The sequence below is a fragment of the Mytilus edulis genome, chromosome 1, assembly GCF_963676685.1.
Source record: "Mytilus edulis chromosome 1, xbMytEdul2.2, whole genome shotgun sequence".
NCBI classification, from domain to species: Eukaryota; Metazoa; Mollusca; class Bivalvia; order Mytilida; family Mytilidae; genus Mytilus; species Mytilus edulis.
Window position 1 is genome coordinate 57,271,956 of NC_092344.1, and position 60,948 is coordinate 57,332,903.

The following is a 60,948-nucleotide window of genomic DNA, read 5'->3' on the forward strand; positions in this document are numbered from 1 at the left end:
CATGATAAACTTTTTTCAAATTCTTTAAAAACTTATCTTAAACACAGGGGTTATATTATTATATTTACCATTTAACCAAATTGGATACTTTGTTCCACAACCAAACAAATCTGGTGGGGTAGTTGGCATGTTGATTCCATTTGTCTTGTACCAATTTCCTTCTGGTGGAATAGCTGTGGTGTCGCACACATAAGGTTCGATGTTTTCGGCGTCTGATTTGTAACTACCATATCTTCTGGGTAAGTCATGCAACTCGGGGGCGTCATTGCATGGATTAATTGCTTCCACTATGCATATACCTTTTACAATGTACAACTGACATTTATTGATTGTAGGGAAATACTGTACAGACTTTCTTTCAAATTAAAAAAAGTTATCAAAATAGTATAGCTGATTTCCGAAAGTCTACGAAACTGTTTAGATAATAAACAATAATTTTTAGAATAACAGCGTTCTCTTTTCGGCCCAACAAAATAATTGTTCCTCAAAATTTAGAATCAGTATATAATAGTATAGCCTTCTCCCAAGCCATTAAACAACGTGGTTTGACACAGGGGTTATTAGGTATAGGAAGATGTGGTATGAGTGCCAATCAGACAACTCTCCATCCAAATAACAATTTTTAAAAGTAAACCATGTAAAAACGTAAAAATTGATGAACACGAAGAATGCACAAAATAGAAAAGAATATGTAGCGACACAAAACGGACTTCAATGATTAAAATATGGCACAAACCAAAAGATTTTATATTTTTTTCTTTAAATAATCAAACACATGAATGTGATAAAATTGACTTGTCTAAAAGTTTTGTGAACAGTGTTTCATTTATAATTTGATCCCAAGTAATAACCATTCATTGCAGGGATAAATTATCAGAACTTTTAATTATTTGTCTCCGAAGTAAAAACTGTGCTTTGATGACGTTTCCTGATATTAGTTTGCCAATCCATGAGATCTGTGGCAAGGATTGTTTCTTCCCTAAACCTTTCAGATGGAAAACATTGATCAGAAAAATGCATGATTGCTATTAAATGAGTTTGATGTGTTTGGGCTTGTGATTTTGCCATTTGAGAAGGGATTCTTTTGCTCTTGTAAAGAGTTGTCTCATTGGCAATCATACCATATCGTCTTTTTTTTATCCGTTTCACAGATGATATCGGATATGTTCCTTGTGTCGTACCTACAATCCCGTTCCCTTTTCATGAATGTGACCTACCGAATTAGACTATTTACCCCTATTTGTGACATTTTTGCCTATTGTTTTTGTTTGTTTTGTTCACACAACGTTGTCAATATAATGGAATTTGGTGCGACTGTCATACAAGTGAGAGGTTTAGCTAGCTTGAAAACCAGGTTCAATCCACCATTTTCTACATAAGAAAATGTTTGTACCAAGTCAGGAATATGACAGTTGTTATCCATTCGTTTGATGTATTTGAACTTTTGATTTTGTCATTTGATTGGGGACTTTCCTTTTTGAATTTTCCTTGGAGTTCAGTATTTTTGTGATTTCACTTTTTATATCTTCAATTTGAACTATCCTTGGAGTTTCTTTGTTATTTTACTTTTTAATGTTTTAACAAAATGTGACGGAAATTTAATTTGAATTAATCAAGACAATTAAAAATTTAGACATAAGAGAGTTCTTTATTTAACGCCTTTAAGCACATTTCATTGAAACTTGGTATCGTCCGGGTTGTTTCTGAAAACCCCCCAAAAAAGACATTTTGTCTTCAAAGGAAATAACTTCATTTAGGTATAATATATGTGAATTTAGTTTTTTTACAGATCAAAATATAAGTCATCTATAGACCTTTTATATCCTGTGTGTTTAATGTTGCTCTTTAGTCATATTTTTTTAATTTTGTTTAATGGGGAGGAGTGTTAATATATTATTCATCGTTCTTCACTATATCCCTTAGAGACACAACTGTATCCTTATAGAACATATTTTAATATTAACGATATCGTAAAGTCAACACTCTTTGAATTGATTTTATAAATATAAAAAAGAAGATGTGGTATGATTGCCAATGAGACAACTCTCCCCGAGAGACCAAACGACACAAATATTAACAACTATAGGTCACCATACGACGTTCATCAATGAACAAAGCCCGTACATTACATTCAGCTATAAAAGGCCCCGTAATAACAAATGTAAAACAATTCAAACGAGAAAACTAACGGCCTAATTTATGTACAAAAAACTAACGAAAATCCAAAATGTAACACATCAACAAACGACACCAACTAAATTACAGGCTCCTGAGTTGGGACAAGCACATACATACAGAATGTTAGGGGACCCAACTCTCCCCTAACATGGGACAGAGTTGTTACCGTAAGAACGAACTATTAAAATCAGATGAAAAAGTTTTTTTCTCATCAGATGGACAATAGAAATCTACATCTAACAAAAATACAGAGAAGACGTGGATAAGCTTGTTTTATTTGTCATATTGAATTCGTCTTATTATTATCTTTATTTGTATTTTCCGAGGGGAGAATTAAGCAAAATATATAGACGTAGTTTTTTATCACTTTTGTATAATATTGCTTTTCTAGTATAGTAAATGAAATGATGTTATCAATATAACGTTAACTTTCATAGAATTATATTTCACAAAATCGTTTTACAATATTAACGTGAGACACATGCTTTATAAGGATGCAGTTGTGTCTCTTATGGATACAATGAAGAACGATGATTAATATATTAACACTCCTCCACATTAAAAGAACCGAATACAATACAATTTATATTGAAATCATACTGTGCATTTAATTTGACACTCTGGCATCTGTAGCCAGTGCTATTCTAAAACTACACAAAAGAGTGTTATATTAATACTGTTTCAACACGACAAATAAAAACTAAATATTTTATATAAAAGAGGGACGAAAGATACCAAAGGGACAGTCAAACTCATAAATCTAAAAAAAACTGACAACGCCATGGCTAAAAATAAAAACGACAAACAGACAAACAATAGTACACATGACACACCATAGAAATCTAAAGAATAAGCAACAAGAACACCATATACGAACTTATATAAACATAGATTCTAGTTGCTAATCTACCGTTTTTTTTAATATTTTAAAATACTACTTAACATATAGAACATACCTAGTGACGCTATAAGTATACTGTTAATCATTGTTCGTTGATTATAACTATATATGAGGATTGAGTTATACTTTTATATAATATATATTTATCAGTGTTTGATGTGAATACTTCTCATTGGTAGTTTGAAATTTTGTTCGGATCTTTTTCATTTGGCACATTCGGTATACATACTGTAATTGGAAATGTGGACTACTTGATATTAATCTTTATTATTTCAATAAATCAAATGTAACTCTATACTTTGACCCATAGAAATCCATATACACATATATACAATCAGCTATAAATTGTAATGCATAACCATTTATAATACCTATATATTAAGTTTTACAGGTTTAAAACGTCTTGTGGAAATATACCGACTTTGTGTTTCCCAGTAATGATAACAATTTGAACAATCAAACTTATTTCTTTGTTAAACATACACAGTTTCGAAGATAAGTGAAACATTTTTAATTTCTAATTTATTTATTGTTTTTTACTGATTTTTTATTTTGGTTAAAATGAACAATTATTTGATTTGATTTTGCTTAAAGTATTTTGCCTAAAAAAAATAATTTATGTTTCACTCAAACATGTCAAATTAATCCGAATTTATAAATTTATTCCTGACATTATTATAATTTCATGACTGAAGACAAAAACAACCTATAAATGTACACATTCATAGTATAACATAACTGTTTGCAAAAGTATAAATTATTTATAGGATTTTATCCCAGTCATAGATTACCTCAGCCGTATTTAGCACATTTTTTTGGAATTTAGGGTCCTCAATGCTCTTCAATTTTATTTTTGTTTGACTTTCTAACTATTGATAGGAGCGTCACTGACAAGTCGTATGCAGACGAAACGTGCGTCTGGCGTATCAGTCTGGTACCTTTGGTAACAATTAGCACTTCGCGTGAGGGTTTTAACTTTTAAGGCAGAAAGACCTTTCCACCTCTTGAGAGAAAATAAGCGGGGACTACAATACGTCCTGGGTTGTTTTAATAAGTTTTTGAAGTTTTTTCATATCAAATCCTGTGTGAAATGATTTTTTTGGCATAATGATAATTTATTCTGCATTAAAATATAGATGCGAATACCAGTAAAATTAATTTAAAAAATGGGATACAGTTTCTATGTATCAATTATCAAGGTGTTTGAATATTGAAATTGTAAAATATGAGATGCATTCATAATATATTGTTATCAACAAGCTTTTGTCGAGCGAGCAGAGCACATGAGTTCAAAAAAGGCTTCTAGTGTCAATCGTGGTTCATGAGATTGTATTTGTGTATTTTGCATATAAAAGAAACACGTATTTTTCCTTGTTTTAACTGCAAACTGGAAGATGATTAAATAATTTCGAGTCAAACTTATGAACGTCGGTTTATTTATTGTTCCATCGGTGATACGTCCGGGTCAAAGATACAACGGCCGCATTAACGTTTTTGACGTCACAACGCGGTCATATGCAGTTTTACAGATGAGCAGAATGATATAGATAGTGGGAACACCGATAATGATATGTTGCCCATTTCTTCTGTACTTTTCACAAATCATTTCCAAAACCAGCAAATATATAACAGTGATCATTTGCTGCATTGTTTCGGAATATCTTCAAAAATATAGTAGACATGATCAAATAAGCCCATTACAAAGTTGAAAAAGATATGCATGTATGCACTTAAATTTGAATGATTATTCTCTTAGTACAATACAAATGCTACCTGAACTAACTTACAACCTCTTTAGAAAGGGTCTTATTTGTTTCATATTTTTAATGTCGGGGCATTTTATAGTCTACCATACGGTATGGAGTTTTCTCTGGCTGTACGATTGTTCATAATTGGTTATATAGTTGTATCTATCCAGTTCATTTGAATTTTGATGGATAAATGTCTCATCGGCAATCATACCAAATCTTCTTTTTTAAATAAAAATTTAATATAGACAATTATATTTCAAAATACATTCAAGTTGCTTATTTTAACGTATATATTAATATTCAATTTGTACATTTTTATCGTAAGAGTGTACATTTGACATAATAAAATAAGATATACAATGTATTGATGAATAGTCATTTTAAAATATTTATTACTGTAATAAAGGACTAAATACTGTACTGTCGCTAAGATTTAAGAACGTCTGTTATATCAGCTTCGTCATAACAGAAGACCTGAGTTATTTTGTAACACAGCAATGCGAGGTGCAAATAAATGAATTTTGCATTCTTCACAAATAATACATAATGGTCTTGATGTATAGGTTCTGCATGCTGATGTTGTTTATCATCTGAACAACGTGTTATATTGTTCTTCCATTTGTCTTTGTTCTATCATTAATATTACTTTTACTGTTGGATAGTTTTATGTAATATCCGTTTAACGTGGCTCGGTACTTAAACATCCCGTCAATGTGTTCGTATTATCTTTCATTTTTTGCTGGTGTGTTTTGTATATGCGACTTTTTGTGTTTCTGTGGTTCTTATAACGTGACTCTTAACTTTAAAAGATCCCGTCAATACGATATTGTTCTATTATATGTCATTATGATATATTTCTTTTATGAACTAGAAAATTCGTTGAACCACAAACGTCAAAATTATTCTATCGCGTAGTGGAATGATATATTTGGAAGAACCCAACCGATAAATTCACAACTTACACCCAGTGAGATCATAATGCTGGATGTTTTGAGTTTAATATTCTGGATTTTAATACTATAAAGACTTTAAGTTACATTGTACAAGGTTATGTCTTTGCTAGTAACCATATGTTTTCATAACAATAACGGTACTATTTTTAACACTAGAATTGCATTTCAGCAATGAATTACCGCTGTGATAATAAACATACCTAAATATCTATACATGTAGTACAATCATCGAAAATCTTATCTCTTCGAAGAATATATGTGGGAATGATTTTTTTTTCTTCCATATAAGCCACATTGAACATACGTTTAACTTCATCTTTACGTTCACTAATACATGTTTTTTTTTATCTTTTTGTTTTACTTGTGCTAATGCTATTTTATACAGCTATTAACAAAGGAAATTGCTTGTATTTGGCCGCCAAGCTTCGAAAACATAACTGTGCTGTCGCGTACAGGCCATTTTCATTTGGTTGAGTATTTGCACTACTGTTTGTCACTAACCAGCTTGATTTCAAACTACTAATATGCAGTAACGTCTTGTAAATGCAATGATTGTCCATTTTTATGAATTTTGAACAATAGTCACGTTTTTAGTGATTATGTCGAAGAGACGATATGATAACTTTGTGAACTTTGATAAAAAAAAAAGAACCTAAATATACAAACGAAATATTCAAACACAAAAGACATAGGCGAACTAACAATGCCAAACTAAAGTTTTTTTTTTAAAACAGGTTGAAGATACCAGAGTGACATTCAAACTCATAAGTTAGTATTGTTAGTGTTTGACATCTGTTTGTTGTGTATAACGTCTGTTTGTTTTGCTCACACATTGTTGTCAATATAATGGAATCAAATGCGACTGTATTACAAGTGAGATGTTTCGTAAGCTATGGAGCCAGGTTTATTTCATCATTTCATACATAACAAAATGTTTGTTGCATCTCTTGAATGTAACAAGTTTTCCATTTGTTTGATGTGTTTGAAATTTTTATTTTGCCATTTATTTAGGGAACTTCCGTTATAAATTTTCCTTGGAGTTTATTTTCTTTGTTTTATTTACTTTTTCAACACTATAAGCTATTTTATGGTAGCTATTATGTATTGTAGTTGAAGTCGAAGTGCCAGAAAAGAATCACGAACCGTCAGTACGTTAACTGACAATCAATTTAGATTGGAGTCGATCTCATCTGCTACATGCGAGGTTCAAACTCACAACAGTGTTGACAGGCTGATGATACACTAGTTAAACTTCTTAAACAACCCGACCATCAAGGTCTTTTCTATGAAAAAGTAAAACATGTTGCACGGAGGAACAATTGATCGTTATGCTGCAGTTCCTTATTGACAACATATTTGTTGAATTTTGAGGTAGATTTTTCAAACAAATTCCTGTTGGAACGAAATGTGCTCCTCGCTTTGCCTACCTCTTCTTATTTTCATATAGATCGGAGTTCTTTCAGACAATTGTCAAAACAAGAAGATCAAAGAAGCCTTGTCATTAAATGTAAATGTCCTTTCATACACACTTTTCCGATTGGGTTCCATTAGTCTATCCCACAGAACCAGAAATTAAAGACACAACAGACACGGCTTCCTCCGCTTCATGTTTAGACTTATACATCGAGTTTGACATACACGGTCATCTCAGTATCAGTATCTATGACAAACGAGACGGTTAATCTTTCGTTTTTGCTCATGTGCTTTGTCTGCATGACTTTTCGTGTGTTTCCGTCTGTCATATGACGTGGCTCTGTACTTATACATCCCGTCATTGTGTTATTGTTTTATGGTAAAATTGTGTTTAAATATCATTTTGTTTTTATAGTGTTTAAGATAATTACACAACTTTGACTGCTGTACTACTTTTATGCAATGTTTACCTATTATGTCTGTTTTGTTCACAATATAGTGGAATTTTATACGACTGTCATACAAGTCAGAGGTTGAGCTAGCTATAGAACCAGGACAGTTTTCTACATATGAAAATGTCTGAACCAAGTCAGAAATATGATATTTGTTGTTCATTCGTTTGATGTGTTTAAGCTTTTAGTTTTGCCATTTGATTGGGGACTATCCGTTTTGAATTTTCCTCGGAGATCAGTATTTTTGTGATTTTAATTTATGCAATAAATAAATAATGATTGGCCACAATTATATAAACAATAAATATTTGTTGATTTGATACAGTTTTGCTTGTACTCGTTATTATTTCTCATTCCGAATTTTGTGTCAATAAAATCTCTCTTTTTTGTCGAAAATTTTAAGTGATGCTATCTTTCTACATTGAAATCCCCGTGACAATTCATTATTGTTAAGGGTCGAGCTTGGTACTGTTTAATATGTTTAAATAAATGGACACATATACATTATTTTTGTGTAGTATAAGTTTAGATTTGATCAGGGTTTTACAGTTATCTTATATTTGTTTCTTAATTTTCACTTTGTTTTCGTATATTCACATTACCTTTAATTTGAATCTGTGTTTGCGATGTTTGTTCCATTAAGAGCCAGTGATCATATATTCGACGGTTTAATGCGGCCTAAACAATTCAGTTTGCAGTGAACATCTGTTCTTATTCTTAGAAACAATTTTAAATCATGCAATGCTTAAAACTCTATGAAATATATACATCATTTATCAAATCATCTTGGTTAAAATGGGAATGGAACAAATATACGTATCAGGTGTAATTGCAAGTTTTTTAGCTTTTGAAAACTTTATTTTCAATAGAAATCATGAATAAAAAAGCAAATAGTAATCTTAAGTACCAGGTTAATAATTTGATACGCCAGACACAGGACTCATCAGTGACGCTCAGATTAAAAGAGTTAGAAAGCCAAACAAGTACAAAGTGGAAAAGCATTGATGACTCAAAATTTCCAAAAATGTGCCAAGTACAGCAAAGGTAATCTATGCCTGTGATAAAAAAAATCCATAGTATTTCGAATAATTCATATATTTGCACAGTAAATTTTAAAAAATGACCATAAAATTGATATTTATGTGAACCCCGTAATGCTGACTACCGGGCTGGTAATACCCTAGGTACAAGGCTTTTAATTAAATTAGCCAGACACGTGTTTCGTCTATATGCCACCTTAGGTTGATATTAATAACAGTTGATGTGAGTGTAACAAGTCATCACACTTCATGTATAAATAAATCTGTAAAATGGAATAAAAGAAAACTATTTTTTGCGCCTTTAATTTCATCGAGTAATCGTACAAAATACCATTATTCACTAATGATACTCCAGAATGTCTATCAACATATTTTACAGAAAATTTAACCAATTCCACGGTAAATCTCGTTCAATGATATAACCCGTTTTTCAAGTGTTTTGATGCGTAAAATGTAGTTCTTTCGAAAATTGATACGAACATTTTCATTAACGGACATTATCGTATATATGTATAAGAATGTTTAGGTATAATGTTAACATACTGCAAGTTGGTGAGTGGTTAATGTACAAACATTAATTGTTTCTTTTCCTCTCAAGGAATTTTTAAAATAGTTAATGACAAAAGAATGTCCCTCAAGAAGTCAAATTTAGTGATTTAGAAAAAATGTGAGACGAGTTTGTGACTTCTTAACGTACAACTTGACAAGCATCTGTGCTGAATAATAATTTCCCAACGATCATAAAATTACGTTTGTGTTCGGAGTAGGGACGACATTCTGCAAAATTGTAATTGGAAAATAATAAACGTGTTAATAAATGATAAACTAACGAATTTGTTTAGGACAATTTAAATAAATATAAAGCTTTTACTTTAACAAAGTTTAAATAAAATGAGACAACAATCAAGCTGAGTCAAATTTACGTTGATGGTAGCAACTACACATCAGCGTCAATAATTGCAGACGTAAGGGTAAAACAGGGTTGGCGCGCACACAAACATGCAGTATGAATTTGGCTCATTGTTTAAGGCCGTACGGAGAATTATATTTGCTGACGTTATACGTCATTTCCTGGTGGAGATTTTTTTCATTGGTTATCATTCCACATCTTTTTTTTTTATTGTATTCCGCAAAACTTTCATTACCACTTCTAAACATTTAGGGTCCCTCCGCGACTTGGTCAATCTTTTTCAGTTCTCAATTAATGACATATTCTCTAAAAAAAAAAAGCAACCTGCAAGATCTTCTAATTTATTTAACCTGTTGTTCATTTTAGTCATATCATGTCTATAACAGTCTAAAGTTCAAATGTCACAAATTTACTTTCATTCGGGTTCCCGACAAACGTGCACTGTGCTTCTTTTCATACATTTAATTTTGTTGGACATGATGTCTATGTCCGTACATTTGACATTTAATTGAGTCTTCTAAAATTGTCATGAAAGTAATGATAGTTCTATATCATCTATATTCAATTACTGAGTCAGACTAGTTATAGCTCCATTATGTAGTTTTAGTATATAACTTGTTTGTTTTGGAACATTAACTGGCCTTTTATACAATATACTGTAAGACCCGATCACATTAATCGAAATTTAACATTTTAGGTGTAATACGACCATTGATTTTCTCCTATCATTTTTTTTATTTGTATCCGTCTGATGTGAATCAGCCTTTTTCAACTGATTTTTATTGTTGGTGTTATGTTGTACTGTTACACCACTAACCCAGGTTTACAGGATGGTTGGGATCCCACTCACATGTTTAATCCCGCAACATTCTGTATATATGACTCTGTCTCAAGTCAGGAGCCTGTAATTCGCTGGTTTCCGTTTGTTGATGTGTTACATATTTATTTTTCGTTCATATTTTTGTACATAAAAAGTAAAATCACAAAAATAATTAGCTCCGAGGAAAATTTCTAACGGAAAGTCCTTAATCAAATGGCAAAATTAAAAGCTCAAACATATCAAACAAATGGATAACAACTGTAATTTTTCTGAATTTGGTACAGGTATAATTAGACCGTCAGTTTGAATAAATTTAAAGTTGCCATTTCTGGGCCTTTTAAAGATGACTATGTGGTATGGGATTTGCCCATTGTTGAAGGCCATACGGTGACCTATAGTTGTTAGTTTCTTTGTCATTTTGTTTTTGTGGAGAGTTGTCTCATTGGCAATCATACCACATATTCTTTTTTTATATATTTTTTAATCTCTTCTATTCAAAACTTAGTGCAGATTTTATCTTCATTTCAAACTTACATATTCACTTGGCATGAGTAAAGTTTTATCCTGTCCAGTACTATTGACAAATTTCACATAACATTTCATTGCATATATAAAAAAAGTAACCAACACTGCGAGTTAAGAAATCAAATGTGTCTTTATTCCCTGTGATCAAGCTTAAATAATCATGTAAAATTTTCAATAGAAACTTCAAATAAAAAAATTCACGGTACTTTGACACACCCAAAAATATATAGTTATGACAGAGAATTTGTTTACTGAATGAAATGTATGATCTGTTTCCTACACCCTTTTTCGTATGCAACCTGATGTGATTAACTATGATTTGGTGGTACTACACCTAAGGAAGACATTTATGTTGATTAAACTGAATGAATTTTTTTTTCTTTGTAATACTGGTTATTTATTTCAAGCTTTACTGTTAAGTATAGTCACAATCAGTTAAAAAAATGGTATTATGGTATAATGTAAGACGACATCTACAGCAATTCGGGAGGCACAATATAGTATGGACTTATAAATTATCAAATAGTTATCACATCTGCATACAAGCAGTTCAAGATGGTACAAAAGAGGGCTCTAGGATGATGAATACAACTAATGAACATCTTTTTTTGTTATTATAAGGTCCCTTGTGGTCTATTTATCATGTTTATTCCTCTCCTTTTCTCAAAATTTCTACCGTTTTATGCCAATTAGTATAAAGGTTAAGGTAACTTTTACTCTGAAGAAATGGGATAATAAATAAGTGCCCCTAAACACTGAGTCCGTTTCATCGATAAAGTGTATCGACAAGAAGTAGATATTCCTATGGGCAGTACATGCGACCCTCTAATAGCAGATTTATTCCTGTATTAGCTTTGAATCTCACTTTATGACCATACTCAATAAAGACACGTCATAGTTACATTTGATTGATACATTCAACAATATCTGCCGTTCTCTTAATGATATTTTTCGTTAAAATTTTTAAAATGACATGCTTCTTTCACTTTGTGAATAAATCCATGCTCTAAATCCAATAAAAGGTGTTTGCACATGCGGATATAGAATAATGAAATTTATCAATTTGGCATGCATTTAATATATTTGATTAACTTTAAACACTTCCAACCTCTTTATTGATGCACATGTTGTTACTAATTCATTTGTTATGACTGTAACGTGCTGCAAATCGAAATTGACATAGTCGACCTAGATACGACAATCTTTCATGCAGGCTGTTAAAAAATTCCTTTGTCGGAAGACAATAACAATCAAAACCAAGGAGTAAACAAAGACTCACAAAACCAAAGGACATTTACATCAACAGTTATAAATAATAATTAAGAAACAACACGAACTCAACTAAAAACCGGGAGGGAAATCAGTTGCTCCGGAAGGGTAAGCATTTCCTGCACCGTATACGGCACCCGTCGTATTATTTCTTTGTTCAGTCCGGTAATGATGGAAGGTTATTATGTAAAAATGCCAGTCGTTTGCTTGTTTACAAAACGGGAGGTTCCTGGAAGAGCCTACACAAACCTTCTACACTTATACACATCGGACATAGAAATTACCTTAATTGTACTAATCGGAATCGAAATAATTGATTATTTCGCTCGGGCAATAATCACGAATATAATGCCTACCCATGTTACAACTACAATAAAGTATAGCTTGCATCAATTATTTCTTAAATCAATAGTTCTCTTAATATGCCAAATTTTACTCAAAAGAACTTTTGTTAATTAAGTCGAACATAAACATCAGTAGCTGTCTTCTACTAGATTTATAAATTCAATTATTAAAGGGAAACTCCATAAATTAACGACGATTTTCTCTTGTTTATTTTTTTTAGTTTTCCTTTAGAGATAACGTTTTTCCTTTGGTTTCATCATACTAAGTTTATAATTCCCAACAATTTAAAAACTATTACAATTAGTTTCAAGGCATATAAACTAAATAAAAATGAACACAGACTCTTTAAGAAATTCAATAATAACTAGATATGAAATGAAGTTGTAATTTTTCATTCATCATGTACATTATGATAATTGATAGGATATGTAACACAATGAAAGGTCCAAAGACGTCAGGTATATAAAGATAACATAAAATTACAATATAATTTCTCTTAAAAACTTCTAACAATATAACCAAGTTTCAATATAATGCCAATATTTTGTAATGTTTGCTCCATAACTTGCAAAACTACACATCTGATTCATGCAACTATGCAAATGCTTATTTGTTTGCCTTTATTAATTATAAGGGAAATACTAATCGTTTGCATTTTAAGATTAGATTAATGATTAGCATTAGAGTAATATAATAACTAATTGAAGAATTCAAACAGAGGAAAATATTCAATGAGTAATGGAACAACACATTAATTCACGAATTTATCAGTGTTGTTCGGTCACGAGTTGAATAGTTTTCAATATTTGAATTTTTTGATTAGTTATTCTTTTTTTTACATTCATTTTGGCAAATGGCTTTTTTTATGAAGTTATTGAAAATGTAAGGAACTATATGTTTTCCCTACGCATTCAAAATTTTGTTTTGATCATGTGAAATTATCGGTTTTTTTATTTGACTGAGATATCAATGTAATTCATTGTATCAAATTTAATAACACCATGTAGCTTCAAAACAAACTAAAAATAATTCAAGGTTAAATATATTGAGTGTCTTCTGGTGTAAATATTTTGAAAAAAGTATTGTTCATTTAACCTTTGAACTGTCAAAATAAACTCCAATCTCAATTAAATTATGAATAGATAATTAACAACAACAAAAAACAGGAATATGTTTTAAAAAAAAATACAATATCACGATATAATGAAAAACTATTCTTAAGTATACGAAACAATGTATCGATCGAACTGTGTATGTTAAAGCCTGGAATTGTGGGTATATTTTCCCATATGACCACAGATCGGACTTTTGATGTCTTGTTTGTGTAGACTAATATCGAACTCCTGCAATTCTTTACATGTCATTCTAAAATCGAAATATGTGTTAAATGAGATGTTTTCAATTAAAGTGTACATTGACAATGTTCACATTTTTTCCTGATAATGTTTTTCATTAATAGTTGTTAACAATACCACTTAGTGTTATAACAATGGCACTTAGGTTTCTGCCTGTATTTGTATTTACCAATAAAACAATGGAATTTTATAAGCAAATTTTGTATACGTGTATAAATAATAACGTGTTGGATGTAATTTACAGAGAGTACCTCGGTGACCGAATTGTGTGGGTAGTCAAACTACTGTATCGCTATACAGTCAACATTGTGTTCGTGCGTTCCGATCCCACATAATACAGGTGAACTCGATTGCAATTTTAATTTACTACGATTGTCAGTTTTTTCTAACAAAGGTCGGTGGTTCTCTCCGGGCACTCCGGCTTCCTCCACTTTTAAGATCTGATAGCCACGAAATAGCAGAATATTGTTTAGAGTGGCGTTTAACATCAACCAATCAATCACTCAATCAGTTAACAGAGTAATTCTACAAACATATATACTTTTTGATGGCATACAGACTGCGATGCAATGAAACTGAAAACGTATCGTTGACAGCCTCTTGTTTAACTTTAAATTTTGGATTTAAAGAACTAAGTAAATGTGACGGTTTCTATCGAAAGGTCAGTATGACTATGATTGACATTGTTCATTGATAATTTCATTAAAGAGGGTCTAAGGGGAAAACAAACCATTAATATAAAACATCCCTCCCGCCACGTAAAAAACAAACAAATAAACTACAACTGTAACAACAACAAAAACACAACAAATAAAGATAATATGAAACTTAGCAAAGAAGTATAGAAAAGGAATAACACATTTGGCCATTACAAGAATGTGTCCATAGTACACGGATTCCCCATATGCAAATTGATATTCTTATGTTCATTGGACTATGACATTGGGATCAAAAATCTTATTTGGCATTAAAATTATAGACCTTTTTGTGTACATGATTTTTGTGCGTACTTAGTCTCAAAATCAACTTCGTAAAAAAAAATCCCTTGAACAAAAACTTTAACATGAAGCGGGACAAAAGGACGGACGGACGAACGGACGCACAGACCAGAAAACATAATGCCCCTCTAATATCGCGGAGGAAGATGTGCCAGCTGTTTTTATAATTTCTGGCTATAGGGGGATAGATTATTGTAACTAGAAAACACCCGAGAAATCGGGTATTTAGAGCTTGGTTGAAAGTATGTAAACTGTTGTAGGAAAAATGTTTGTAAAAGATTTCATGTCGGTAGAATTTCAGAAAAGGTATCAAACTGAGTCATACCGGTAGACACCTGGAGACAGGACAATTATATTATATAGAGTCTCTATATAGTATAGTATTATAATCATAGTAAATATGTAGAATAATGCGAAAATAATTGGCCTGTCCCCGAGTAATTATGAAAACTATGTTTAAAGAGGGGAGTAAAGGGGGTATCTGCACGGAAGCACGCGAAAAAAAATTGCCATTTCACGATGAACGAACAATTAAAATTTCTTGCACGTTGATCTATTTATCGATTTCACGAAACACGGTGAATAACGAACATTTTTCACGGCTGCACGTCAAATAAAAAGTGGCAAAACACGTTGCACGAAAATAACCTTTTACCAACTCTTTTAAAGTTTTAAATTGGAAGTCTTGGATATGACTTAAAAGTCGGTCAGATGACGGAAACAATGTCCAGACGCCTTTTTCTTCGGTTTTCTCCAAAAATAACTCAAACTGAATAATTGTTTGAAAGGATGACAAATGCGACTATGCATGGTAACTATAGGACACAGAGGCATGACGATTAATTAATGGGGGAAGGAAGAGAAGCGACACACAAAATGAGGATAGTATAGATACAAGCAGAAAAATATGGATTGTTAACGGAAGAACATCATCAATGTATCTGAAAGTGAAATTAAATGATCTGGATCTTCTTCGTTTTTGACAAGTGTCTGAAAAAACTCCGACTGATATGAACACAAGGAGAGAGAAGAAACCAGAGAATATAAGTAAATCATATACATTAGGATAAAACATTTAATATTATTGGCAAGGTAAAAACCGATTGAAAGACTAACAAATCTACTAAGCACTGAAAATACCCCTTCCCCCACAAAAAAGTTACCCTACAAATGTGCTCCTTAAGTTTGATCTAGTTCTTCTCCACTTGTTTCACATTAAAAAAATAAGTAAACACAGAAGAGCATATTAAAGGAACAAAATAACCTAAAAATATTGAAAGGTTATAGAACCGCTGTTTGAGTATTTGGTCTTCTAAAAATAACGAAAAAATGCTAAAGCAATAAACAAAAAGACTATGTCAATTAGATATGCTTTGATACTATATCTGCCCTTGAATTTTTACTAGATAACATTTTTGTTCGCTTTGGAGATTCCATATATCGTCAGGTTATCGGAATTCGAATGGGGACTACCTGTGGACCACTTATTGTGGACCTGTTTTTGTAATGCTATGAGTTACAATTTATGACAAAAATCAGCAAAGACCCATCGAAAAAACATCTGATACACAAATTTGATAATACTTTTAGATATTTGGATGATATTTTGGCCCTCAATAATGACGACTTCAGTATGTATACTAAAGAAATTTATCCTGTTGAACTTACTTTAAATAAAGCTAATACTAACAATGACCACTGCCCTTTCCTCGATCTTGATATCTATATCACGAACGGAAAGCTTAATAATAAAATTTATGATAAAAGAGATGATTTTTCATTTCCTATCACAAACTAGTCAAAACATTTACTAAATTTTATCATCGGTTTACGGACATCATTCGTAAATATAGCTCAGCATGCAGACTTCTTATACGTTCAGGTATTTCACATCCAATTTTTTATGGAAATCAATATTTTTTATAAAGCATAAAAATGTCAGTATTCACCTCAGAAACTAACAAAACCTTTAGGTAGACTTATTTAGATATAGTTACGATACTGTTGTCAGGTCATTAAAGATTGCATATTTTGGCGTTAATATATATTGATTCACTTATAGGGTCTTTGCATCGGAACTAAACTCATTTATTCAAAAACCAGTTGTTGGCATGACACGTGTTATGTTCTTCTCATATATGTTATGATGGTATGATACTAAACCCCTCACGGGAAGGATTTTGTCTGATATTCATATGATGAAATTATAATCTTTCAATCAGTTTAATTGAAGTCTGGAGCTGTCATGTCAGTTAACTGCTAGTAGTCTGTTGTTAATTATGTATTATTGTCATTTTGTTTATTTTCTTTGGTTACATCTTTTGACATCAGACTAGGACTTCTCTTGAACTGAATTTTAATGTGCGTATTGTTATGCGTTTACTTTTCATCATTGGCTAGATGTAAAGGGGGAGGGTTGAGATCTCATAAACATGTTTAACCCCGCCGCATTTTTGTTTGAGCCTCAGGAGTCAGGAGCCTCTGGCTGTTGTCAATCTCGTATTATCTTTAATTTTAGTTTCTTTTGTACTTTTGGGAGTTTAGTATGGTGTTCATTATCACTGAACTAGTATATATTGTTTAGGGGCCAGCTGAAGGACGCCTCCGGGTACGGGAATTTCTCGCTACATTGAAGACCTGTTGGTGACCTTCTGCTGTTGTCTTTTCTATGGTCGGGTTGTTGTCTCTTTGACACATTCCCCATTTCCATTCTCAATTTTATAACTCATATTTTTGCATTATATATAGCATTGGTATTAATATTATGAGGGTTTCAAGTTGTTAGACAAGAAATGTATAATCTGATTACGATTTGGCCATGACCAGCATGCCTGGACATCGGATAACAAATTTTTAATCATGAAATGAATATATCGATTAAAGATTAACAAAAATAGCTTTTTAGCAAATGCATTTTAGGGTGTATAAACCATCGATGAACCATTATTCAACATTTTTCTTTGAAATAATGACAGTTTCTATGAAGGTACATACATTACTTATTATAGAAAGTTTTGAAAAGATTAAAACAACGATAAGACATAAAAAGTAAAATCACAAAAATACTGAACTCAGAGGAAAATTCAATCGGAAAGTCCCAAACCACATAGCAAAATCAAATGACAAAACACATCAAAAATGAATGGACAACAACTGTCTTATTCCTGACTTGGAACAGGCATCTACAAATGTAGAAAATAGTGGATTGAACCTGGTTTTAAAGCGTTAAACCTCTCACTTGTACGACAGTCTCATCAAATTTCGTTATATTTACAACGATGCGTGAACAAAACAGACAACATAGTCAAAATAGCGGTACAGCAGTCATCATTGTGTTACAATTTGAGAAGAAACAATTTTACAAAAAAGTAAAAAAGCTTCTATCAAACATTGCTGCGCGGGTCTGACGTCATAATAATTATTACTCATATAGGAAGACATTTTGTCGTTTAAATGAAAAATAATACAAACACATTGACGGAATGTGTAAGTACCGAGCCAATTCAAATGGATATCACAAAAAACAGTCCAAACAGTTAAAGTCATAATAATAATAGAACGAAGATAAATGAAAGAACATTATAACACATTGTTAAGATGATAAAACAACGTCAGTACGCATAATCTATACATCAAGATCCTCATGTATTATTATAGAAGGTTGATAATATTTATAACAAGGTCTTGGTACCTTTCGATGAATTTTTTTAGAAAAAAAGATGAGACGTTCTTTGACATACCCATGGTTCATCAAATTTCTGCTCAGACGCTGGTGACGTTTTACAAAGTCTTGAGTAGGAGCTGCAAGCTCTTGAATATCGAAAAAGTTGGCAAATAAATATCCCAGATGCAGGTGAAGTTGGTATCTACGAAGGTGGGGGGAATTTATAATTTCAAAATTAAAATCGTCTCGTCTGTCATAGATTCTGGTACTGAGATGACTGTATATGGAAAATTCGAGATATTAGTCTAAAAATTAGACAGAGGAAGCCGTTGTTTCTTTAATTTTTAATTCTGGGGGATATATTAATGGAACCAAAACAGAAAAGTTCGGATTGTTTATCGATAGAACATCATCAATATATCTGAAAGTGAAATTAAATAATCTGGCTTCTTTGATCTTCTTGTGTTTGACAAGTATCTGAAGGAACACCGATTCATATGAAAATAGGAAGAGGTCGGCAAGGAGATGCGCACACCTCGTTCCCATAGGAATGCCGACTATTTGTTGAAAAAGTCTACGTCCAAATTCATCAAATATGTTGTCGATAAGACACTCGAGCATAAAACCATTACATCTGGCAAGTCCGATAAAATTAGAACACGTATTTAACCAAAAAAAGAAACAAGCCTTTACATACAAAATATATGCTGAATTGTCAGCACTAGCAAGTATAAGGTGTAGTTTTGAAAAAGATGAATGTCACTTGAATTTTAAACAAATTTAGTGGCTATAAATGCTTGAAATTGCAGAAGAAAAATGGCTATGAATTTGTGCTTTTTCTATGAGGATACATTATGCTTGTTTAAACTAAATTGCTTGTATCAACGTCGTGTAAATATTGAAACTTCCCATATCAGTAACGATATATCGAAATGAATTCAAAATAGATCGAAAACACAAAGACTTGATGAATACAGGTTTTCCTATTAACAAATAAATGAAAACCTTCAAATCCTGATAAACAAATCAGACCTTTGATTTTTTGGTTGATTCATTTAAGGAATATTTTGGAAGTAGATTGCATAGAGTAAATTTATGACCTAAATTATTGCATTATGTCACATTGCGCATGATAACGATGGTTACCATATAAAAAAACCGGAACGGGAATATATCAGAATGAAATTCAAAACAGTGTGGCTGTGGCCATTGATTGACACATTAAATTCATCCATTGACTGGGACAATTTACGTGAACGTTTGTCTGTAACGACCACTGTTTACGACGTACCTACGATAGACATTTAAACTGTTGGGTCACTTAAGGTTTCTTAACGCCTTTAATTATAAAATAATTCGAAAAATTAATCAGGAATAACCTTTATGTTTTGATTTATATAATTGATATAAATCAAAACATCGTGTTATTTCTGATTAATTTTTCGAATTACTTAATTCAAGTGTTGAGAACCTTTGGTGACCCCATAGTTTAAGTGTCTTTAAAAAGTACATAGTGAGCAGTGGTCGTTACATACAAACGTTCACCTAAATTGTCCCAGTCATTGGATGAATTTAATGTGTCAATCAATGGCCACAGCCACACTGTTTTGAATTTCATTCTAAACGTTTCATGTTCAAAGTGTTTGAGTTTTAGGAAATGTATTGATCGTTTCAAAAGATTTAAGTATCTTAACATTTTTTCATTCAAGGAATGTCATCCGTATTTTAAGTAATGCCGTTACAGAAAGATAGGGAAAACTGTCATGTGTAACAGGCATTTTAAATGATATGAATGGAAAATGCTTTATTGACATCGTGAGTTTAGTTTTTTTATTACAAAATTTGGATAAAGAACAAAGGAAAACCAAACCCTGTGTATCTATTTGCAACAAAAAAAACGAGATACCAGAAATATGAATGTGTTATCTAAATGTGTGGTTCGTCTACACCAGACGCGTCAATTTATTTCGAACAAAATCAGTTGAGAGTCTAAATCCAATACAAAGTTAAAGAACACGAGAAACCTATAATTCCAAACTTGATAGCAATTTTATCGAAAGATGAACATATCCATTGATGTGACACTCCTTCAAGTATTTCCAAACAGTGTAATCATAAGCTTTTAAGTAAATCTATTCCCGTTTAAAATTATTTTCTTAAAACTGGATATTATATTTTACCATATCAAACAGTTATAAAATAATAAAGTTATTACTGTATGTTTATTACATTCCTTCAAGGAGAATAACCCTTTTTCCCCACGGCAAATATCGCGAAAGAAAAATAACTGTTTGGGAATATGCAAGTAGGCAAATTAACTGTTCAAGAATATCCATGTATAAAATATAACTGTTTTTTGCACACATTTGCAAATAATAACAAGCTAAAGACGTCATATATTGAGACCGCATCACAGTTTGCTCATTCTCGCAATGTGGAATTGAACACAAAAACTCAAAAAGCACAAAAGCATATAGCTTAAAAAATTGAAAACAACACATTTATTAATTTTTTGCGTCCGAAGCGCTTTTCTGGATTTACCTTCATCAGGAAAGCTCAAAGCCAAACATTTGAAATCCGAAGACAGATAAGTACCGAAAATCGTTGAAGAGCTAATTGTAAGAAAAAAACCTAAAATAAATATCCAAATTCATCTGAAGCCAACTTTGCCTGAGGGAGTTAAAACCTTAGTTTCATAATAATTTCAAAAGTTATTAACGGACGAATCAAGTAAAGTTTGAAAAATCATGGCAGTACCGAAGCACTGACCACTGAGCTGATGATACCCTCGGGGAGCATGGGGAGTGATAGTCCACCAGCAGAAGTATCGACCCAGTGATGTGAAAAATTGAAAACAACTCGTTTATTAAATTCTTGCGTCCGAAGCGCTTTTCTGGATTTACCTTCATCAGGAACGTTCAAAGCCAAACATTTGAAATCCGAAGATAGATAAGTACAGAAAATCGTTGAAGAGCTATATGTTAAAAAAAACCACCTAAAATAAATAGCCAAATTCATATAAAGCCAACTTTGCCTGAGGGAGTTGAAACCTTAGTTTCATAATAATTTCAAAATTTATTAAAGGACGAATTAAGTAAAGTTTCTTACAACATGACAGTACCGAAGCACTGACTACTGAGCTGATGATACTTAAGTCAGTATTAAAAAAGAACAGATATATGAGAAACCTTGATTTTATAGTTACAGTTGAGAGGAAAATTGCAGACTTTTCTTAAATTTTTACTGTTCATTCAGGGCAAGTTACATCTTTATATTTAGTTCAGTATAATAATATTGTTATTACCTTTATGAGAAATTAATATCCAAATTTATAAAATCGTGGAACGGACATCAAGGATAAAAAAAACTTTCCTCGATTTTAAATTTTTTTAATTGACTTTTTATGGAGGACAGAATTCATTACAGTAACTAAGGATTTTCTTATCCCAGGAACAGATTACCTATTTGGCACAACTTTTTAGAGTTTTTGGGTCATCAATGCTCTTCAACTCTGTACTTGTTTGGCTTTATAACTATTTTGATCTGAGCGTCACTGATGAGTCTTATGTAGATGAAACGCGCGTCTGGCGTTTTAGATTATAATCCTGGTACATTTAATAACTATATATAACTATATATAACTATATTGAACACAACTATTTTAGTTTTCCTTTCCTTCAAAGAAACAATACAATACAATATACCCCTTTATTACACATAGAGGTCAGTCTTGATCAATTTAGGGTATAATATTCCTACGTTAAAACTATGATTGGAAGAAACTAGGAAGACGTGCACAAAAAACCTTATTGTAAAGTCATGGTGATTAACAATTGAATTGTAAGTATAGCTATAAAAGGTTGCGACGACCAATTTTATTAAAAAAAACTTATTTTGAGCTTTGAATGGTCTTAAACAGATAGTGTGGCATCCCTTGTTTCATACTATTACAAGTATTACAACGAACGTTTAGTGTATGTATCTAACCAAGGATGATCAAAATACATTGTATGTGGTAAAATGAGAATTATGTATAAAACTCACCTTAAGTTTATAATACAAAAGACGATTTGTCCCATTCCGTTTACCATTGCTTTATCTTCATTCAATTATTTTTAGCACGTGAAAACTATTTATAAATTCACTTGGTTTACGTTGAAGGCATCGCCATTCTTTTTGCTTCTATATATTATTTGATTTTTTTTTCATTATTATAATTGTTGTCTCAGTAAAATGCCAAGTTTTTCATACTGTTAGATCATGTGGGTCATTTCGAGATTTCACTCAAATCACAAATTTGAGTTATATTTCGAATTTGGTTACATATTCTTACTTGTAAACTGAATATTATGAATATGAAATTACTGACTATATCGAGAACAGTTTCTTTCACAGTCAAAGAACATCTTATATGTTATTCTTGCTGTTTTTGGTTCCAAAACCCTTTTAATCAGTAGTGCTACCAACTTCATTTCATAGTTATCATAAACTTATTTTTTATACTCCCTTAAATTTGGGGTCCATCTGTCTCATCGGCCTAATCAAAATATTTAACATCTGTTTTTGGGGTCACTTTGAGTTTCACTCAAATCACAAATTTACGGGGTATTCAGTGGTCACTTACATCCTAACTTTAGCATAAGTCTTGCCAATATTTTCTGCCTAGAAAGCTCAGACAAAGGCGTATGCTAATTGTTTCGTAGATAGGCTCTCTCCGGCTTTCTACTATATCTTTTGGCTACATATCTGAATCACAGTTCAGATGTTTATCAATCACATGCTTTGGAACCTGGAGAGCGGATAGTGCATAATATAGTGTTTCTGTAGTAGCTTTAAAATAAATTAGACACTGGGCACTAACCAGCCGATCTGATTACTTTAAAGTCATGCTTGCAAACAAACCTAAGTTTGCCTACAACTACACTATTTCTATTTGTTTTCCAAAAAATCGGATAAGTGACCATGCACGCTAAATTGCTGAGACAGCCGTATGCCAAAAATATTGTATATAATTGTATAGTTGTATTTATTTAGTTAATATGTTTTTGTAGTATAGCAATGAAATTATATTCCTAGCTAGTCTTGTACATTTGTATATACACAGGTGTTAAACATTTGTAAACCTTCAGAAAATGTGCCAATACCAGCTCGTAGTTTTCAATGACATGGTTTCGATTTTAAATATGACGTTCATGAATAACCCGTTCAAGAGTATATTATTAGTTATCTTGGTGTTGAAAATTCGTACACCCTATCGTTAATTATCCATTTTTTTTGGGGGCAAAATTTCATTTTTCAAAAAAATTTGGCAAAATTTTATTTATCCCCGGGTGAACAAGGGTGGGGTGTTATTTACACCGGGGTAGTCAACCAATCAGATTGCAGTATTTTTGCTGGATAAGAAATAAACAACTTTATCCTGCAATTGGGTGTTCTTCTATACAGACACAGCCCTACAGATATCGCTATGCTGTATCTGTATACTATACAGATATCACTTTAAAGGTCCGCCCACTGCCGGACTGAGTATTGTATGAACCTGCGTGACCTCAGAATGTGTATTGCAATCGCATTCCAATGACGTATTAATTGCGAATTAACGATTACTTTTATACTTTCTGTTTGTTTTCAAACATTTCTTTAGAGCAATAAGAATCACACCAATTTTTCTGATAACACACACACACGAACAGCAGTCTTTTCTATGATGACAACTATCAATTCCAAAACTTGAATCTGTATGATTATGTAACAAGAACAACCATGTCAATTTCAGCATGCATGTTTAGTGAATGTCGAGTCTGAAGCGTAGGACAACTCGTACACTCCTGTTTCAAATTGGACAATGTTTTGTTATTTGTTTTAACTGTTGAAATTAGTTGTTATGTTCAAATAGATAACTATTCACCTTGAGCGATGCATTATTGTTGACCATTCGAGATTCTTTTTTTGCGAACCCGTCTACAGCTGAATGTGGGATTACTGTATCGTATTACTACACGGGCCTCAAGGGATATCAAATCGAAAACAAATGCAAAACATGTGTTTTTGTGTCTTTCAAAACACCATTAATATACAGAATTAATTGCAGGATAAAGACAATAACTGTTTAGTGTCTTTAAATATCAGCTGTATTTGTACTCGGCTCGAAACAGGTGCAATAGCTCGCTAAAAGCTCGCATACACCTTGTTTCCTATCCTCGTACAAATACAGCTGATATTTAAAGACACTAAACAGTTATTATCTATGTCAATGTTTAATGTACATTATACAGAAACTTTATATTTTAAACATAATTGATTTGAAATGCACGTTTTCCGGTTTGAGTTTATGGGTTCGTTTTGCATGCTTTGTTACAAAAAATAATAACAACATAGCTAGGTTTCTAATTTTCCTGTTTATGTCGTGTCTTTTTTGTTTCCAGTTTTATAAATGAGTTAGTTCAATGCGATATGCAGAGGCTGGTTGAAAGATATATCTAGTTGTTTTTAATGAATATATCATTTACAGATACTTTAATGAAAAAGATAACATTACCAAATTTGATTAATATGCAGACTAAAGATTGATTGTTCATCCATATACAAACTGCATTAGCTTATCATTTAAATCAAGAGTTATTGGACAAAACAAAAGGTTATTGTAGAGGCCTGCATGGTTTTTAACATGTAAGTAAAAGTTTCTATTATATCGATAAAGTATTGCTATGAGAGATATAATTCAATTTTATTTTAAAGTCGTTAAAACGTGGCCACGTGCAGTAATGAACCTGGATTATCTCCCATTTACCAGAAAAATAACAACTTTACATGTGTATTACAGGTTAAAAGGAAGTAAATATAGATCGCTGGCGCCACCTAGATTTTACATCCAAGGTAATAGGTAGAAGTAAATTTATTTTCTGCTGCCTTGGTAATTAGAAATTAAAATTGAAATAGTGAGAAATGAGTGTTGGCCATTGGTGTAAAAATTGCGAGAAATTTAGAGAAAACTCTCTAAGACTAGCAAGATTTTCTGTGCCAAATTAAGCAAGGGGTGTTCTTCATTCATACTACATTGTTTTGTATTTCGAAAATTCCGGAACCGTTGAGTACCCTTAAAAAATGCCATTTTTCTATCAAAAAAGCTGCGGCACCATATGTGTTTGACCATTGCAATTACACCCAAAGGTGTTGATGATTCAGAATTCGATTTTTTTTAATGGATCTTTGATAGTGAAAAGGCAGGACCAAATAAGGCTACCATTGTCGCCTATGTAAATAATTACTTCCTTGTAACCTACATTGATTTTCTTGTTAAATACAATTCGTTTATAGAAACACACCTGCAACTATTTGCAATATTTTTTATGTCGAATTCAGGACGGTAAAACATACGTTTTGTGAACTTATGTGAAAATATACAAATTGAATGTACTAAGTTTACAAAAATATTAAACATGTCACAATATCTTAAATAGATTCTTTTTAATCTTGTGGATTAATGATAGCTAATTTGTTTTATTTTGGTATGTAAAATACGGATATCGAATCTATGTATAAAATGGAAAAAATGCGGCCGAAATGAAGACTTACTTTGTTAACAACTGCATTTTTTGGAACTTTTATAGTAAAAGAGATTCGGAAGTTACTGGTGTGATGGTGTGATAGTCAATCACACAAGTAATGCTTTCGAGAGCTGTCTACCATTAGTTTTTTATCATGACATTTTTGTGCATTTCTTTAAATTCAAAGTTATAAACTTTGGTACATAGTAGGCAATCATACTAATCTGAATTATACTGACAATTACATGCTTTAATACTTAAACAGATCAAAAGACATACAACATAGAACAGTAAACACTAATCATAAGCAATACAAAAAAAATGAGTACGATGTTGGGTATCCATTAGATAGAGTCATATACTTGAAATAAGTAGAATGTAAAACAAAAAACGTCCTTTAAGGCCAATAACCATGATAACATCGATCGAAACGATTTTTACAGTGATTTACATAGTTTTATAAATCGGGTTTGTTGATCATTACTTGCTGTTCACAGATTCTAATAATATCTATAAGTATCTATTATACCGGATTTGTAATCACATAAGCAACACGACGGGTGCCACATGTGGAGCAGGATCTGCTTACCCTTCCGGAGCACCTGAGATCACCCCTAGTTTTTGGTGGGGTTCGTGTTGTTTATTCTTTGGTTTTCTATGTTGTGTCGTGTGTACTATTGTTTTTTTGTTTTTCTGTTTGTCTTTTTCATTTTTAGCCATGGCGTTGTCAGTTTGTTTTAGATTTATGAGTTTGACTGTCCCTTTGGTATCTTTCGTCCCTCTTTTATAGTATTGAGATAGTAGACAAACGATTTAACATCAGCTAAATGTAATACAAATACAAGCTTTGTTTTCGACAACCCTCATTAATTTGCTAAATAAAAATATTAGTCGAAGGTTTCTTCTGAACAAGATTCTATGAATCGTGTTGCATCTCCTTGGCATATCCAATCTTATAAAAAGTAATTATGATACGAGAGGGTAATAATGCCCTTTACCGTCAGGCGTCAAACGGTAATTTTCAGCTACCGTTAGCGACAAATTGGTTAAAATTTTATCGTGATTCGTCAAAATATCCTTATTGTGATTCGTCAAAGGTGTCAAATAATTATCGTTACCGTCATTTCGGGAAAAATTTAACATGATTCGTCAAAATCAGTCGATTTTGTTATCGCCTAAAAGGAAGTGTACATTTTATCGTCATGCACCAACAATTACCGTTAACGTTATTTGGCTAGAATATTTACCGTTATTCGCCATGAAGGTACGTACCCCCATTACCACCCTTATATGAGGACTGCTATGATACGTAAACTAGTTTTGTCCTTGGTTTGCTATATTGTATTATTTTCAAGTTATGCGTTTACACGTCAAAGATTGTATAATATATGAAGATGACTGTTAGAACTGCGCGACATTCTAATGAAAGAAGAACTGTGTCACCTTAATAAAATTTATTCATATATATATGAAGAATAAATCCGGTTATCGAAGGAAAGTGAGCTTACATTTCGGGATTTGTCTTGCTTTATACACGTGGTGAAATTAATGTATTATGAGTGACGTTGATTATTTTAACCTTGACAACTGTGACGTCATTCTTTCTTTCCTACGATACAGCAGAGAGAAGAAGACGTAGAAAATTGTTTTCCTTATGAATTAACAAATGTTGTTTCAAAAGATAACCACCACTCATAACTTAAATTTAAGATGTAATCATAAAATGTAATTAATATGCACGTGTCGATTTACATCTATATATGTTATATCATGTTGTTCGATTTTTCTGCTGTTATTGTTTTATTATTTAGGTTGAAATGCTTGATAGTTTATTTCGAATGAATCCCAATCCTTCGTCACGGCTTCAGACAAAGACTTAGACCATTTTGGCCACAATAGCGAAGTAACGTCTACAAATATTTTATGCTTCTTATAATGGAATTATGTATCCGCTGAGCTTCTGTTTCCCAGGGCCAGTATCCGATATATTTTGAAAACAATACTGTTTTAAATAAGGATATTATGTTGATATATAAGGAAATGACATTATAAGGAATAACAATAAAAAGAAATAAGGAATAAGAATAATGTGAAAATAAGGAATAAGGTTTACTTGTATATACATTTGTTGTACTAGGGACTTGCCAATTATGCTTCTCGTCAGTCACATTCTTTTTCAAGCCGTGGCCGTACAATTTTGTACTTTTGCCAAATAAAATATTTCTTAATTTACATTCGGCTCCACGTTGTCTCAGATAACCGTTGCTATACACACGATTATTATTTGTATATATGTTTGCTATACAACATAGAGTACAGCTGACCCGGAAACCACTTACGTCATATTTGAACACTTGAAGGGAATGGTCAATCGGAACAACACTTAAAATCATACTGAAATTTTGTTGTTGTTTCGAAACCCATAAATCATCCGTATTACAAATCTTCCTTACATTTGTTTTATTATTGATTCATAATTTTCTCATGTTTTATTAGTTCGTAACATTTCGTTAAACGATTTATAAATATTTTTGTCATTAGATATATTTCTGTATGGTCACATATGTGTTATCAAAATAAAGGAGGGGATGGCTAAGAATTTGATTTAGTGCAACAGGACAACATTGTTTATTCAGTAAATCAGAAAACTACTAGAACTTAAAATACGATGCAATCTGCTTTATATGATATATGACCTATTCTGTATATGACAAGCAAAACATTTATATGATATGGCCATGCCATTATTCTTTGTTCCTGTACTATAATCAGATGATCAGATGATGAATGTGAAATTGTCATGTATAATTTTATTTTGAATTGTACATATTTTTGTGGTTTATTTTCAGGATATTATAAAGTGCCTAGAAATTCAACCTAACGATGTTAGAGTAGATTTGATTCGTAACTTCCTCCCCGGCGCCGGGGCTGGAACCTGTACTTTTTTCTAACTTCTACGACAACACCGCCGTGCAGAGACCTTATCCCCTCCTCTAACTCTAGCTTATAAAAATAAGCTTTCGTTTCGGGAGGTGTTACCTTCGTGTAGGAATTAAACAAGGATCTCTGATACAATACACGAAGTATTTATTTTTAGTGTACAGAAATGATCATCTACTCATCTCTTCAGTATAATTGCAGGATGCTAATCTATTTTTAGAAGCATACAATCACTGTAAATTGAATAGATCTTTTGTAAAGAATAACAAACGATTTTTATCACAGGGTGTGACGAGCGGGGTCCTACTTCTACATCCCGAAAGAGCAATTCATTCTTATTCATGACAATAGAAATTGTTGGGTTTTTTTCAATTGCCTGAACAGAATAGATTACTTACTATAATAATAGTGTTTACTTCAAATGATATCAAGACATATTGAAAATAAAAACTTAAGAAATTCAAATCCCAATAGTGAATTTATTTTATTAAGCATCTATTTTCAAGTTAAAAAAAATATTGTTCAATACTCCTTTGCTTGAAGCTATAAAAAAAAATCCTATAACAGGCAATATCTAAAAGAACATTTATATAAAAAATGCTGGATACATTATCAAAAATGTAATATTAATTTTGACTTCAACATCTGTTGCTAAAATATTTTAAAATGTTTAAATCGTGGAATACTGAGGCAGAATTTGCAGTATATTTTTCTGCTCACAATTGATACCAGTCGGTGTATTTTAAAACCCTTATGTTCTATGCAATTTATACAAGCATGCCCGAACCTAGGAATTAGAATACAAATAATAGCTTGAATGCAATTCGTGTTAAAAATGAGCTCTTTTCGGTATACACAATAACTAGATTAGGAAATAGGGGAAGAAAAAGTCTATGACTACGCTCTGTTCTTCCTTTCCTTTGTAATTATACGTGATTATAATTTAAAAAAAAAAACGAAATAATACTGTAACAGTTGTAATTATTGATCAATTAAATTATAACTGTTTTATCCATGTTCTGCTTAAAAGAATACTTTTGACTGATTTTCATTTTTTTTTAATTCAAGGTATATATACTTAAGTATAATTTTAGGTGGTTTTTTTATTGTAAGAGGGTTTATGCATACCACTTCAGTTGTATGTGCATGGCTTAAACCGAATAAGCTTCTACTGAGGAAAAAAAATAATTTAAGTGTTTCTCTATGCATACCACTCTGGAAAAAAGTAAGTAGCTACTAATATATGCAAACGAGACCTGTTTCCGGGCATACATATCGTAACAAATAGATGGAGTAAGACAAAATGATTCAAATGACGGGTGATTCATTCTCAAGGTTACATGAGCAGGGGAAAGATAGTTAAAATACAGGAAAAAAACGGAAAGAAGAAAACAAAACTCATTGTAGTAGGAGTTGAGGGTAAGAAGGGAACCAGGAAAGAAGTGAAGAACAACACTTGTGGTTTATCCATCCATAGATATAGTACTAAGTATATTCCATATAATATAAAACTTTTAAGGGTGCCAAGATCCTTGATCAGTTGTTGAAGAGAAAACATTATAAGCTATACATGTATCATAATAAAAATGTCAAACAAAACATAATCGTGTATTTAATGGTAAATAAACAATTAGAAGAGGCAGATATATCAACAGATTGATCAAAAGATTATTGGTGTTTAACGCCACTTCCAGACGACTATTGTCTATTTTGCACCAACCAGTTTTGATAAACAAGTAAGACGTTTTACCAGGATAGAGCTATCGAGCTTGTACACACTTGCCATGTGGTGATCGAGCCCAATATCGCAGTGTTGACATGATTGTGATACAGAAGTTGAAATACTTAGATCACTCGGCATTGGACTCCGCGAAAAGTGGATATTCAAATGTCGAAAATTTACTGACAAATCAATGTAAAAACAAAAATAAAAAAATACGGAAAATGATGCACTATGTAAATGGTATGTGAATAAGAGATGGAAATTTAAATATGCATCGATCCGGGGATTTATCTTCTTTTTGCTTAAGTATGTAAAGGCATAAAAAATCAAATATATCAGATATATAAGTACAAAAAGTATATTTCCTATTTTCGAAAATATCAAAAAATAGACCACGATCAATGAGATGATGATGTACTTCCTGAAGCGAAGTACAACGAGTGGTTTACTATAACAGGAACTATTCAGTGTTCAATATTTGTTTAGATGACATCCAAAGTGCAAAAATGTAAGTTAATATAAACTTTTAGAATTTACTACAATAATTGTATTTCAATCTTTTTTCATTCCATTTCTATATAGATGTTTTGTGTATGGTTGCATTTCATTTTAGTTTTATATCCAGTTTTTTCCATAGATATATGTAAATGCAAAGATACTGCGGACAAGAAAGTGGTGAGCAGAATTACATACATATTCATCAATAGTGTGTGCAAAAGTATCGAAAATAATGGAATTGCCATATTCTAAGATAACAAAAAAATATACGAGGACAAACAGCAAATTGAGACACGTGTAGTACATTTTGTGTAGCCCTTTCGTGAAAGTCGTTTTCGAGATCCTCATTACAGCTTATATTTTATGATAAAAGTGTATTTTTAAACTGTTTCACTGGTTTGCTGCAAAGTTACAGCAACTGTCAGAAGTAAATAGTATGAAATTCAAAACAGTGTAGCTGTGGCCATTGATTGACCCATCAAAATCATCCATTGACTGGGACAATTTACGTGAACGTTTGTCTGTAACAACCACTGTTCATGACGTACTTACGATAGACATTTAAACTATGGGGTCAACAAAGGTTTCTTAACGCCTTTAATTATAAAATAATTCGAAAAATTAATCAGGAATAACCTTTGTGTTTTGATTTATATAATTGATATAAATCAAAATATCGTGTTATTTCTGATTAATTTTTCGAATTACTTTATTTAGGTGTTGAGAACCTTTGGTGACCCCATAGTTTAAGTGTCTTTAAAAAGTACATAGTGAGCATTGGTCGTTACATACAAACGTTCACCTAAATTGTCCCAGTCAATGAATGATTTTAATGTGTCAATCAATGGCCACAGCTACACTGTTTTGAATTTCATACTAGAAACATTTAAATGCATTACGCTACATGGAATATATAAAATTCTACTTTCAATATTCACTTGGATTATTCAGGTTAGTTTCAAAGTTTCTGCTATCAGCTACGTATACACGAAATGTAATCTGGAACTGATTCGTCTCACCCTAAATAAACCGTCCACAACACGTGACTTTTTTTAAACTCCATGATCACTCTCCAAAATAGTTTATAATGTGGTCCACGGCTAATTTTATACAATATATATAAATTAACAAATAACTTATACTCATACATCATTATTTTAGATCATTTAAATTAGAAAGGTTTCAAATGTTAATTTTAAATGATTTCATATAATTGCATGCATTCTATTGGTAAAAGATCATGGATACTTCATTGCTTTTAAATAACTACAAGAAGATAGCATTTTTTATTGTGAAATGGAGGGTAGTCATTTAACATGAATTTTATCCAAAAAATAATAAATGCAAACTATGAACCCTTTAAAAACTAAAAATAAACCGGACTTCCTCCCATGACTAATACAATACCGTGTCGTTATAACTAACAAAATTGTAATGTATTGATGATAGTTCAACTAATTTTTGTCGACATCCGATATGTTTTCCTGTAAGTGCTGTTAACAATATAACAATATTCATTCATTCATATTATAACAAACCTTAAAAAGTTATTTATCCAGCTTACTTCCGGTAAAATTTTATAGTTCAATAATATTCTGTTTGCTCATGTGATAAGGGTAAACGTTATGAACAGCTTGATTGCTGGTAATAAAAGTAACAAATAAAAATTGTGACCCTACACCATATGTAGAGATAAAAATCCACGCGATACAAGTGTTGTCTGATATGGGTCGGGTGGTTGTCTCTTTGACACATTGCCATTCTAAAATGTTATTCATGTTGTACATGATTAATTGATCCTGATATAATAACTTAGAACTGTCTTACATTTTGTAAGAGAAAATTTTACCAGTAGACTGAGAGCGAAAAATCCTGTACTTTCTATAAGCCCATCTAAGACCCGATTTTTTTGTTTTATAGTATATCATTGTCATCCGCTTGTTTTCATTTGTATGATAAGTCAAATTTAATTTATCGAATATTCTGATGCACCATACAAATTGGAGTGACAAAAGCTTCTTTTCGAATCAAAATTTTGTTTGCCTTGTCTTTCCACAGTTACAGGATCTTAGACCGTTTGTTTGAAAACAAAGTGACAGTATCGTGACTCAATTCGTATAACAATCAAAATACAAACAACTGTCTACAATGCAACATACACTATTCAAGACTGAGCAACACAAACTATACTAAAACCCAGAGCACTTAAGAATTGAATGCTTCTTTTTGTAAATTTATTGGGGTGTAAAAGCGTTGACCGAAGTACATTTTGTATGAAGCGCGGCGGAAGCGCTTCATTCTAAAAGTGTGCGCACGGTCAACGCTTTTACAACCCTATAAAGTTACAAAAAGAAGCATTCAATACTTATAATTACATTTTTTAGCTATGATCATGAAAACACGAATTTTATATATTTTTTTATTTAATTCACCTGTGCACTTTATTGTTGGGCCACGTGTTATCATGAATGAAAAGTTGTATTGAGCAATGCAACTTCTTACGGAATAACACGTGATGTGCAGTTAGCCAATCAGAATAAAGTATTATAATGAAACATACATCTAATGTAATTACATGTAAATGTAAATTCGATGAATAGACATTTTCGGTAGGCCACATGCGAGTCTCTTTCATTTAATCAAACAAAAAATCCCTCATATCCCTATTTGTATTTTTGCTTTCACATGCTCAAAAAGATTATCATAGACTTACTCTATTTTGTACGCTAGACGCACGTTTCATTTCAGAAATTCATCAGTGAAGATCGAATCAAATTAGTTAAAAGGCTAAAATAAAGTACGAAGTTGTAGAACACAGAGGACTGTTAAAATTGACTGAGCGATTTTTACCTATAACAGTTGGTTAATACACAACTTCTTAGATAGCTATGTCATATAATTCAACCAAATGCAGACATACCGGTATTTTTCTGCTTGACAAGAAGTTATGCACCTGGTATTAGTCAGTTTATTTTCAACATATGAGTTTGATTGGCCCTTTTGTATCCTTCGTCTTCTTCTTAAATAAAATCTTTTGATGCTGTTTATTTTAAAAAGACATGACCTTTGGTTCACGTTTTCCTTTATAGACTCAGACGTGTTTTGTTATCATATAGTTATACAAGTTGTTGTTTGCTACAGTTGTATATTTTGTGGATCAAGTTCAAATAAAAGAACGTTAAATGATAACATAAATGTTAAATGTGAAATCTAGTAATACTGTCGTCTTAAAAGCAAAACACTTTTAGTTTGTTTGATAGCTAAGACGCCCAACAATATATCGATAAAATACTACGGAAGTTCTACCCAAGAAATGAATGAATAAAGGTATATAAGGCAAATTTATTTTAAGAATTTACTGTCCTTCCTGCCCTTCAACTTCTAACCAAAAATACCTTTTCTCATTATTTTATTTTAGCGTGACTGCTGCGTTTATTAAAGACGAAATGCGAATCTGTAGAAAAGTATATTCGTGGTATATCTGCTGAGTTTTTATCTATATAACATTGTAATAAAGTAATGCTAGATTGAAATCAGGATGTTTTGTCAATGATATTTTAAAACCCAGTGTATATTTTTACTTCAGATGTATATGCGATTAGTAGGGATTTGTCTGGTAGCGAGAATCATAACAACATTTGCTTTCCATCAGAACTATACTGTACCAAGAAACTATGGTCCACTATCCAAAATAGTTATAAAGGAAGAAAGAAGAAGTTTATACATAGGAGGAAAAAATACTCTTTTCCACTTTAACTTTGACCTTAGACTGCAAAAACAGGATATAATGGGCCCTGTCAACGACAGTAAAGAGTGTAATCCTTTTGATAATTCTTGTATATACATGAGATACCAAACAGTCAATAACCATATTAGTATACTGAAGTCATTCCGAAACTCCCTGATCGTCTGTGGAACAGCGCGCCAAGGTATATGTTACATGTACGATTCATCTGATATCAGTCTTAAACGTAATTTTGGCGTAACAAAGAAGAATTATCTTGGAAGTGAAAATTCATCCGTCATGCTCATCACAAAGGACAAACATGGTATTGATCTTTTTTTCATTGGTCAAAGTTATGATGGCAGAAAAGCAGATTACTTTTACAATGAGTTTGCATCTCTTGATATTTCAAATACTACTAACAATGATTGGAACTTTGATCATTATTCGGCTTGGAGTTTTCTCTCAGTATGTGATACCAAACGCGAAAACTTTAAGTTGAAGTTTCTGCATATATTTGAAGCTGACAAATACATCTTTCATGTTTTCATTCGATCAATAATCGATTCAGGAATCATTTCATATGAAACAAGAATATCAAAATTGTGCAAAGCAAACCACGATTACGGTTCTTATGAGGAAATGGCAATTTCATGTAAAACTCCTACAAAGTATGACATTGGAATAGCAGCTCACTACGACAACGCGCAAAAACAGCTATATATGACCTTTGGTATAAGGGCATACCATGTTGACAACATTCAAGCCGACAATACTCAAGGTTCAGTTATTTGTGTCTTTAGCATTGATGAAATGATAAGGACGTTTGCAAGTGAAGTGTTGACAAAATGTTTTAAAGGAACACCAACATGGGGGACCCCATCATGGCACTGCAATTCTACTCAATGCGCAGCTGCTTCTAAGGTAAATGTCATTAAATTGTAATACAGTATTTGCCTACCTAAACTGAGTCTACAATTGCCTACCCAAACGGAGTCTACAATTGCTATCAAGTTAGAAAGGATTATGATAGCTCAAAGCGTCAGGTTTTTTCACGCTTGCCCTTGCTGTCTTTGAGTTGTAGCATAGCGTGTTTTGACTTTCAGACATCTTTTAAAAGTAGTTGACCAAGTATCATATATAATATAGTAATTCATAAAATTGTGGTATTATATATATTTCAGTTCCGTATGCATGCTAATAAAACCACGGAGCAGATGTGTTCAATGATCTTTATTGACAAGGATTGTCAAGCAAACGATCATTAGTTTCAAGAGGATACAAGTCTTTCCCCAATAATACAAATGGGCGCCATGATATACTTCAGCTAGTAACAAGAGTGCCGAAGTTGCGTTAAACATCAATAAATAATCAGTTCATCAAAATATGTATTTTAAAATTGATTATGACATTCGACTGATGTCCATTTCTGTCATACCTTTTGATTTTAAAGTTTTAAACTCTTTTTACATATCAGCTACAATATCTCATATAAGAGCTGAATAATTTACATAAAGACGGTTGGATCATAAATCTCAAATTGTATAACTTTATATGAGTCTCTACATAGCATATGAGTTACCGTTCAAAATATAATTTTGCAGTAAAAGGGACTGAAACAAAATCAATGGATCCGTACTTGACTTATTGACTCATCAATAGTCTGCACGAACCAAACAACTTTCAAATGGCAGATTCGTATTCACAATCTCTTTTTTGTGAAGGCACACTTGCAAACCCAATGATATAACTACCACAGTGTTGGAACGGAACTGTACGGTTTTCTAATAATTTGGTCATTCGGAGGACTGTCAAGCGGGGCTCCGACTTTTGTTGTTTGTTTGTCTTTTTCATTTTTAGCCATGGCGTTGTCAGTTTGTTTTAGATTTATGAGTTTGACTGTCCCGTTGGTATCTTTCGTCCCTCTTTTGCAAAATAACAAGTTGCTTGATGGAAACTTTGATGAACTCTTATGTTCCTATATAACGTTTCTGCTTCAAGTTTTGATAGCTAAAACATTCTTTATGTAAATATGAACCAATAAAATAATAAGAAAGATATATGCATCCAAACATTTTTCTTAGAATGGTGGAGCCCCGTGTAAAACGATCAAAATTGTCAAACAACAGCGATCAAAAATGTCAAATAAACATCGAAAAATCAATGTTTGCTACCTGAATTGTCATATGTACTTTTTCTGATATATAGTCTTACCTGTCTGAAAGTGTCAAAGCCATTGTCCCAGTAGAAATCCAAATATATACATTTTCTCCATGTCGGATATTTTAATTGACTGTACAATCGCTTGCAAGTTTACTGGAGTATCACTCGGAGCCTTATTATTTTATTGGTTCATATTTACATAAAGAATGTTTTATCTATCAAAACTTGAAGCAGAAAAAAAGGGGGACGAAAGATACCAAAGGGACAATGAAACTCATAAATCTAAAACAAACTGACAAAGCCATCACTAAAAATGAAAAAAAAACAAACAGAAAAACAAGAGTACACATGACACAACATAGAAAACTAAAGAATAAACAACACGAACCCCACCAAAAACTAGGAGTGATCTCAGGTGCTCCGGAAGGGTAAGCAGATCCTGCTCCACATGTGGCACCCGTCGTGTTGCTTAGGTAGCACTCCACAGTTAGAAAATAAAATTAAAAATGAGCCACAAAATGTTTTATCATCTCCTATTCCTGGATTTCTACTACATTAACCTTACTGTTTGTGTTGTACATGTGCATATGTATGTAATCAGTATCTTCCATAGATTTGATTTTCCAAAGTTAAAAGGGTGAAAAATAATTCCTTTAATGTGTATCCATGGCAACATTCTGCATTTATTTACAATAAAATATTGCAAAAAGGGGGGTAAACATGTCAGATATCCCCCCAAAATTTGGATCAAACTAGAATTTCAATGCCTTTGAGTGATACCTTTTTAGAAACTGTTTGTACAGATCTTCTGAATGATCAAATAAAAAATGGGTGTCTTTCGCCTCATTTTTTCGTAAAATCTCATCACAAAGTTCGTGCAAGAAAAAGTTGGAAAAAAACATTGCAATAATTGCCGGACCAATGGATGGTATGGGCATGCAAATACGGACTATCATACAGAAAACAGCCTATATTACATGCATTACATAATCTTGATGTTCATATAAACCCAATACGAAGGCTATTTTAGTACTCAGCTATTCAAAAATTAATTTTATTTCACTCTAGCTCTCATATTTGAAAAATCCACAGGGGCCAAAATGCGAAACTACACACCTAACTGTGGAGTGCTACCTTAAGGTGAAATTTTCCCCCTCCTGCCTCAATGTTTAGTATATTTTCTATGTTCTACTAGGTGTTACGACTAAAATGGTACCTTAGTTTTTAAAATTGGTTCAGTAATAAAGATTTTATGAAGGTTAGCAGTTGGTGTTGAAACGCGACAAAAAGTGATTTAAAAATAAATGCTGGATCATAGAGAAAAACTTCAAGTCTGTCTCATATTTGGGGTAAAATTCAAAAACTTTTCCCTTTTTTCTGTTTAAAATCATAAAACTACATTAAAAGAGGAAAAATTGTACAGTTTTGAGGTATTTGAAAGCACTTATTTGTCAATTTTGCTGTAAATAGTATGCCTAACCTTGTTTTAGAAGCTATCAAGCAGGGTATAAATTTCTTACAGTACTGGCATCATTAAATTTAATTAATGCCAAATTATAATATAAAATCTTGCTAAAATGTTTATTTGACTTATTCGCATTAAAAAATATAAAGCGATACATTCTGAGGATATCATATAAAGCGCAATATTTGGTTACAAGAGCGAAGCTAATGGAGTACAAATTTAAGACCGCAACATGTCTAAGTGTCAAAATGTGTATATTTGGTTGCTAAGGACAGTAAACAATAAAATAATCATGAATTGCAATCCTAGCAGAGTGTTTACCTTCAGAACTAAAACAAGAACATAAAAGACTTAAGACTTGTGGTGAAATTTATCTTAAAAAGTGCATTTCTGTGCTTTCTGGTGTGCCATAAGGTAGCACTCCACAGTTAGAAAATAAAATTAAAAATGAGCCACAAAATGTTTTATCATCTCCTATTCCTGGATTTCTACTACATTAACCTTACTGTTTGTGTTGTACATGTGCATATGTATGTAATCAGTATCTTCCATAGATTTGATTTTCCAAAGTTAAAAGGGTGAAAAATAATTCCTTTAATGTGTATCCATGGCAACATTCTGCATTTATTCACAATAAAATATTGCAAAAAGGGGGGTAAACATGTCAGATATCCCCCCAAAATTTGGATCAAACTAGAATTTCAATGCCTTTGAGTGATACCTTTTTAGAAACTGTTTGTACAGATCTTCTGAATGATCAAATAAAAAATGGGTGTCTTTCGCCTCATTTTTTCGTAAAATCTCATCACAAAGTTCGTGCAAGAAAAAGTTGGAAAAAAACATTGCAATAATTGCCGGACCAATGGATGGTATGGGCATGCAAATACGGACTATCATACAGAAAACAGCCTATATTACATGCATTACATAATCTTGATGTTCATATAAACCCAATACGAAGGCTATTTTAGTACTCAGCTATTCAAAAATTAATTTTATTTCACTCTAGCTCTCATATTTGAAAAATCCACAGGGGCCAAAATGCGAAACTACACACCTAACTGTGGAGTGCTACCTTATGTGATTACAAATCCGGTAGATAGTCTAATTCGGTAGGTCACATTCATGAAACGTTATATAGGAACATAAGAGTTCATCAAAGTTTCCATCAAGCAACTTGTTATTTTGCAAATGTCGGAGCCCCGCTTGACAGTCTCCCGAATGACCAAATTATTAGTACAGTTCCGTTCCCACACTGTGAATACATTTTGGAATTGTTTTCAACCTAATATTACCTGGAATATTTACAACAGTTTAAGAATTTATCATATATCTTTTTTTTTTCACAGGATGAACATTACGAGGTGGCAATTTTTATTTTAAATTGCTTACTAATACTAATAAAATATTTTCACACAAAGTTCATATCAATTTTACAACTAACAATAGCATGGTTATTTATATACTTTTTAATAAGCATTGCAAACTAGTCATTGGTGTACTAAATTGTTCAAAATACTGACGTTGTACTTTATTATAGTTGATAATTTTACTAAAACTTAACCTTGCATCAGGCGAAAACATATCTTATAATTAAAAGATCCTTCCAAAAAAATATGCCTGCAAGCTAACATTTTACTCTGAAATAGTGGTTAGCTGCATTATGGATTGTTTCCCCCCCCATGAACATGATCCATTTACAAATCCGTCGTCCAAATATTTTGTTGGAATAACTGGGTCCAGACATAAGTATAGAAATAACAATAGACAAAATATGTTTTGATTAACAGAATTAATCAGAATATCGTCTCTTCATCTTTGATCTTCGATACCAATAACCAGTGCTGTTGAAAATTAAAAGAACAACAACACTATAGATTTCATTTGTCCGAAGATCTGTCTTCTGGATTTTCAAAGTTGCATATTTGAATGAAAAGAATGTATTAGATCAAAACACTTGAACAGCTTCATGAAAAAGTACATTAAACATAGTCAGATCCATCTAAGATGGACTTTGCATGAGGTAGTTGAAACCTTAGTTTCTTGATATCTTTTAATTAATCAACGGATATTTTTTTTTAGAAACGTTTTTTATGAATCATGTCATGACCGATGTACTTAAATGTACTACTTATTTGATTCCCTCGGGGAGAGATAGTCTCGAAGCAACAGAATCTACCATCTGCTGTAAAATATGAAATCACCACTTAAAATTTCAATGGTCTGAAGCGCTTTTCTAGATGTAACTCCATTTTTGGACATTTTAATGGCAAAAGTTTTATATAAGAACCAAAACAGTTAAAGAGCTACTTGTATGTAACCAACAGAGACTAAACGGTAGGCCTTGATAAAATCAACATTTTCCCGTCGTTTTTTTAATGTTTGCACCATTGAAAAGGCAAAGGGCTATGCATCATATGCCAAAATCTTATTGAAACACATTTAATGTAAAATATTGTATATTGATTATGACCAATTTAAGGGATAAAAAAGGATATCTTAAATTAAATATGAAATGTCATGTTGATATTTTTAGCTAAATTGTAAATAAAGAACTTTAAGCTATTGAAAAGCTCTACAATTATGGCTAGTACTTTGGAAGAAAACATTTATAGTTTAATTCCTACAAATATTGCAGAAACAACTATTGTTTATTTATCTTGAAATAACAAACTTGTATTGAAATAACCGATTGAAACACACATTTGTTTTTATTAAATTAGCATAAAAACATAAGAAAAAAAGAGAACTTTTGGACAAAATTCATTTTTGTTCTACAAATTAATTTTCTTTTTTGCTATGATTATTAACCCTTGAACAATTGTATTCTATGATGTAATGCTTGATGGATACTAACTTGTCCAAGTTTCTTAGATTCTCCTTAATCATTCTAGTAACCAGATGTAAACAGCATAAGTGGTTGATCATTGTTTCCCTTACTGCTAGGTTTAAACGCACAGATAACTTTCAATACCTGTGTAAGAGTTGTCTCTCATACACTAGGTCTAACACTTTACATACGATAATTTAAATTGATTTTTTTATAATTCATAATTTTAAAAACAGACAATTTTTGAAAGGTCGCTTCATGTATAATAATAAACTTAAGTTTAGACATATATATATTTGTTGAAAATCTAATGGTCATTCCAGAACAAAAAAATAGATCCGTGTTCCACGCCTTTTGGCAGAATAACTGAGATTTGTATTTTAGAATGCAAGTTTTATTGTTTGAAATATTTTACCAAGACAACAAAATTCAATATTCTAGCACATAAGAGTTTATAACGGAAAATATGCCGTGACTTAAACTGTTCTTAACATAAACAATGTAATTGGGAGTTAGGGTAAGTATAGCATGTACGGTAGGTAAGACAAAGAACTCTACTATATGATATATGAAGCTGTAACACGCTGCAATTATATCTTTAAAATGAAGTGATATACAAAAAGAATTAAGAAATCACCACTCAAAACGTACAGGCTGGATTTTAGAATTTTGATGTTGTTGCACGTGTCAGGTTTATGCTAAAACCAAAATGGACAACAAGTATCGAGTTTCCTGAGATGCTACTCGCATTAATTTGTTTTTCCTCAACCGTAAAAGTTTCGATCAGTAAGACATAAAAAGGTAATTATATTTATATGCATCCATTTATTAACCTTCTTATTCTTAGTTTTTATAAAGGAAGGTATAATGAACAGATAATTATGTAAATTAATACATTTCCATTTAATTACGGAACTCTTTTTTGTCCAAACGTTTCATTGATTAAAAACACTTTGTAGGGCGAAATTGTAACATCGTGTACACAGAGGATAATGGAATTTGGAATCGAGGCTCGTGGTGACGGTTTCAGTAATACATTCATTTATCATATTGACAATGAATTGTTAACCTCTATTCTGCCATGGAGGAAAAGTTCTGCAGACATTATCCTTGCTGGAAGTAATACTGGATTTTTAAGAAAGGTACATGACCCTAGCTATAACATAATACAAAAAATATCTAATATCATGAGTATTCCAGAGCTCACTGTATGAGAATGGATATTAAGTTTTAAAGTAACTACAGTTGCTATGGATTTTTTTGGCACACATATACAGTAAAGATAGGTAAAAGATATTATTGGATATTCTTACTAGTAAGTCGAAGACAACGCCATAGCAAAACACGAATGTCAGCAGTATTATATCTAGTTCTCAAACCCCGAATTTCGACAGCACAAGACTCGTTATTGACGCTCGAATTAAACATACAGTACACCACATTGATCAGAAGAGCGTTGGCGAGCGTTGAAAACTAAACAAAACTACCCAAATAGGCCAACTGTTGTGAATGTCTTTCGAGATTAAAGGGGGAAAAAATTAGATCTTCAAATGGGTTTCCGTTAAACAAGTTAAATAAATATTTATTTCCATGTCCAAATTAAATCCTGCTACAAGAGAACAAATGAGACTTTTAATATATCAATTTACATCTGATGATTGCAATCGCCATAAAAAAAAATATATTCCTGTTTTTTTTTAAGATACTGGTTACATCGACAAAAGGTAGATCGTACATCAAATTTGACGTTAGTGGTGACAGAAATATTCCAGTTGCTAATGAAATGGTTCTAGACACACACAGTAATCTATATCTTTTGTCAGGAAACAGGGTAACTATCATGTGTATAATTTGAAATAGTTTATCACCATAACATAATTTTTACATAGTAGATTGCTGAATGTAATAATTATAAATTATCCGTTTTAAATGATATTCTAATTTTTCTTTATCAACAAATGCAATAGACAACAAAACATAACAAATCAAATATAAAAATATTCGGGTGCAAGAATTATACGCTGCGTTTAATACTTATTAATGACCTTCAGCTCAGTAGTCGGGTTTTTGTCTCTTTGATCCGTTTCCTTTTCTCAATTCTTTCTATTCAATTGGACAAAACTTTAAGCGGTGGTGTCTGTCTCAATATATTCCACAAAAAAAGATTGACATTTAATGAGACAAATAGGGACCGAAAGTGTTGGCGGATTGGAGAGGATATCAAAATTCAGCGGTTGCTATTAAATATTTAAAGAGTACATGCAAAAGTGTAGAACAAATAAACCGAACTTCAAGGTTTATTTCAATAAATGAGACTATAAAAACTGACTAAATCTAACCAAAAGAACTAATGAAAAAGGAAATAACAATGTATTTCAATTTGGGCACAGATTATGCATTGAAGCACTTAACTTCATGATTTAAGAATTCCGGTCCGGGGTTGAAGGTTCTTTATGCTTTAATTTTTTTTCCAGGTCACAAAATTGTCAATGACGTCATGTCAACTACACACGACGTGTGGAGAATGTGTAACCAGTAATGATCCACTTGGATGCGGATGGTGTTTCGGTCATTGTTCTACAAGAACAAATTGTCAACACAATATATGGCATACTTATTCATGTCCGCCATTTGTTCTGGGTGTAAGTTATGGTTTATATATTAATATATCCTCATATAAACAGCATTCTAGACTCGAAAATGAGTCTTTCTACACAGGATTTTTTCCTTATAAACTATTATGTGAAATATGAAAATCATCTCTAATGCTGTTTAGTAATACATTTGTTTATTTCAGCTAATTATCTTTTAAATGTGGATGCAAACTCCTTAAGCATACTTGACAGTAGATGGTAAACTCAACATGTTGAGGTTCTTCCTTTCATTGATTCACTAACATCTTGGTAATTAATGAAAATGAAAGACTGTAATGTAATAATTCCTGATATAAGTTCGTTACATATACATGAAAATACCAAAGGCAATGGAACAGCACTTTATAGGCTGTTTCGTTTTTTTTTTTTATCAAAGCCACAATAAAGCCTTCAACTTGGAACAACATATTACTATAGATTCTAGACAATGCTTGTAGGCAAGAATACATAATGTCCTCTAATTAGCCTGAAAATAAATAAAGTAACACAAAATGCATATTTAAGTACACCTGTAGCAGATCTTATGCATATTCGAAGACTGTTGTTTGTCTATTCGTCTTTTCATCTTTGATATTGAAAATGATGATATGTTTGTGTGACAGTGGCCATTCTTCTTTCTAGATAAACCCAGCGAGTGGACCGTTGGAAGGATCAACAAAAGTAACTATTGCAGGAGAGAACTTCGGTTCGATGATAAACAATGCGACTGTATCGATTGGAGCTGCATCATGTTTGATCCAGAATATTAATGATACAAGGTACACTTTAATTAACTTCCTTTTAAGTTTTCATGTTATATTACATACGAGAAGAACGAGTAGAGGGAGCATTAACATCACTTGAATTTATGTTAACTAATTTAATTATTCAAATGCAAATTCTCTTTTGAAAGCTGCATTTAAACTGTCTTATTAGAAAGCATTACTGAATTAGATAATTGCAAACATCTTAAAGGATACAAAAAGCCATTATCACTACACAGAGGTCAAAATCTATACTTGATTTGATTATCCTGAACCGCAGTCATATTTGTGAAAGTCCATTGGGATAAGTTTCGGTTGAGTTTATATCTGTATATCATTGAATGAAATAAGGACATTTCTGCAACTTCACATTTGATATTGTTTGCCAGTTTATCTGAAAACATAGATTGAACAACTTTTGACTTTGTATAAAATCTTTACGTATGAAGATAATTGTGAAACAGGATTGAATAGGAAAACTTTTTTAACACATTTTAATTTTTTATTTTTCTATAATGTTCTGTTCCCTTTATTCACTCACAGAATAACGTGTCTGACAAGTAGAGTAATAGTGCCTGTTCCTACAGCTGTAAAAGTGAGCGTGACTGATTCGACCTCAAAAACCTATAGAATTCAAGGAATATCGGAACAAGTGGACATATTATTTGAATATACGGTATGTGAGAGTATGTATGCTCATGACGCTGTTCTTTATTCAAATTTAAATCATTTCGTTTTTTTTTTTGATAGAAGGTTTTTTGTTTTTGTTTTTAGTCGATTGCTTTTTTCGTTTTACAACTCCTTGAATAATATGAAACACCATTGATGCTAAATCTACTTATTTGTGAACACACTGTTCTTAATCATTTCAAAACCCCTAAAATACTAAGGTTTTCCTTCCCGAGGAATGAATGCTGTGCTCACCAAGCGCACCAGATGGTCGGTTTACACAAAAACACGTTAAATGCGCATTTAATCGGTATATCTAATTAATTTCTATTTCTGATTCGTCGACTCCATTTTTTTAAATAAATGTTTAACTTTAATTCTCTTGATTATAAATTTCATACTTTTTCAGCAATCTAGTATTATGAGTATCTTCCCAATGAAGGGACCAATATCCGGCAGTACAATGCTAACTATCTCGGGCGATCAGTTTGAAATTGGCTCCAATCTTTCTGTGAAGATTGGTAAGGTGCTGTGTGACATTCAATCGTAAGAATTTTTGTTTTTCTTTACAATGTATAACAGAATGGTCAATTGGGACAGTTGGCAAATATGACTTTAATGAATTTAACTATTTCTCATGTTGATGTCCATTTTAATTATATTTTGTGTAACCTATGTAAGAACGCAGTTGAATTTGAACTACATTTTCTTTTAAATTGTCCTGTTCTTAAAGATACAACATCTCAATATCTGTCTAACCTTGATTATGAATTAATTTTTTTTAGTCAAGTCATTTGGCATGTCTGATGAAGGGAAAATTGTTTGGTTTCTTTCATCTGAAGTTTTTTATCACTTCAATCTTATCTAAACTATTGCACTCACTTTTGAAGAACGAATGAAACTTCTAGAAAACATTAAGGTAGTTGAAAAAGCTTTAAAAATAATAATAAAATCGATCAAGAGTTGTCTCCCATAGGCATAGGTCTATAAGTTGATAAAGAAATGTAAATTCTCCAAGTCGCAGTAACTTCCAAAAGACTTTAAGTTAATGTTTTGTCAATAACATTGTTTATAACTTTATTACTTTCTTTAAATGTACATACATGTTTTTGTTTAAGTTTACTTAAAACTTTAAATCATTTTAATCATTCTAATCATCACTGGGCTTTATTATCTCATTCATTTGATGTCATAGGTAAACTTTTGGGCACCATGATTGGTTAATAAAATATCTTGTATCTTTTATTGCCTAGCGTTATTTTCATCACAATTATACATTCATGGCTTTTAGATATTCAGTTCGAGCCTCCTGCTGGATCCTTCTTTTTTTAAGAAAAGCTCTTGAAACGCACACAAATTATAGTGATATTTTTATTTTACACTTTTTAGATGATTATTTGTCCTTTAATTATGGCTTCAAACGTGTTGCATATGATGATTAATCTTACTAAGCATTTGTACCGTTTTTTTCTTTGATTTGAGTTTAAATCACATTTATTATGGCATCTCAATGAGATATGATGTAATTGTTACCTGACAATTTAAAGTTGAATATCTAGCAAAAAGAGTAATCATTAAAGGCATTTTATATTTTAGGAAAAATAACACAGAAATTGTGTGCCTCACACAGTCTTGTGGAAGATGTGTACAAGCGTTTGAAGGAGAAAATCTTGAAATGACTCATTGTAGGTACAGTGGAGATATTGTGGTGGCAATTGATGGCGCATCATATCAGCCGTTAGAAAACAAGACATTTTGTTATATGCCAAACCCAAAGATTATTCAGCAACCGTCACGAAATAGTACTATTATAAGGTATATTTTAATCAAGATTATGTTTAAAATGACTGACGAGGAAATAAAAGGGAACATCGTAGGTCAATGAAACATAATTACGATTAAAGACCGGATAGTACAATGCTACAATTTTAAACGAAACACCACAAACTATATGTATAAAGCATTAATTTGTTGGCAGAGACAGCAAGAAACACGTGTTTTCAATTTCATTCCTTTTGAGGTCTTGAAAGTTATGATAATGTGCCTGGAAAAGTTAAGCGACATGATTTTAGTGTCAGAGATGATATTATAAATATTACAAAATGCATTTGCATTCTAAGAAAAACATAAGCATCGACAATCTATCGTTTGTTATTGGTGAAATACATATATCCAAAAAATCCAGCGAAAAAGACAAATGCTGCATTCGACGATAAAAAGAAACTTAAAAAACAGTTATATTTCTAATTTCCCATTGACGTTAAATATATATATAAAAAAAGAAGATTGTTTTCCGTTGTTAAATTATGCTTTAAGGTGTCAAACAACATTTCTTTCAGTGGAGGTTTAAACATTGAATTTTTTGGAAAGTGGTTTGATTCTGTTACCAACCACGGTATTATGATAAGTGTGGGTGATGTTCATATTGGTTCGGTAAGTTTAATCAAAACATTAATAAGTTCATATTCTCTCTCATGATCGATTCTTATGCCAATAAAACTCACAACCTTAGAATATTACTCAAGTGAAGCTGATTTACAAATCGTGTGAATTGTTGTAAATATTTGAATACTGGCTTCCTAGGTAACACCGATATTGAAAATAAACAATATGATTTGTTATATATTTACAGTTTTGAACATATATAAAATTTCCTAGCATAACAAATGATATTTTTGTTTACTGTATATAAAGTCGTTTAACTATATTCCATTGGGTCTTCAAATTTTAGTAACTGAACAATTATGTATTTATGAACTGAAAGAAGTTTACAACAATGTATATTTTCCTACAAGTACTCGTAGATCGGTATCATATGTTTGCATTTTGTCTTTTAATATTTTTATGTATGTTTCGTTTCAATCGAAAGAGTGAAGTCGGCCAACACTGACTTTGATGGTGTGTACTTTAAATTTGTGTAATGATTTGACATCACTGTTTGGTATACATGTGTTAGGATATCACTAAAACGTGTTTAAAACCACCATTTATGTGAGAGACCATAATAAGGAGTCTTTAAATATAATGGTTGGTGTTGGTTGTCTTAATTATGATTGTCTCGCAACAAAGGGGAAATAACTATATTTGATAAATATTCATTCCAGTCTTGTACAATGAAACATTCCGGATCACTGTTAGTGTGTTCAACTCCTGATTTGAAATCCGAATTGAACAAATCTTCAGAGGTAATCGAGGGACGAATGAGTGTAATATTAGATAACAATCCAGTCAAACCAACCAAACTCATGATTTATCCTGACCCAGAATTAGACTACCTAGATATAGACACTCAACTGAAAGATATTGAAATGAAGGACAAACTTTTACAACTAAAGGTAAATAAAACTCATGAAGTTTATATAAATTGTTATGCTATAGACGTGCGTTTCGTCTTTATAATAAATAATTAGTGGCGCCCAAATCAATAACACTGAAAACTATAAAATACCGAAAAATTAGCAATATATGGCAAAAGTAATATATAGGACGTCAAATAGGACGTCACTTGGCGTAGAGGTTTAAACGTATTCGGATGTGTCTACTTTTGTGTTTCAAATGTCTGGTTATGTAAATGTATTTCAGTTGTTTCCTGTAATTAGTTAATACTTCAGCTTTATCATGTACATTTTTTGAATATTCATTTTATTAAATTTACTGTTTGCTAAAGTATAAATTACTCTAAATTATAGGGATTTTCTGGTTACTTAACAGAAAACCCTTGCCGTTTTTGGCACAACCTTTTTGATCTTTTGGTCCTCGATGCTGTTCAACTTTGTACTCGTTTCGGCTTTCAAACTTTTGTATCTGTGCGTCACACATAGGTCTTGTGTGGATAAAATACACTTCTGGCGTATTAAAATTTTGAACTTGTTGCCTTTTGTTGGCTGTTGTTCGTGTGATTCTTTGTCAATTGTGTTCTCCAATTTATTTATATTGTAGTCCTGTGTTGTCATTTTGATGTTATATTTCACATGGCCATAAAAGTGCGAGGTTTGGCATGCCACAAAACCAGGTTCAACCCACCATTTTTTCCTTTAAAAATGCCCTGTACCAAGTCAGGAATATGGTCATTGTTATATTATAGTTCGTTTCTGTGTGTATTACATTATAACGTTGTGTCGTTTGCTTTCTCTTATTTTTGAGTGTAAATTCACATTGCGATAAGACGTGTCACGGTACTTGTCTATCCCAAATTCATGTATTTGGTTTTGATGTTATATATATATGTTATATTTGTTATTCTCGTGGGATTTTGTCTATGTGTGTTACATTTTAGTGTTATGTCGTTGTTCTCCTCTTATATTTAATGCGTTTCCCTCGGTTTTAGTTTGTTATCCCGATTGTGTTTTTTGTCCATGGATTTATGAGTTTTGAACAGCGGTATACTACTGTTGCCTTTATATACATACAATATGGAAACTGTAACGTTTGCCAATATTTAGTGAACAGTAGTAAATCTGCAAAATGCAAGTCCGATGAGTTATATGTCATGTCAACCAATGACGTTACTTTATGTTCATTCTGTTGTATGAACTAGTAGATTATCCATCTAGTCCTTTAGATTCTAAAGAGGTAAATTTGGTACATCTGAAGAAAACTCACGTTAAGATGATCACGTGTACAGCTTAGTAAATCTGTTCGTAGGGTAAAGTTTCTTTTTGTAAAATTTATATTTATGAATATATCAATGATAATGCATGTAAACGCAGAAATGTTGACTACTATGCTAGTCATACCATCTTTGCATCGACCCAGTGATAAAGAATAAACTCATCTTATAGCAACAAGTTTTATATGTCATTCCCAGTGTTTTTGGTGGGTTTCATGTTGATAAGTCTTTAGTTTTCTAAGTTGTTTTTTGAGACCTGTCCTTTATTTTGCTTGTCTTTTTCGTTTCAGTTATATAATTGTCAGTTTATATTAGACTGTTAAGTTTGTATGTTCCTTTGATATCGGTCGCCTCTCTCTTTTTTTCATAAAAAATGAAATAATCAGAAACGTTTTGATGTGGAAACATTGGAAATATATCAATGTTCATTGCAAAGGCTTGTTCGCATGTTCTTTCTTTTTGTCACAGACAGATTAGATGACTACTATGCATTTATTATCCCTCCTGTTATCTGTTCGGTTTGCTATAGTTTGAATATCGCACATTCCTTCTTTATAGGAAAATATCGTTTTTGAATATGACTAAAACACAAAGTTAAAAAACAAAGGATTTGATGTAGTCATTCATGACAGTCACAGTAAGGCCATCAACGCCTAGTTGGATAAAAAACAGTAATACTAGAATCAGGTTCTTAAGTTTGAGTATATGTATATCATAACATATTTGTTTACAGGGTCGATATCTGAATTCTGCAGCAAGAAAGGAAGATTATAAAATAAAAATAAACGGATCTAGTTGTCCTGTTATGGATCTCCATCAAAGTTATCTGATATGTAACCTTTCTAACACAGTTCATATCAAAGATGTGCCTCTACTTGTCGAGGTAAATATTTTGTCAAACATAACTTCCTGAATAAAAATTACTGTTGATTTCCAAAAAAAAAAAAAAAAATGAAACGCATATCCTCATATACGAAGGTTCGTGAATAGGCGGTAGAAAATTGAATAATTAATAAGGTGAAATGTAATCGCCATGCCGTTTAGACTTTGTTAAAGACCGTACGGTGACTTATATGTGTTAATTTTTATGTCATTCGGTCTCTGCTGAGAGTGGTCTCATTGGCAATCATACCAAATCTTTTTTTTATATCATATACACGATAGTAACGTGAGTTAGAGCAACAACTGATAGTGTATGACCTTCAACGCTGAGTAAAACTTTTTGTTTAAAGTGAGGTTTAAAATGTCCAATTATGAAAAACAAGAAAAAAAATAATCGGGCATATCCATGAATTACAGACACACATATACGTGAAAGAAGTTAAGATAATTAAGAGCGCTCCACCATCCTCATTCTTGAGTGTAGTTCAAAGTTGAGGTTTCATAAAAACTGGACATATTATACGTCATTAGCTAAACATCTATCTCGAAATATTTCCTATTTTGCTTCCATAAATGTATTCAACATAATCAACAGAAAACCTACAACTGTTTTGATCACATGAGAGATCCCTGTTATGATATGCAACGTACCAAAATAGTTTGTTGACATGTATTACTTTAATACAAAGTCGTACAGCGAGTATGTGTACTCTAGTATTGTAAATTGAGGAAAGTTATTTTAATTTTTTTCAGAAAATTAATACTTTTTTAAGGAGAATTGAGAATATGTCTTTCAATTGATAGAATGGACGCGATGTTTATGGTTAAAAAAAAACCAACATTTCATTATAAATGATGAAACGTTGATAATAAAAATGCAAATAAAACAATATATTTTACTCAAATGAATAAAATGAGATTTGGTGTTAAAACAAGTCTACATCAGTGTAATATTTACTTATACATCAAGTTAAACCTTCAATCATTATGGTAATATTTTGTTATTGAACTTTTATTTGTTTTACTGCAAAGGTATCTGTAGGTCATAACTGGAAGACAGTTTTAGGGAACATGAGGTTTTTCCATGTAGAATATCGCAAGAACCAAATACATGTCCAACTTGCAGCAATTTGTTTGGGGACTTTTGCTGTTTTGATTTTATGTCTTGTATTTGTCATGCGGAAGAAACACTTAGGAGTGTTTAGAAAGAAAACAACTGAAGAGTTTTCTGTTGTGTACCTCAATAGCACAGAAACAAGAGGCCTTATGGATCCACCAACTGATACAGGTAGTTGGATGTTTTGTTTATACTCTCTTGTTTAGGCTTCTGTGGTTTAATGCGGACACCAGTTTTATGCAGATTCAGAATATTTGTGATATTGTTATTATATTCGGAAATTGCAACTGGAGTGTATCACAGAAAAGTTAAACTTGCATTTAAAATATTCAAATTTAAAATCATTATGTTTATTGCTTTTTAGATAGTAAATAAAGTATTTTCCTTTTTTAGCAACAGTATTAAACAATTCACGCATAATCTTCGGGATTAATCATATTTTCAAACAAAAACGAACTCGATAAAATGATTTTCTGATATTCGTTTCGAACCCACTAGAATGAATATCGTCTAATCCTAATTCAGGTACACTGGAAGATACATTTTATATTTGTAATATTGCGTTTCTACTAAATGAAATTATTCCAATACTTATAAATGTTGAAAATAACAACAACTCAATTTATATTTACTCGTTATAAGAATTCAGAGAAAACTTGCAATTGTATATTTTCGTGGAACATGTAAGGTAGATGTCGTACAATCACATTTGTTCGTCAATTCATTTTGATTTTATAATTTATGTATAAGGAAATTCATCTACCGAGCAAGGAATGCCTAGGTATGTCAAACAGAATAAAAAAGAAAGCGTTTCAGAGCTGTTTGTTGAAGGAGCTACTTGGGATCCTAAGCCAGGATTTGACGCTATTGAAATTGTTGACATGCTGAAGCAGCAAAATATCTTCATTGAACGCGATTTGATTAGACTTGGGCAAGATATTGGCCATGGTGAGTATATAATAATATTCAAATTTATGATTGCTTTGAAAACGTACCCCAACAAGGTTGTTAAAAAAAAACTGAAGTCGTTTCTTCACACTTTATATGGTGCATTGGTTATCAAAAGTAAAAGGTTTTTACAATTAACGTCTAAAATTCCTTTTAATCACTCTCGTCCATCGCTATTTATCAATCATGTTAATTATATTTCAAATAATTCATGCATTAATCGCAATGGTCATACATGCTCATATGTAGTAGGCAATGCACGCTGTTGATGCACTTTGCTCGATACAGAGCTCCCTCTACCCCAACATTTCGCCTTGTCCTTTTTATGGTATTATGAATATACTCTTCATAGATACGCATACCAAACAATAAAAAAGGCCAAATGAAAAAAACCATTCGCATTTCATAAGTGAGTGACATCGGGTAAAACATTATATGAAAACAATGCTTTTGGTTGTTATAAAGATACTTATAGTCCAATATTTCGATCTAATGAGTTATGAAATACTTTGTTATGCAGGAAATTTTGGATGTGTTTACCAGGGGTATCTGAGATCAATGGAAGAAAGGGACGAACAACTTGTTGCCGTCAAAACTGTTCTTAGTAAGTAAAAACAATTATGACAAGTTATTTTTTTGTACATTAATTCGACCGTTAGTTTTCTCGTTTGAAATGTTTTACATTTGTGAATTCTGGAGGTTGTATAGTTGACAATATATGGGGTATAAGCTTTGCTAATTTTTTAATCCCGTACGGTGATCGAAAGCTGTTAATGTCTGAGTGTGTCTTGTGTTCTCTTGTTGAAAGTTGTCTCATTGGCAATCATACCACTTCTTTCTCTTTTTTGTAAAACTACGACCTCAGATCTGTCTATTCATTTCAAAGTTTAATATGCTATTTTTTTCATTTATAGTACAACAGTTGTATAAAGATGTAATTGTTATAGAAATACAACTACATCGACCATTTTAAGCTCTTCGTCGAAAAATGTATATTTCCACATTAAAATAACAAACCAGTTTGACAAAAATAAATAAAAAGTAAAATGAACCGCGAATTTAAATATCCTTAATGTCAATTTAACTTATTCAATTCACATATAGTCCGTTACAACACAAGTTGTTTACATTTTACCATCTGCAAATCACAACTAGCAATGTTAATTTGTTACTGATTCATTGATAATGTGGCAATCATGTATAACTGTCTGATTGAACGGATTTCGTCACAACATAATTGTTTCCAGTACGATAGATTATCAATTTAATTTGTCACTTGTGATACAAGTGGTAGGAAAACATGTACATCTACACTTTTACTTGACACTTAACCCTCAAGGGCACATTTGATTGTCTCAAGTACTTGTATTATATTTAGCCATCATTTGCACATGGTATAGTTTATAAGGTACATGTAGTATATATACTTGTATAAGTTTTTGTACTTTGCATACATGTATTCAGTCTCTTACCAACATTAAAATTGAATAAATTGCATTTTCTAAAATAAATTTATGTTGTATAAAAGATGATCGTGACGCCTATATATCGAACAAAAAATACCCCCATTCAAAACAAGGATGTGGTTTTTAGTATCAATGTTATTTGATATATCCCTACTATATTATTTTTTAATAGCAGAGGCAAGGCTTTAACTTTTTACACCTATAATTCAATCGAATAATGTTAGATCTAAATGTTCACACATGTAAGTTATCATAGTACACATGTATTCCAAATTTATATATATTCAGTCTAATTTCTTTCAATGCTGTGATAAATTACAGAAACAGAAGTACAGGACATAAACGCTATCCTTGATGAAGCTATGATCATGAAAGATTTCAATCATGCAAATGTGCTGTCACTGATTGGTATTTCTGTTGCCCCTGGTGAATTCCCGTTGGTTATCATTCCGTTCATGTCAAATGGGGATCTACTGTCTTATATTCGTAGCGCTGATAATGTAAGTAATAGTATATATGTTGTAATTATTGGTGTTGTGTCTATGTCCTTTTGATTGATAAAAGCTACGAGAATCCCAAAAAATATATAAATAATTGCATTGTGATTGGTAGATCAAAATATTTTATAAAGATTCATGATACATTAAGAAGAAATGTTGTATGTTAAATTTTTCAATAAAGGCTTGTTCTGATATGGTAAGCATGTCCAGTCATGGTAAAAAAAGTGAGGGGGGGGGGGGGGAGTTGAGTTCTCACAGTCATGTTGTTTGTAATTTAATGGTTGTCGTTATATTTTGTCTGTTATATAAATGTTTGTACAATGTTTTTCATAAATCAATCAGTCGATTTTTCGTTTGAGTTGTTACGAATTTTGTTATGTCGGACCTTTTTATAACTTACCGTAAGGGTATTGGCATTGATTTCTGTTGATGACATTTATTTTCTATAATCCACAAAATAAGAACTATTTTGAAAAGTTGTCCCATCAGCATTCATACCACATCTTCTTAGTTTAGGTTAGGTGCTCAGACTATAAACATTGGTTTTAGCAAATAAATCTGGTATTCTCTGGACCTGTCCCGTCCATCTACAAAATGTTTTGCTGATAATGTGCTTCCATTTTGACTTGTTTGAATTATAAATACTTGGCCACATGGGGACTTTAATTAAAAGTCTCCGATCATTAAAAAACATAGCAACTACTATAGAACTACAGAATGTTAACAAAGAAACAAACCAGACCATTTAAAAACTACGAGCAGCTACAGTAAAATGATACAAAGGGTTTACAAATGTCAAGTAAAAGAGAAGTGAAAGCTATAAAATCATATAAGTTTTTGATTCTGGTATAATAATTAAAAATTGTACTTTGATGTGTGTTTTATAAAAATTAAAATCTACGGATGGATATTATTAAAAGAATAATTAGAACATTTGTGTTGTAAGACAACAGAGATCTGATAAGTTGAGTACATTTTCTTTTTAAGTTAAACAAGAAATATAAGTACATCTTAAATAAATACAACGGTCGAGGTTTGTTTGTCAAAAATCTGAAACCGATTTCGCTAAAATTTTCTTATCTCTATGCACATATATTTGAAGTGAGATAATTTGTTAAATAAAATTTACTTTTGAGAATTTCAATACAAAACTCGAAATGTAGAATGGAAAATGAGCTGGTATCTAATTTTGTTTTGTAAAGTTATAAGTTTTTTTTAATTTTTCTTTATTGTTTTATTGACAAATATTTTTTAATTTGAAAAATATTATTTACAGAAGCCAACAATTAAAGATTTGGTAAAATTTGGACTCGATGTTGCTAAGGGCATGGAATATCTTGGCAGTATCAAATTTGTTCACAGAGATTTAGCAGCCAGAAACTGCATGTAAGAAGTATAAAAAACCTGAAATTGCCATAAGTCTGGATTTTCAACGAATTGTTTAGAATTAGATATTATGTCTATTTTTTGCAACAGTAAAATGGTCATATGAATAACAAAACACATATGTTAGTCAACTTAAAATAGGGTATGCTTGACTGTATGATTTGTGGTATACCAAAGTTCTTTCGTCCGCTCGTCAACACTTCGTTTAAAATTTCCCTTGGAGTTTTTTATTTTTTTCGTACGCCGACTTAAAGTTTTAAGCAACTCCAATGAAATTCCAACTCAACATTTAGATTGACGGACGAATCATCTTTTTGATTTGTTACGTATTTTCTAATTCCGGAGTTACATGTCCTTGACTTTCAAATTTAGTGCAGTTAGTCAAATGTTGCGCATATATAACTTTAGTATGCTTGACTGAAACTTTACAAAAGAAAAAGTAAACTTATGTGTTAATTTGGTACTTTGACTGTTATATTAATAATTAAGTAAGGATTCTTATCATGCACTAGGTCAAGTATTCTTGAATCAATTAATAACACACTTTACACACTTTACACACTGTTATTTTGAGTGTTGAATGTAAACTTGCTTTAATGTTTGAAAATATTCTTGTTACCCATACTTAAGTCAGATATTTAAGAGCGTGGCTTATCAAACACAATCACTTTTGATTTATCTCACAGGATGGATGAAAATCTTAGAGTGAAAGTGGCAGACTTTGGATTGGCTAGAGATATTTATACCAAAAATTACTATAGCAGTGATAATAAGAAAATGTTACCAGTAAAATGGATGGCTCCTGAGAGTTTAGAAAATGGGACCTATAGTACAAAATCAGATGTTGTATGTAAATTAGCTGTTATATCATGTTTATAATATTTGTTAAAAATGACGTTTTGATAAGCACACGTTTTCCTATATCATGTATATACTTAATTCGAAGCTTTTGCATATTTTTGTCATACTCTAGTCTGCATCATATGAAACTTTGCACAGCATTAGCATTTTTACCTCTTTCAAAGTTGTGAAATAGCAGTTGACCTTGCTCAAAGTATTGAAAGGTTACACATAAAAGATAAATTCAAACAAATATTGAAAGAAGATAGTAATAACTGATTTTTAAATTTAAAGAAATTAATTTAGTAAACATTATTTTTACGACTCAGTCGGACAACTATGACAATGTTGAAATAAAAAATGGTATGGGAACGTATTACAAATAAACACACACAACACCACAATATATATACATCACTCCATGGTGTCATTTATGATCAACGTGTTCATGTTTGTTTTGATTGTTTTTTAATAGTCAACAATCGGTTTACTACGGCACCATAAGGGACGACATCAAAAGTTCAATGGCGGATAACAAACTTAATTCACATAGTTTTTTCACTGACTCCCCATCTCCCTCTAAACTTAATTTGGGAAAAATTGATTGACCCATATGGATATGTGTAAAAATCAATGTCGGATAACCAAATCTTGCTGCAGTTCAACCCCCACCCCAAACTATTTGAATTAAGTTTTTTATCTTACATTGATCGTTTGATCGTCCCTAACCCGAAAGTTGAATTGTTAATGAAAGTTTTGATCAGCAGTAACAGGATTAACATTTTTCGTTCGAACTGTATGGATTTGTAATCAATGTAGAAAAATATTTTTAACGTGCACAGAGCACTTAGTTTAATATATATAAATATAAGAAGACTGAGAAGATGTGGTATGAGTGCCAATGAGACACCTCTCAATCCAAGTCACCATTTGTAATAGTAAACCATTATATATACATGCTTTAGTTTCGTTTTTTATGTATTTTGTCATTTGATTTTGCAATGTAATTATGATTTTTCCGATTGGATTTTCCTCTGAGCTTAGTATTTTTGTGATTTTCCTTTTTTCCCCAACGTAATAATTTAAAAGACATTGTTTCATGTGAATTTAATCATTTAAATATTTTGAATATGTACAACCTTTCATTACAAATACAAATACGCAGATTTAGCACATGCATTAACAGATTACATTACTGTTCAACCCATGTTTTTGGTATATTGTAGTGGTCTTTCGGTGTCGTGATGTGGGAATTAATGACCAGAGGTTCTGCACCGTATTGCGACGTAAACAACTGGGATATGCATAAATATTTACAGTCTGGCAGACGTTTAAAAAGAACTGATTTCTGCCCACCACCATTGTAAGTTCATAGATACGTATATATGTATGTATTTCTAAAGAATATAAATATATATAACACAAAAATACCCAATAAACACATATTTTGATTTTAACACACACAATACTTCATGCTTTAAGTATGAGGCGAACATTTGATACGGGGTGAGATGGAGAAGATATTTGAAAACGAATTACTTACATGTAGAAGCGAAAAATATAAGCATGCGTAGCAACTAATGAAAGTTAACAAGGGAACACCCTCCTGCTCCCCATCCTTAAGAATATCAAATGGTCGAACATTTCTTTCTGAAGCATTTAACTATGAGATAAAAAGTCGGTTATGTTAGTGAACTTACAAAACATTAGTAAAATTTATCAACTGACAAAAAAATTGAATCCATATGAATAATTTACCTTTCTTGAAATGTCCCCATCATATTCATTGGACATAACATAATCAGTTGTTTTCCGGTTTAAGACATATAAACAGTAGCGTCTAACTATCAAGCGGAATATTATTTATACCAGCCCAGTAAGTGGTTTTTCTCAAGTGAAAGCAGAAAAAAGTATAAAATCAATTAAACAAGTTGTATAATAGAAAACTTGTATTTAAAATGTCCATAATATTAAACAGTTTTGATATTCGAGAAGTGTACAATTACTAAGAGCTTTTTATTTGTTTCTTTGAGTGAAGTTGACAGAAATAAAACGAAATATACTTATTTGATATATAAATCGTTTCGTCCTAATTAATATTTGAATACTTCATTTGCTCCGATTTTTTGTTCTCATTTAATTAGATATGACATAATGATGACATGTTGGGAATTCGACCCAGACGACAGACCAACGTTTCATGATGTAAATCTGAGGATCACTGGATTAGTAGAACAGGAAAAATAAAAGCAAGACATTTGGTTTGATATTATGTTGACAGTTATTAGTACTTCATTTTATTCATAGACCAGTATTTATTTCAAACTCTGTTCATTTATAAGACCAAATGAGAGAGAGAGAATATGCCCACCCATCCAGCAATACACATGACAAATGAATGGTTGGTGTTTTAAACATTGGATAAATCTGTTTGATAAATACATTTGGAACTAAATCAGAATCGTATTATATTACCAATTGTTCAGAAAAGTACATTCGGATATAGATCTTTATATATATAATTTAATATGAAAAATTTCTTGTTTTTTGTTGAATGCAAATTTGGTGATAGACATGAGTTATACAACTATCTGCCAAATAAACATGTCTAGTCATTTATTATTTACTCTCAAGTTACATTAATTATTTTATTTTATTTTTATTACATTAAATTTCACTTGATTAATTTTGTATTATTATTATTATTATTTTTTTATATATAATTTACTAATGTTTTTAAACCTTTTTGAATGTGTGCTCATCATTGCTCATATGTTTAACTGTTTATATTTATAACTATTTTATATGTACTCATTTTTTTCTTTGATTTATTTGCATGTGTGTATTTTGATTACAAATGAAAATATAAATTTTTGCTGTTAAAATAAATAATATGTAGCTTGCTATTCGGTGTGAGCTAAGGCTCCAATGTTGACGCACGTAACTTGATTTATAATGGTTAAGTTTTATAAATTGTGATGTGGATGGAGAGTTGTCTCATTGGCAGTCATACCACATCTTCCTATATTTATGTATAATTATACTTTATATGAACATTTGCTGTGGTTTGTTTTTCATTTATTGGTTGCTGTCAAGTTACCTATACTATTGTATGTGCTTTTTACTACATTATATATAACATTATTAAAGTTTTACTATGATATTTGTTAAAAATGATGATATTCTAATTAACTATTATTTGTAAACCTATTTGAAGGTGTGCTAAAAAATATAGTTTTAACTGATTAACTTTTTTTTATATATGCTGAATTTTTTTTTTTTATTTGCATGCCTGTTTTTTAATTATAGATTTGTAAATAAAGTTATACATTTTTTATTTTTTTTGTTCATTTATTCTGATACGTTTACTGTGCATGTCACGTGTTTCTTCTTTTACTATCATCATGTACGATTGTCTTCAAACGCATTGACAAGTATTTAAACAAAGTTAACAGACAAAAAAGAAATATGAACAAATCAATATTAAAATAAAGGGGACATTGGAAAAGACTACGTTTCGAATAATATATGTTTAAATTACAATAGCTTTTATACATACTATGATGAAAAACCCGTTCAATGTGTATCATATTTATTTACAAAAAATTATATTTCAAATCAGACATAATGTTTGTATGATTAACGACAATGAGACAGATATACAGCGACA

The 60,948-nt window shown here is 31.6% G+C and overlaps 1 protein-coding gene across 3 annotated transcripts; it reads left to right on the plus strand.

The window, feature by feature from the left end:
- The first annotated feature begins 30,838 nt into the window (after positions 1-30,838).
- Positions 30,839-60,613, plus strand: LOC139485484 (hepatocyte growth factor receptor-like). 3 transcript variants are annotated; one of them, XM_071270000.1, is made up of 21 exons: positions 31,186-31,292; positions 34,869-35,930; positions 39,984-39,998; positions 42,424-42,606; positions 43,167-43,295; positions 43,939-44,106; positions 44,740-44,876; positions 45,405-45,537; positions 45,940-46,076; positions 47,127-47,345; positions 47,870-47,963; positions 48,635-48,865; positions 50,873-51,022; positions 52,054-52,309; positions 52,889-53,086; positions 53,607-53,690; positions 54,874-55,052; positions 56,329-56,438; positions 57,125-57,284; positions 58,505-58,641; positions 59,423-60,613. In XM_071270000.1, exons 2-21 carry the CDS (start codon positions 34,869-34,871, stop codon positions 59,523-59,525), a joined length of 3,885 nt encoding a protein of 1,294 aa, XP_071126101.1. In that variant the 5' UTR covers positions 31,186-31,292; the 3' UTR covers positions 59,526-60,613. The 3 variants fall into 3 exon arrangements, with proteins under 3 accessions (XP_071126109.1, XP_071126101.1, XP_071126118.1); XM_071270008.1 differs by lacking the exon at positions 39,984-39,998 and having other exon boundaries at positions 30,839-31,292; XM_071270017.1 differs by lacking the exon at positions 39,984-39,998 and having other exon boundaries at positions 31,199-31,292; positions 34,869-35,947.
- Positions 60,614-60,948: the final 335 nt, after the last annotated feature.

Excerpts from the sequence above, each read along its gene's own strand:
- LOC139485484 (XM_071270000.1), top strand. The coding sequence starts at position 34,869 with ATGTATATGCGATTAGTAGGGATTTGTCTGGTAGCGAGAATCATAACA. Across the intron at positions 48,866-50,872 it reads ACAAACTTTTACAACTAAAG|GGTCGATATCTGAATTCTGC; the intron begins GTAAATAAAACT and ends ATTTGTTTACAG. Across the intron at positions 51,023-52,053 it reads ATGTGCCTCTACTTGTCGAG|GTATCTGTAGGTCATAACTG; the intron begins GTAAATATTTTG and ends TTTACTGCAAAG.